We start from the raw sequence: 72,089 nt of genomic DNA on the forward strand, positions 1-72,089 counted from the left end.
TGTATTCCTAAGAACTCGACATACGTTTTGTGGATTTGCTCACCTTAGGTCGTCCTCGAACGTGAATTTTGACATCGGGTTCGGTGTACTGAGCTTGATCAGGGTGTAGTTGATCATGGATAAGCATTGAAATATTACGCATTATGGCTGGGTCTCCTTTAGAGACCTGGTCCACTAAGGACTGAAAATATCGCTGATCCTCGTTCAGATCATTACACCCTGCATTTTCATCAGTGTGACCATAATTGATTAAAAGTGTTCTCCAGAACACATGAACACTCTCAATACTGATCATTTGGTTCAGATCACAAGCTCGTTTCAGCTCGCATGCATATGGTATCTGATGCGAGGTTCTCAATACACAACCGCAATGCACGTCCACTTCATGGCTCAACCCTCTAATGCGCTCTAACTCTTCATTCAGCAACACCAGACAGTAGTGAGAGACATTGAATACCAGGTGGTTTAATGGGAATCCGACGAAAGTGACTGCTTCATGAAGCCGGGACTGCTCAAGCATGTACCTGAGATGAAGACAAAATTACTATTAGTTAGTGAAATGATACAACCATAAATGCAAATTCCTAAATTACAGTAGAACAAATTGCAAATACCTTATATTAGTTGCTTGTGATTCAATCTGCTTGTGAACCTTCTACCATACCGTGTCGAGGGAGCCAGTTGCCGTATTGAGCCATTGCTTTAGACTAGCATGTTCGCTCTCCACTCGACAATAAGTTGTGTTGCCAAAATGTAGGAACTCCTTTGTCTAAGAAACAACAAACTTCTCCTTATGCACCAGCCATGTCTCCTCAACATACGAGATAAGATTTTTGTACCTACTCATCCCATCCTTCATCGTGCTAAGATTGGTCTTGTACTCCTCAATGGTTAATGATTGTAATATTGTTCTCCATTTGCCATTCTTGAATTTAGAGGCATGTCCTTTATCTCCCAAAATTCTATACACCCGATCTTCCACATCCTTATTTATATGCCAAGTGCATAGCAAGTGCGCTGGTTGTGGAAAAACTTCTTTGATCGGCTTTAATAACCCAAGCTCCCTGTCACTAACAATAACGGTCGGGTTAAGATCAAACCCAATTAATATCGCTGATCCTCGTTCAGATCATTACACCCTTCATTTTCATCAGTGTGACCATAATTGATTAAAAGTGTTCTCCAGAACACATGAACACTCTCAATACTGATCATTTGGTTCAGGTCACAAGCTCATTTCAGCTCGCATGCACATGGTATCTGATGCGAGGTTCTCAATACACAACCGCAACGCACGTCCACTTCATGGCTCAACCCTCTAATGCGCTCTAACTCTTCATTCAGCAACACCAGACAGTAGTGAGAGACATTAAATACCAGGCGGTTTAATGGGAATCCGACAAAAGTGACTGCTTCACGAAGCCGGGACTGCTCAAGTATGTACCTGAGATGAAGACAAAATTACTACTAGTTAGTGAAATGATACAGCCATAAATGCAAATTCCTAAATTGCAGTAGAACAAATTGCAAATACCTTATATTAGTTGCTTGTGATTCAATCTGCTTGTGAACCTTCTGCCATACCGTGTCGAGGGAGCCAGTTGCCGTATTGAGCCATTGCTTTAGACTAGCATGTTCGCTCTCCACTCAATAAGTTGTGTTGCCAAAATGTAGGAACTCCTTTGTCCAAGCAACAACAAACTTCTCCTTATGCACCAACCACGTCTCCTCAACATACGAGATAAGATTTTTGTACCTACTCATCCCATCCTTCATCATGCTAAGATTGGTCTCGTACTCCTCAATGGTTAATGATTGTAATATTGTTCTCCATTTGCCATTCTTGAATTTAGAGGCATGTCCTTTATCTCCCAAAATTCTATACACCCGATCTTCCACATCCTTATTTATATGCCAAGTGCATAGTAAGTGCGCTGCTTGTGGGAAAACTTATTTGATCGGCTTTAATAACCCAAGCTCCCTGTAACTAACAATAACGGTCGGGTTAAGATCAAACCCAATCAAAATCCTCAGCCTTTGCAAAATCCAACGATAGCTCCCTTCAGTCTCATCTTTAACTATAGCATACGCTATCTTGAAGTTGTTATTGCATGGCGTCATCCCCACAATCTCAACAAACGGCATTTTGTACTTATTTGTTTTGTACGTTGAATCAATGCCGATGTACCAGTGGTAAGTCCTGAACATATCAACTGAATCTGGATGTTCCATAAACACATGCGTTATCACACCGGAATCAGCCTGTGTGTAATTGACATATTTGTTCTCCACAGCAATATGGTAGAATTGACTAGCCAAGTCTCTACCTTCAAACTCGTCCTTCCTCATTTTGTCCCTGTAATTATATATGTGTTTAATTATTGAGTTGCCTTCTGGGTGTTTTTCTTTAACTGCTGCTAAAATAGCACAAGGCTTTGCTTGAGTTGAAGTCATATCATGCACAATTTGTTTAGATGCGATACTGAGTCCGCTCATCTGCAGACTTCCCTCTGGATACACACGCATTGTATGGTTATGCATTCCAGTTAACCCAGCCTTAGCCTGTATCCTATATCCAGAAAGGTCTGCATGTTGATAGGCTTTAATCTGAAATTTACAGCGGCACGCTTTAGTTTTACTTTTTCTTATTGCAGGATCTTCATCAATTCTCACAACACCTCTATAGCGTTCACCCCGTGAACATCGCAACAGCCTCTGTTTCCCCCCATGTTTGTGCGAAGATATTACAATCTCAAACCCATTCTGAATAGCTATCTTTTTTGCCCAATCAATAGCATCCTGACACGAAGGGAAAACGGTATCCGTTATGAAACGCGAACTATAATCAATGTTATCGGGTTTCCAATCTTCTAACGGTACCTGAATATACAAAAAATGCATAATAGGTTATCATAATTTACATTAAAAATAATACACAAAATAGTTCGGGGCAATTTCTACCCTTTTTTGCCTGAACGGGTAGCTTGCCCATTTCACCATTGGTGAGAACGGGCAAAGCGTACTGCCGTTCCATCGGTGGAACGGGCGGCGCGTACCACCCATTCCATCGGTGGAACGAGTGGCGCATGCTTTCCGTCCCTAGGCCGAACGGGTAGTTCATCCGTTCGACTGATGGAACGGGAGTACGTGCTACCCGTTCAGGCAAAAATCGACGAAAAAAATTAAAAATTAAACAGACACGTATTTAAGAATTGTAATATTACCTCGTGTTCGAAATCATTATCTTCGGGAATGCTTGGCTCCATTTTTGTAAAATCCGGGATTTGTGCTCGGGAGAGAAAGGGAGAGAGAGCTTTTAAGGTTTTGGAAGAAATAAAATGAGAAAGGCAATATGGTCAAGAGGATGCGGTGGACCGGAATTTGGGTGCGGTATATTACCCTGGTGTATGCTGACCCTATTTTGGCCAATTGGAAACGGCTTTGGGAGGTTCTTCACTCTATGAGTGTCAGCATATCTGAGCCCTGGTTTGTGGCTGGTGACTTTAACGATATTGCTTTTATGAGTGACCAGAAAGGGGGTTCGCATCATTATGTTAATCGGTGCCTTCACCACAAGAGTAGTATGGATTTATGTGGGCTCTCTGATCTTGGGGCCTCTGGTCATAAGTTCACTTGGAAGCGCAACAGTACCTTTGTTCGTTTGGATAAGGTTTATGCTAATGTTTTAGCTCAGACTACTTTCCCTGAGGTTTCTGTTTTAAATCTCCCGTTTCGTCATTCGGATCACTGTCCGATATTGTTTAGGCTGATGAGAGGCAATCATCCTAGGGGTGAGAGACCGTTCCGTTATCAGTTGGCTTGGGAATCTCATCCTAAGTTTAAGGAATTCATTTATGATAATTGGAAACCTCACTCGAATGTCCTTCAAGCTGCTGAAGGATTCAGGAATAATGTGCTGGGGTGGAATAAAAATGTCTTTGGGCATATTATTAGGAGGAAGAATAAATTATTGAATAGAATGGAGGGCATTCAGCGTAGGTTGGAGGTTAGGTTTGATCACGGTTTGAATGGCCTTCTCAGAACCCTTCAAAAGGAGCTGGAAGCTGTGCTCAGGCAGGAGGAGCTTCTTTGGTTTCAAAAATCTAGGAAGTCCTGGATCAGAGATGGGGATTGGAATACCAGGTATTTTCATCTCTCTACCATTATTAGAAGGCAGAGGAATAGAATTGATGCTATTAAGAACTCTAATGGTGTTTGGGTGTATGATGACGAGGATATTCGAAGATTGGCCCTGGAGTTCTATAAGGATCTGTTTAAAGAGGAGCCTGTTCATCTGGAGATGGCTCACTCTGTTGCTTCCTTTCCTATGGTTGGAGAGGATAACATTCTGGATGCCTTCCACCCTATTTCCCTGAAGGAAATTGACCAAGCCATTTTTAGTATTGGGGCTTCTAAAGCTCCTGGGATTGATGGTCTGCCTGTTGGTTTTTACCATAAGCACTGGGAGGTTGTGAAGGAAGGTATCTATAACTTTATCTTAGGTGTCTTTAATGGTTCTCAGGATATAGAGCTGGTGAATAGAACCCTTCTGGTTCTGATTTCTAAAATTGAGAAGCCTTCTTCCTTTTTGCATATGAGGCCTATCAGTCTTTGTAATGTTCTTTATAAGACTGTTACAAAGATTGTGGCTAATAGAATCCGCTGCATTCTTCCTAAGATCATCTGTCAGAATCAGGGTAGTTTTGTGCCTGGTAGACAAATGATGGATAATGTGGTGATTGCCCAAGAGATGGTCCACACTATGAAGATCAGGAAGGGGAAGAAAGGCATTGTGGCTCTTAAGTTGGACTTGGAGGAAAGCCTATGATTGCATCAACTAGAGTTTCCTGATGGAGAGTCTAGAGAGAGCGAGAATCCCTGACAGTTGGAGAAGGTTAATTAAGGTTTGTATCTCTTCTCCTGTTTTTCAAGTTATGATTAATGGGGATATGTCGGAGGAATTCTCTCCAGGCCGGGGTATCCGTCAAGGGGACCCAATGAGCCCCTTCCTTTTCGTTATTGCAATGGAGAGGTTGTCTCATCTGATCCAAGATGCTGTTGATAATGGGAGTTTCCACCCAGTGGCTATCAATAGCTTCTGTCCCCAGGTTACTCACTTATTCTTTGCAGTTGAGTATTATTATGGATATCCTGGATTGTTTCTGTTCGGCCTCTGGTCAGAAGCTTAATGTCCATAAATCTAGGATGATGTGTTCTAAAAATATGAACCAGAGAGTCTGTAAAAGGTTAAGTGATCTGTCGGGTATTCCTCTGACTAGCTCTTTCGGGAAGTATCTGGGTATTCCCCTCCACAGTGAGAGAGTGTCTAAGGTGTCTTTTAAAGATACTTTGGATAAAGCAAATATGAAGTGTGCCACATGGAAAGCTAAGACTCTCTCTCTCGCTGGCCGTCTTACGTTAATTCAATCTGTTAATTGTGCGACTCCCAATCACATTATGCAGGCTTGTCATCTTCCTGAACCTGTGCTTAAAGATCTTGATAAAATTAACCGTAGGTTCCTGCGGGGGGAAGCTGAGGAGGGGAGGAAGATCCATCTTGTTCCTTGGAGTGAGGTTTGTCAATCTAAAGATATAGGAGGTCTGGGCATTAGGAAAGCCAAAGATAATAATAAAGTCTTATTAATGAAACTCCTGTGGCGGATGTGGCAGTCTCCTTCAGCTCTGTGGGTCCAGCTCTTATGCGGGAAATACCGGAAGGATAAGGTGTTTGGGGGGCCTAAGGGTAGAGTGATTAATTGTTCCTTTCTTTGGAAAGGCATTAGTGCAGTTTTTGCTGAATTTTGTTCTGGGATTGGGTGGAATGTGGGTAATGGTAGGTCCATCAGATTTTGGAAGGATATTTGGATAGGTAAGAAGCCTTTATTGGAGGTTTATACTTCCTTGCCTCCTTTGGACGTTCAGGACTGGAGGATTGCTGATGTAGTGGATTCTGAGGGTGAGTGGATTTGGGATAAATTTAATTCCTACCTCAGTCTGGAATCGCTCCTTACTATTAAGGGTGTTCACATTAGTAATCAAATTGAGGACAAAGATAGTTACTGTTGGGCGCTGACTAACAATAGGGCCTATTCGTGTAAATCTGCTTTTCAGGCGTTCTATCAGGGTTTGGATTCTCCTTCCCCTGGGGTGTGGAAGACGATTTGGGCCTTAAAAGTGCCGTACCGTATTAGGAGTTTCCTGTGGCTTGGGGCTAGGAATAGGTTGCTTACTAATTCGGATAGAAAAAGGAGGCACCTGGTGGATTCTAGAGCCTATGGCAGATGCAGAGGGTTTGAGGAAACTTTGTGTCATGCTCTCAGGGATTGTGAGAAAAGTAAGGAGGTTTGGAGGAGAATTCTCCCTAGGGATGTGCTACCTTCCTTTCTAGCCCATTCTGAAAATGATTGGTTTGTAGATGGAATTAAAAGGGATTCTTCTGCCTGGGAATCAAGGTGTTATTCTTTTTGTGGTGGTTTGCCATCAGATTTGGAAATGGCGAAACGAGGAGATCTTTGGAGGAGGAGTAGTTTCTCAGCCTAATGTCCTTGATTTCTTTTCTAAGAAGATTAGTACCTTGGTTGGGAGTTTTGTTGAAGACCCCTTAGCTAGGGATGTTCAGAGGAAGGAGGCCAATCTTTTAGGCTGGTGTAGGCCGAGTGAAGATGTGGTTAAGCTCAACACTGATGGTTCTTGTCTAAAAGATGGGAGAATTGCCGCAGGAGGGGTCCTTAGAGATGATGGTGGCAGGTGGGTTTCTGGCTTCTCTCAGAATTTGGGTATTGGTTCTTCCTTTTCTGCAGAGCTTTGGGGGATTTTCTCTGGCCTGAAACTTGCTAAGGATCTTGGGGTGAAGAAGCTTCTTGTTGAATCAGATAACCAAGAAGCGGTTAAAATGATTTCTGAGGGCAATGTTATTTGCCGGAATAACCTGAACATTATTAAAGGCGTTAAAAGGATTGACTCCTCTTTTGAGTCTATTAGGTTTGCTCATATTTATAGAGAGCAGAACCGTGTTACGGACCGTCTTGCGATGGAAGGGTATTCTAGTGTGTTGGGTCTTTCTACCTTTTCTTCTTCGCCGGTCTTCATCTCTTCTTTGATATTGGAGGATGTGGTGGGGTCAGTTTTCCTAAGCTGATCCCGGATTGAGCGGTTTTTGTTTTGTTTGTTTTTTCTTTTCCTTTCCTACCAAAAACAAAAATTGACATACCACATCACAAATACTAACACCATAAATTAAATTTTTTTTTTATTTGCTACACTGTTTTTGCAAGAAAATATAAATACATCAGATTGCCCGATAAAACCACATTTTTTGTTAAGTACTTTTTGTCTTAAAATTATTGCGCGGTGGCAGGTGATACGTGGAGGGGTTATTGATTAAAGTGAATAAATCCAAAATAACGCGGGGATTTAATGAGCGGACCAGAAAGTTACACCTTGACTACTGGCCATATGGACAGAAGGAGGAGTAAATTGTCAATGTCAACTGTGGTGTGGTACCCGTGTCATTGAATGCAATTACATACTCTATAATCTGTAATTAAGAATAAATCATCATTAATCTCATTCTTTCTTCATATCATGTACAACCAAAACACCAACACCGTGGAGAAAAGAAAACCTCTGTTTTGATCTGCTTTCTTTTCTAAAATCAGAACAATCAATAACACTATGGAAACCACGGTGACGGAGGTGACTGTCAGGAAGGCTGGAGGTGAGGGATCGGGATCCCACAACAGGTCTCGTAGTGCAAATGGCGGATTCGAGGGTGTTTTTGCTGAAGAAAAAGAGAATGACAAAGAGAGTGAGGCGGAGACTGAGACTGAGAACGAGAATGATAAGCACAAAGAGAAAGAGAAGAACAAGGCGATGTCGGATTATTTTGGTTGGGTATATCATTTGGGAACCAATTCCATTGGCCACGAGTATTGTCATCTTAGATTTCTTTTTATAAGAGGCAAGTACGTTGAGATGTACAAACGTGATCCTCACGAGAATCCTGGCATTGTAAGCACTTCCTTCTTTGTTTCTTATTGCTATTATAACTTGTACACAAGATTTTGCCTGGAATTTGTTTATATGTGTATCCGTTATAGTAATTGATGATTTCCTTCCAAGTAATTTTTCATTATTTAAATGTGGCATAATTCATCACTCGCATGGAGCTGTAATTCAAACTTCAACTGTCTTACTGAGGTAGCCTTCAACTGGCTTCGTATTTTGATCACACCTTCTAACAGCTTTCACGAGAAGGATAAGAGAGAAAATGATAAATTTGTTTTTGGAATGTGATTATGGATGTATTGTATTTGCTGAGAAGTTCCCATCTTTCTTCTATGCACATAGGGATTAATATCTTCTGGAGCTTGACTCAAACCATAGATGACATATGACAGTATGCTCCTAATCTTCGGTCTTTCTGCCCTGCTGCTTAATGTCTGAGAGAACTGGTGGTGCTGATTGCTTAATCTTTTTAAGAATAGAGGGATAGAGAGGATGCATAATAGTATTAAACAGAAGAAAAGAACTTAGATGAGAATGTAAAATGAGGTGGTAATCAGAATAATTGGAGGATTGCAAGTGTTCATTTTCCTATGGGCAAGTTTAACAGTTTTAGTAAAATGAATCCTTTGATTGTCAACATGAGTAACACTGTCAAACTTTGTTTCTTTACCTGTTAGTTGGAATGTTCCTTGAATACCCAACTCAAATTTTTACAAGACATTATAGACTAATGGGAGCCAATTTATGTTGCTTATTTGCTGATTATTCTTTAAATCTTGCATCTTATTTAATTTAAAATGATGAAGGATCATATATTATTGTTCATCATTTGATGTTATCTTTTATTTGGTATTACAACATTGAATTCTAAGATGATTGAATAATTAATTACTTATGTTTATTAGGTGTTTTTCTTTTGTGCAATCTGGAGTTTGATGATTTGATATATTATCATATGAAAAACTGGGCTTTTGAAGGACTGATATAATTTTCCCTAGAGATTATGGCTTGTTTCCAAATTGTATAGCTTTTGGGACAGAAGGTTGAAGAGGTGCTTTTGTGCAATTTACTGTGTGCATTATATTTTTCCCTATCTCAATCCCACGCTAATAGTTCAAAGAAACATGGATTTTTATTCGGTAATGCGTTTTATAAGGTTTAAATCTTGGTTGTGTGCAAAGTGAATATGTTCTCAATGTCTAATTTCCTTGAGTTCTGACTCAAATTCTAAACATGGATCTTCCATTAATGACGTGCGTGCCACTAGAATTTATTTATAATTTTGAACTGTAAACATTTGATACTTAACTTGTTCTTGTCTAGAGACCTATTAGGAGGGGTGTGGCAGTGCCTACAATGGCTGTGGAGGATCTAGGTCGTCGAAAAGTCAATCATGGGGTGAGGCCCTTCATTTGTTTTATTTTGGATTTTACCATTAAATTTTTATTTTCTTTCTGTTTTCTGGTTATTTTACTGTCAGGTGTTCGATTTGATCAATTGATATTTTCTTCTATTTAATAACAAGTATTTTTCTACCTAAAGTGACTGACTATTAGTTGCTTCTTATCTATTCTTTTGTATTATTCTTAGTTGTGTTTCTTTGAATCTCTGTAGGAAGTTTATGTTGTTCGGTTTTGCAATCGATTGGATGAGACTAAAAAGGGAGAGGTCAGTTGCAGTTTATCACAATTTATCTCTTGTTTTAGGTTATGAAGTTGTAATATAATGGATATCAAGATGGAAATGAATTAATACTTATTATCAATGTCTTTTCATCATGCTTCAAGTCATCCTTGCTTCTTTGTGTTGCAGTTTGCTAGTGTGATTCATATTTCTTTTTATTCCGATAAGTGTCTGTTCAATTCATCAAACTGTTTGTAGCTGTTACAGTAATAATTAGATGTAGTTAGTAGTTAGCATTTAAGGAAGTAGTTGGGAATTAATTGCTTGGTTTGTATATAAATACTTGTAATACCTTTGAGTTAAGATAACAAAAACATTCTTTCAAATAACCCTTGTGTGGTTACATGGTATCAGAGCATTTTTGGCTTTAGTAAATCAGGTCTCTGAGTTTGAACTGGTTAACGGTGGTCCGGGTTGGAAGTCGAGTTTTCCAACATCTCCGTTTATCTCACCGCCCCCTCCATCGGATTCCCCTGCCGCCGATCTGCCGAGTCGCAACTTTCTGGCAGCCAGAAGAGTCGCGCGTAGGGCTCACGCGCCGCCTCGTCTTCCGACGCGCCGCCCACTCGCCGGCGCGTGAGGGCGCGTGGCTGCTCCGTTCGCCGCCGTTCTTCCTCTCCCAGCCCCGCCTCTGAAATTCCGGTCAGTCTGTGTGGTCAGTTTCTGGTTGTGGTAATTCCGGTCAGTCTCCTTCCTTGTGGTAACTCCGGCTTGTGTTCGGTTAGACCCATATTTCTGATCTGATATCTTTTCTTTTCAATTAAGGTTGACAATATTTGCTCTACTTTATCTTTATCTTGGTTAACAGTAGTGCATTTACTGTTAATTGAATTTTTGTGGTAATTGTCATTTGCTTGGATTGACAATGACTGAGGAAAATAATAAGAAAGTCATGACTGAAATTACTGTTGGTACCACTCGAATTACGGATAGAAAATTGACTGGAGTTAAGGATTACACTCAGTGGAAACGTACTATTACTCGGTACATTAATAGTGTCGATTTGGGGGATCATTTGAGTAATAATCCTCCACCTAGAGATGAGCAGGGAAGTAGGAAGAAATGGATGATGGTAGACTATAAACTTTTTAATCTGATTCAGAATACTTTGGACTCTACTATTGATGACATTGTGACTCATTGTGATACTGTCAAAGAAATGTGGGAATACTTAGAGTCTATGTATGCTAGTAAACAAGACTTGACTCATATTCATAACTTGTTGTCTTCATATTATCGTCCTCAGAGAAAGGGTCGCACCTTCTTTCAGTATTATAATGAATGTAAGCAGATTTGTGAGGAGAAGCGAACTCGTTTTCCTATGACAGCCGATGTTAAGCAGATGCAAGAGGATGATGATCGTATATTTGTTCTTGGATTTCTGGAGGGTCTTGGTCCTGAATTTGAGATAGCACGCAGCCAGATATTGACCAGTGAGACACTTCCCTCCTTTGCTGACCAGTGGGACACTTCCCTCCTTTGCCTACCTCCAAAATCTCTTTATCCTCTGTTTTATGTCTTTCTCAATTCCCTTTTAATCTGTTATCTGTTAGTCAACTCACCAAAGCCCTTAATTGTTGTGTTGTTTTCTTTCCAAATTATTGCCTTTTCCAGGATCTTGGGACGAAACAGAATATTGGTAGAGGGAAACTGGTGAATGGGTTGTATGTTCTTGACTCCACTGAAGCGGTGCCAAGACCAATTGCCTGTACAAGCTCCTCTTTGTTGCAGCTTCATTGTCAGTTTGGTCATCCATCTCTTCCTGTCTTGCAGAAAATGTGTCCGAGTCTTCCAAGGAACTCTATTTTGGAGTGTGAAGCATGTCAGTTTGCTAAACACCATCGAGTCCAATATTCTCCTCGAATAAATAAACGTGTTGAGTCTGTCTTTGATTTAGTTCACACTGATGTGTGGGGTCCTTGCCCTATTGTTTCTAAACTTGGTTATCGTTATTTTGTGACTTTTGTGGATGATTTTTCTCGAGTTACATGGCTTTATCATTTGAAGCACCGTTCAGATTTATTTACTGTTTTTTGTGCTTTTCATGCTGAGATTAAAACTCAATTTAATAAAAATATCTGTATTTTGCGAAGTGACAATGCCAAAGAATACTTATCCAGTACTTTTCAGTCGTACCTTTCACAACATGGTATTATTCATCAAACGTCATGTGTTGTTACCCCACAACAGAATGGTGTAGCTGAAAGGAAGAATCGTCATTTACTTGAAGTCACTCGGGCTATCATGTTCCAAATGCAAGTCCCGAAAGTTTTTTGGACAGATGCTGTTTCCACTGCCTATTACCTCATCAATCGTATGCCTTCCGCTGTTCTGCAGGGTCAGATTCCATACTCTATCCTGTTTCCTTCTCAATCTTTATTTTCTCTTGCCCCTCGTATTTTTGGGTGTACTTGTTTTGTACACGATATTCGTCCTCAAGTCTCCAAACTTGACCCCAAATCTCTCAAGTGTGTCTTTTTGGGATATTCTCGAAGTCAGAAAGGGTACCGTTGTTACTCTCCATCCTTGGGGCGCTATCTTGTGTCAGCCGATGTCACGTTCTTTGAGAATACGCCTTTCTTCCGTCCATCTTCCCCTTCATCCTCTTTTCCTGCTGATACATATGATGATGATTTTTTGATCTATACTGTAAGTGAACAGGTTGTCTCTCGTCCTCCTATTCGTCATGTTTATTCTAGACGTGTACAGCCTGCGGTTATGGCACCTGCTCCAGGACCAGTCACCAATGATACCTCATCTGTTTCGGCTCCAGATCCTCCACCTTCATCTGAACCTAGTCTTGATCTCCCTATTGCCCTTCGGAAAGGTACAAGGTCTTGCACTTACCCTATCTCCTCCTTTGTTTCTTATAATGCCTTATCACCCCGTTCCAAGTGTTTTGTAGCTACCTTAGATTCCATTGCGGTTCCAAAATCCGTTTCAGAGGCTATGGCTCATCCTGATTGGCTAAAGGCAATGAAAGAAGAACTGAAAGCACTCGAACAAAATCACACTTGGGACCTTGTGGACTTACCAACAGATAGGAAGAAGATTGGTGCTCGGTGGATCTGGACTGTTAAAATGGATCCTGATGGTACTGTTGCTCGGGTGAAGGCTCGCTTGGTTGCGAAAGGCTATGCTCAGACTTATGGTATTGATTACTTCGATACTTTCTCTCCTGTTGCCAAACTCACTTCTGTCCGTCTGTTCATTTCTTTAGCTGCCACTTACAATTGGGAGCTTCATCAACTAGACGTTAAAAATGCTTTCTTGCATGGTGACCTGAATGAAGAGGTTTATATGGAGCAACCTCCTGGATTTGTTGCTCAGGGGGAGTCTGGAAAGGTGTGCAGATTAAGAAAGTCTTTGTATGGTTTGAAGCAATCTCCCCGTGCATGGTTTGATAAATTCAGTGCCGCTGTAATGGAATTCGGCTTACATAGAAGTGCTTATGATCCCTCTGTTTTCTACTTCAGTTCTAGCTCTGGATGCATTCTACTGGTTGTGTATGTTGATGATATCATAATTACAGGAAGTGCTATTGCTCGGATTAAGGAGTTGAAGGAGTTCCTTGGTACTCGCTTCCAGACAAAGGATCTTGGTCCTTTGAAATACTTCTTGGGAATAGAGGTATCTCGCCATAGGAAAGGGATTTGTTTAAATCAGAGAAAATATTGTTTAGATATGTTGAAAGATGCAGGTCTAATTGAGGGAAAGACTTGTGATGCTCCAATGGTGCCCAATGTGAAGTTGAAGTCTGATGATGGTGATCTACTCAAAGAACCTGAGAAATACAGGAGAATTGTTGGCAAACTGAATTATCTCACAATTACTCGTCCTGACATTTCATTTCCTGTGAGTGTGGTAAGTCAATTCATGTCCTCACCTAGGACAACGCATTGGGATGCAGTTACTCACATCCTGAGGTATCTAAAGGGAGCTCCTGGACGAGGCTTGTTATATCAAAATCATGGACATCACATCGCAGAAGGCTTCACCGATGCAGACTATGCTGGAGATCTGTCAGACAGACGCTCTACTACTGGGTACTGTGTATTTGTTGGGGGAAATCTTGTTTCATGGAAGAGTAAGAAGCAAAGTGTAGTTTCTAGATCCAGTGCAGAATCTGAATACCGAGCTATGGCACAGGCTACATGTGAACTTGTGTGGTTACGTTGTCTACTTGGCGAAATTGGGTTTGACCAGATAAAACCAATGAAGTTATATTGTGATAATAAAGCAGCTATCTATATTGCAAATAACTATGTGTTTAATGAAAGAACAAAGCATATAGAAGTTGACTGTCATTTTACTCGAGAGAAGTTGGAGGATGGTACAATCACAACTCCACATGTCAGAACCGGAAGTCAATTAGCAGATGTATTCACCAAGGCTTTACCAGGAACTCGAGTCAATTATATTTGTAACAAGCTGGGCATGATAAATATCTATGCTCCAGCTTGAGGGGGAGTGTTACAGTAATAATTAGATGTAGTTAGTAGTTAGCATTTAAGGAAGTAGTTGGGAATAAAGTAGTTGGGAATAAAGTAGTTGGGAATTAATTGCTTGGTTTGTATATAAATACTTGTAATACCTTTGAGTTAAGATAACAAAAACATTCTTTCAAATAACCCTTGTGTGGTTACAGTAGCATTATGCCGGCAATTAGAATGCTGAAGGCCTAATAATATGCATATCAAAGCTAGTATAAAAATAATTTTACAAAAGCCATTCAAAACCTAAGAGGCCCTTCATGGAGACTAGCAAACGTTAAAAGGGATCAACAGATGCATGAAACAATGCCTTGAACTGAAAAAAAGCTGGATTACCTTGGTTCAATATGGTTATGCTCTATAGTCTAGGCTTGCTATTCCTTTTCAAGCTAAACAGATCTGGTTATAAAGTCCTATCCTATTATATCTTCTTACAACTTGATAATAAAAAATTCTTTGATTCCTGGGGTTCAAGTCTTTCAATCTGGAGTCATACTATCTATGAGCCTGTGATATGCAATTGTTGGTTTGAAATTCTCACCTTGCCATCAACTTGGGGATTTATTTGGAAATATGCTGGTGATTCTTCCAATAGGTTATTTAACATGGTTCCTCCACATGAAATTGATCTGCATATACACTTTAAAGACAATGAAGGAAGAATATCCATGGTAGGGCATTCCCTGGGCTGGACCTGCAAGTGGTACTAAATTTAAGACATTGTTTTACATTGAAACCACTGCTATTGAATCCATAATGATCAATAGATGAGGTTTTGGAATCATATGGTAGACAAGTAGGTTCAGTAAGATTGGATTTACAAAGGTGATATACTAAGATGGTTCAAGATTACTGATTTTGAGTTTTGAACATCCTCTCATGATCATATTTCAATTTTTTTATTTGGATTATATGTGCAATTAATTTAAGTTATATTGAAGGTTTTCTTGCATGCATATCAATTTCATTGTTATATAATATTTGCAGGTTTCTATAGTTTGTATTTTGTTCTTTTGTTTCTATCACCATTTCATCAGGAGTATAGCTTATCATACCTCTTCTAATATTTTACATTCTTCTATTTCTGGAGAGAAGATTCTTCTTTCATTTGAAAAGTACTACAATTCTCGTATACCTAAACAACTTATAATTAGTTCCTTGTTCTGCTTCAAGATTGCGTGTGCTACAGCAGGAGAAGCTCGAAAGTGGATCGAGGCCTTTGATCATGCAAAGCAACAGGTTTGAGAAATCTGCTTGAGCATTGTGAATAATATGTTCTTGCGTTGAGCTTTTGTAATACAATTTGTTGATAAGATCATCTTGCTGGAACCAGTTACCCCTGCATCACCCAGTGAATTGTATTTTAAGAGTTTATTTTATTTTGTTTTTAAATATTTAATCTGCAAAACCTATGCATATTAATTAATTTAATTTTACTGCTCATTTATTTTGGCATCTTTGTGTTGAAAGTGGAACTTCTTGCTTATAACTGAAAAAATTGTTGTGAATGTAAATTAAATTAACTTAGGATTCAACCTCATGTCATTAACAATTTTTTTTTAAACAGGCAGAGCGTGAGCTCTCAAGGGGAGGTAGTTCTAGAAGGAAGCTGAGTATGGACATGGAGTATGTGCAATATGTATATTATCTTGTATACTGTTGAGCCTTTCCGCTCATAAGCTGCTTGGAAAAGCTTATATCGTCATATAATCACTGTTTTTTCTTGAGATTCTTGGCCTAGCTAAAAGGCATATAAGTAGTTGCTTCTATTTAATTTATTTGCAATTACTGGAACATTAAAATGTGACATTCTGATTCAGTTCTTTCCTTTTTTTCCTCATTAAATCATGGAAGGATCAATCTAGAAGGGCATCGTCCCAGAGTGAGGCGGTATGCACATGAATTGAAAAAGCTTATAAGAATAGGGCAAGGTGAGTTTTTTTCTTTAAAAAAATGTTTTCCTTGTATGCTTATCATAGTAGTAAATAGTAGTTGCCTAATTTCCCAAAATTCCAATTAACATATTCTGACATTGTTCCTGAACATTAAAAAATTTCAAATGTGCTATACATCAACGTTGCGTCTTATTTTGTTCTTTAGATGTATATATATATATGTACACTTTAATCTGTACAATTAAAAAATTTCAAATGTGCTATTTAAAATGAAGATAGATACAAAATATAAATCTTTATATTAGTACTTCAGTAACTTGATCTAGAGCAATAGAGAAGCCGAAGCTGCAGATTTTGATCTTTATAGAATCATAGAAACAATTACAGCTCCCAGAGCACAAAAATGATGTTCGAAACACATGCCATCTGGAGGGCTTGTATCTTTATCATGGTATGATCATTATTTTATTATCGTAGACTAGTAGTAGGAATGTAATTTCTGTATGATTGATAATGATGAAAAAAGGGCTTCAGTATATATACAGGTATAGAATTTCTAAACTAGGAAAGATTACACAAATTATTCCTAAGATTAAGCCCTAAGAGCATCTCCAAGAGACTCTTAGTGAACTCTCTAAAAATAATATAAATAATTGACTCTTAGTGATTTAAGAGTGGCTAAGATATATCATCTCCAGCAATGCTCCTTATATTCACTCCTTATTTATTATTTTATTATTAAAATTATTATTTATTATTACATTACCAATAGTGTGAGGAGAGTGACTCATCAATAATAAATTATTAATAAAAAATGAAGTTAGGAGACACTAAGAGGTGGAGAGAGGCTCTTTATTAATAGAGAGGATGGAGAGGCTCTTAGTGATTTGAGGAGCCACTAAGAGGCTGTTGGAGCTGATTTTTTATTCTCTCTCCTCAAATTTTAACTTAAGAGCCAATTTAAGAGGCTGTTGGAGATGCTCTAAGATTAGGCTACAGATCTCATAACATTCCCCCTCAAATCTGGATCATAAATATTTATCATACTCAGCTTGTTATAAATGTAGTTTACCTGAACCCAATTTAAAGCTTTAGTGAAAATATTGCCAAGCTGCTCATCGGTCTGGACATGCTGTAGAGATTAGATTTTGTTCTAACTTCTCACGAACAAAATGAGAGTCAGCTTCAATGTGCATGTTTCATTCATGAAACACATGATTATATGCAATATGAATTATTGCTTGATTCTCGCACCATAACTTTACTGGATTAGTGATTTTGAACCCAAGAGATGACAAGAGATGACAAATCCACATAAAACTGATTGAGGCATAGCTTAATACTCAGATTCCGCATTACAACTAGATACAACACGTTGTTTCTTACTATTATTGGAGACTAGATTCCCTCCAATGAGAACACAATAACCATTAGTAGATCTCCTATCATCTTTGGATCTTGCCAATCTACATCTCAGCAACATTTTGATTTGAGTGAATGAATCAGAAAATCACTCAATTTGAGTATAACCATGATTTTTATACACTAATCATTACCCATGCGTTCCGTTTAAGTAAAATAAGATTTGTTTAAGCGCGGTTCAATGATCAATGGTGGGAGAAGACATAAATTGAATGATCAATGGTGGGAGAAGACATAAATTGACTAACACTGACAGAATAAACTATATGTGGTCTAGTTACTATGAGGCAGTTCAGTTTTCCTACCATTTATCTGTATCTTCCAGGATCTGAAACCTCCATCTGATGTGAGATGCAAACTCGGTGTCTTTTGCGCACTGCATGGCTTAGCACCCAACTTTCCTGTTCTGACAACAAATCAAGCATGTTCAGAGACATGGAAATTCCTTGTTTCTTGTTACCTTAACTCCCAAGAAAGTACCTTGCACAGAAACGGAAAGGGACACTGGAAACTTAATTTCTACAATAACATAGGAAATGGAAACGTGGGGGAACATGTAAATATTAAAAAAGTAGGGGTATATTTATAAATATTATAATTAAACATATAATAATTTCTTTAAATAACTTCAAGAATTTCAAATTACATGTACAGTGCTTTACTGACTCACCCACCCACCCATTATTTATAAATTATAATATATTCCACCCACCAATTATTTGTGATATGTGTCATCATGCATGTCTTACGAATTAACTAAAATCCAATAGTTGATGCAATAGAACTGAGAAGTTCGAGTTTAAAGTAAATAAGATTAATATACTGTTCTGATTTAATAACATTAACTAGAAGATGAAAATCATAAAAGAACCAAGAACAAGAGCGAAGAACAAGAAAAGAACGAAGCTCTTCGATTAGAGATGGGAATTCAATTGGATGATAAAAAAAGAAAACAAAGATGAGCATTGATTGATAAGTGTACCTGCCTTTGCAATGTCGAAAAGAGATGGAGGATCAAACCATTTGGAAGAAAGTCCAATTTTAACTTCAAATTTGTTCAATCTCGCTTAAGATTCAAAAATTGTAGGAGAAAATCAGTAGGTAAATAGTTTAAATAGAAGAAAGTTTGAGTCAAATAGGAAGTTTCAATTTTTCTAATCCTAGAACAGATAGGAATCACATAATACTAGAGTAGGAATTTTCAAATTTCAGAAATCTTGTCGAAATTGGCATTGGAAACCGTTTCGAAACTCGGAGACGCCGTTCATACTTTGGCTAATAATAGAGACGTGCCTGAAAACTTTTCATATGAGTTTCCGGGCATTTTCGTTTCCCACATTTGCAAGAAACGGAGAAACGTCGACAATAATGTGCTTCCATGTGCATCATAGCCAAGTAGTACTTTGGAGCCCTTAGATCTTTAGTATGAAACTAACTATGAAGAAAGGATTTTAGAGATGAGATTCCTGGAATGTCGCTTCTGGTTTTGACAATATCATCCACGTAGACTACAAGAATAATGATGTTAGATGTAGCGTTTGTAGAAAACTGTATGATCATACTTACACTTCATCATCTTTAACTTCTTAACTGCTCGACTAAATTTTCCAAATCATGCTCGAGGACTATGTTTCAAGCCATATGGAGATTTTCAGAGATGACAGACATTTCCATACCCCCTTGAGCAACAACCCTTGGTGGCTACTTCATGTAGACTTCTTCCTGAAGATCCCCATGTAAAAAGGTATTTTTGATAGTTGATGCAATGACCAATTAGAAAATATTGCCATGGAAATAAATAGGCGAATAGAAATCATCTTAGCTAGAGGAGAAAAATGTGTTAGAATAATTGACACAAGTCTGAGATGAACCCTTTGCTACAAGACGGGCTTATAATCGAGCCACTTAACCATTTGAATTGAGGTTAACAATAAAGACCCATTTACATCCAACAACTTCCTTTCCATCTGGCAAAGTTACCAAATCTTAAGTTCCATTAGCATCTAAAGCATTCATCTCTTCTATCATTGCATTGTGTCAACCAAGTTAAGATAAGGTCTCCAACATAGATTTAGAAACAGTTGTAGAATCAAGATGCAATGAAAGAACATGAAGTGGAGGACAAACGATCATAAGAAATAAATAAAAGCATAGATATGATATGCACAAGCTCGTTGACTTTGTGAAGTGCAATATGGAGATCAAAAGTATCTGGAGCTGTATTAGAGTGGGATCCGATGCCGAAACAAAGATCGGTACTGAACTAGAATCAGGAGGCCTGGCCGTCTTTAACACACTTGACCGATTGGAGGTTTTTTAACGATTGTGTTGGTGTGGTTTGGTGGATATGGTATACTAACACACTATCAACATCGTCCCCCAGTGTTATGATGTTTGATTGTGTGGAAAAGAAAGAAATATGTTCCATAAAAGTAACATAAGAAGACACAAGGTTCTTATTATGAGAAGGATAAAAAACATCTAACCCTTTCTAAAGATGTGAATAACTGAGAAAGACACATTTCAAAGCTTTATGATTAAGTTTAGTTACTTGTGGTCGAACGTCCTGAACAAAACAAGTACTCCCAAAAATGCATAGAGAAACAAGAAACACCGGTTTTTTGGTCAAAAGGATACTATAAGGATGGGATGACATTCGGCAAGCTGTTGAAAAGCCGCACCATTTTGAGAGGGTGTATCAACACATGAGAATTGGTGAATACCATTCTTGAGCATGAAAGTTTGAAATGGTTCACAAAATACTCTTTGGCATTGTCACTTACTGGAGAATGAACCGAAACATCAGATTGAGCTTTAATTTCAGCACAAAAAGCAGTAAAGTGATAAAACAATTCAGAACGAGTTTTCATTAAGTAAAGCCAAGTTGTTCAAAAATAATCATTCGCAAAAGCAACAAAATACTTAAAACCAAGTCTGGACACACTACACCGTAGGACGTGGACCACAAACATCCAAATGTACTAATTCAAAAGGATTTGTAGCTCTCTAATTGACTCATGGAGCAGAAGATATGGATGGTATTTAACTGACAAGACTAACAATATAAAGTAGATAAACTTTGAACTAAGGATGCAATTGCTTCAATTACTGAAGAATTCGTTCCGTCTGCTAGGGTGACATGTGCAGGAAAGTCTTAGAGTGATCACAACAATTCTGAAGCCACAAACTCCAGCAAAAAGCAAAAGCACAATAACAAATGGCCAAATCAAGTACACAATATGTTTGTCCTATCTATCACAGAACAAAAAGAATGCACAAGAAAATTTCCGACACCACACCTGAGCTGACCACCAGATAAACACGCCAGAAATGAGGAGACGATTCCGGAAAAATTGACTGGAAACAGAATGGCAGCGGCATGCGCCCTACACGTGCTGGTGCATGGGAGAGGTTGCGGACGCATGACAGCTACTCACTGCTCTGTTGGTGGATGGATTTGAGGGACAGGCTGCTTGAGACAATGGCTTTCACCTAGGGACAGCGGTAAGATGAGGGCTGGAATTCTAGGCCCCCAAATGTCTGCTCTTTAGGGCAGACTAGAAATGAATGGAGAAATTTGAATAGGAAAGAAACTGCTCACTAGGGAAGTTCTGATACCGTATAAGAAGAGAGGACTTAATTTCTTCATATTATTCATGAAAAATGCTTGAGTATTTATATTGGTAGAGAGGTTCTAAACTAGGAAAGATAACACAAATTATTTCTAAGATTAAGTCTGAAATTAGGCTATTTACAGAGTGAATTACACGATGGTACCTGAATTACACTTTGTTACAAAAATATACGTCAATTAAGGGTGATTGGACAATTTAATACATTTAACCGGTGTTGACATTTTTATTAAAAATTCTACCGCACGACAATTAGACCTGCATTGTTATATGGTACGGAGTGTTGGGCAGTGAAACAATGTCACATTCATAAGATGTCGGTGGCGGAGATGCGTATGTTGAGATGGATGTGTGGTCATACGAGAAAGGATCGGGAGAGTAATGAAATAATTAGGACAAAAGTAGGGGTTACATCTATTGAGAATAATAAAATGAGGGAAAACCGACTAAGGTGGTTTGGCCATGTAAGACGAAGAGTGCTTGATGCGCCGGTTAGGAGGACTGAAGAGTGGCAAAGTGACGTAATAGTGAGGGGTAGGGGAAGACCTAAGCAAACTTGGAAGAGGGTGATCGAGAGTGATATGAGTTTATTGGGGATTGAGAAAAATATGGTAATGGATAGGACGGAGTGGAGAGAGAATTTATGTCGCTGACACGACTTGATTTCACGGTTTTATATGATGGTTCATGTTAGCCGACCCCAAATCGTTTCGGGACTAAGGCTTTGTTGTTGTTGTTGTTTCCATTCTCTCTCTTCAATTTCGTTTTCTCTCTCTTAGCCATCGTATATGTACTACTAGTATTACCACTCCCTGCAAATGAATTGTCTTCTCCAACTGTTCGTTTTTGAGATGGCAGGCGTTCTACAATTTGCACAATGAATCGTCTTCTCAAACATTTCTCTGCTGTTTCGCCAAACTTCCTCATTTCTTCTCTTCGGCTGGAGTTTATAATTGCTGGTCTTAAAATAAATTGGTATTTATGCAGCTCGTAACATTCTTGGATGTCCAGCCGCTTTCTCTGCTAATCAGTGCAATCCGGTGAAGGAAAGCAGTCCTCCTTGACTGCTCATAAGGATGGTACTAGGAAATATGGTCCAAAGAATGTCGATAGTAGAGTTCACAGATGACCGATCGATACAGTACGAAAGATTCCCCCGGATCGAAAGCTTTCTTTGGGCATCTCTATTTGACTTATTGTTGGCAGGCGGAAAGTGCTGTTCTAGGTTCTCCCTTACATGCTGCTGAGCATATGGATTCTCCAATACCGCTATGAAAGATGGAACCTTATTATTTCGTAACTCTTGCTTTATTGCTTAGAGAACCTTTAATCAAGATCTGTAAATAAATTGGTATTCCCACTGTCAATCCCTAGAATTGCTCCAATAAAATCAACCTCTTCGACTTCTTCTCCTTCTATTCCACTGAAATCCAAACTAGAAAGCTTAGCTTCATGAGAGAGAGATAGGCAATGAGAGAGGGGGCAAGGAGAGAGACCAGCAAGGAGAGAGAGATAGGCACAGATAGAGAAACCAGCAAGGAGAGGGAGGGGGTAGTATTGTATATCTAATTAAAGTGTCTTATTGTAATTATATGTTAGTTTGAGTGTATTTTGGGTCCCAATTTTTAATTTAAATTGGCCAATTTCATGTTGACCGGTAAAATCTATTAAATTGTCCGGTCATCGTTAGTTCAGGTATATTTTTGTAACAAAGTGTAATTTAGGTACCAAAGTGTGAATTAGGGTATAGTTCAGATACATTGGTGTAATTTACTACTCCTATTTACAGCTATTTACATCTGTAACAAAATGATTAATAGTCTCTATCCTATGTAGTATAAAATCTGTATATAAGTTATTCTTTGTAGATTATCTTCAGCATGCACTAAATACGAGTTAAAACATTAAACTTCTATTTTGAGATGCTTTATTTATTTATTTGTTGATAGGTCCGGAGATGCTTTTACACCAAGCATCAGATTTGGATAATGATGTTAGATCAAACAGGTTTTATGAGGAGGAGACTGGAGATGCCATTGAAGCCCATAAATGGAGATGTGTTAGCACAATAAATGGTACTTGTTTGTTAGCTTAATTTTATCAGATTGTTGTCAACTAATTAGCTTGCACTTTATCATTCATATCATGGCATCAATCAAACAATAGTCACTGTTTCCTGTATCATGGCATCAATCAAACAATAGTCACCGTTTCCTGTAAGAAAGTAGCCATCAAGCACCTTGTGCAGGAAATTTGGGTTGTTTATTTGGAATGGAATTAGGAGTGTCGGTTCTATAACATCTTATTGGCTGATAGCCTTATACACTGATTTTCTATGCGAACGGAAATGTGTTTACACAATAAATGATACTTCTCTAATAGCCATTATTTACCAAAATTTTGACCAGTAGTCTAAGTTTTTCTATGAGCCTCTATTTGAATGGTCATATGTTCCATATTGCAAAATAATTGAGATAGTATGCATCAAATTGGGGTATTAATTTTGGGATCTAGTGAATATTATGCTACAATCGTGCTGTTTTTAATCTGTCATGATTGGCATTGTTTTTCTAAGAGACCTTGTGTGCATAGCTTGGATTGTGAAAAATAATTTGTTTGGAGCTGACGGTCTCTATGTAGTCTATTGTCATTTCTCTACTTGAACATGCTATACTATTTGCAATATTAGCACATGATTAGTGAATTCTTTTTCTCATATTCATGATAGAGCAAAATAATAAAATGCTTTCAGTATATGTACCAACAATAGATCTTAACACATGAAAAAAAAACCCTACTTCTGTATAATTTCAAATCCTCTTGGTTTCAGGTGTTCGTGTGCTTGAGGATGTGTCTGATTCCAAGGTATTAGTCATTATAATGTACCAAGTGTTGATTTATATATTCAAGATTCCTTTTCCTGATCAAGCAGCTGTGTTTTTAACTGTTGTGTCATTAAGAAATTGAAGGAAATCATTTGGTGCATTGATACTCTATTCTATTTTGCTTAATCCATTGGGTTATGGTATTATATATTACTCCCTCCATTCCCTTATATAGGTCATTCTAGAAAATTAGTTTTTTTTTTCCCAAATATAAGTCATTCGAGGATTCTAAGAACTTTTAATTTAGTTTTTTGGTCCAAATATTATTTTTTTTGTATTGGTACATGTGTTTTTTAATATTCCAATGGTTATTCCCCAATAGTGACATGAGAGAGAATTTTTTTTTTAGTTAGCCAATATATTTCTTAGTTTGTGTGAAATACCGTAGAATGACTTATGTAAGGGAATGGAGGGAGTATAATAATAAAGACCTATGAGATGTAGACATACATAAATGAAGAGAAAATAAAAGAAAAGGATGCTTTTGAAAGGAATTCCTTTTATCATATTTAAAGTATGCAAAAATATTAGGTAGAGCAACAGGCTTGGGGTAGAGAAAGGGGCAATCCTTCCCTTTCTTCTGAACTACCCTAAAATGGAGAAAATCCATCGTTGTTTGTGAGGGGGATCCTGTTAAGGACCTGCAAATAGGATATTCTCAGGTTAGTTAATGGGAATATCATCTTAACTACCTCTGTACTTTTTCTTGACTGAATAATTCATGTTTTTTTATTGAATATGATCCTTCTTATAAGAGACAAGGATCAACATAGAAAAGGGAAGAGTCCTTATTTAGGAAAACCACCTTGCATGCGATTATCTAAAAATTGAAAGGGCTACTGCCTAAATAAATAGAAAAAATTACCGCAAAAATAATTGGACAATAACTAAATCCTATTGCCTTGCCTCAATAATGACAAAAATATCTTTCCTGTAAGCTATTTCTGACAGTTGTATTTCCTTGCGATGAAGGTCCACAACAGATCCCATTTTCCTCATTTATTTTTCACCTTTCTTTTGTGATTCTCTCTCAATTTTATTTAAACTTTTTTCTGACAAGAATTGATAGTATATTAATAAATATATAAAAGTAAGTTACACATTTATATTGTAAAATAATTGATCATTATAGTTGTATATTTTTGTATTCAATTTGAAGTTTCTTGTAGCACATCCACACAATTGGGTCCTTATGGTGCCAATAAAATGAGGGTATACTCCTTATCTTCACACCTCAGGGAAGAAAAGCTAGAATTTTCTTTGTAGGAGAAGGAATGAGAAACTGACACCCATATGGGACAAGGAACCAAAATATCACTACCACATTTTGACATGTCTTTTGGATATTTAATTTAACTGCACTTAAAAGGGACTTTTATGAACTGAATGTAGTATTGATTTTGTATTCTTTTTAGAATGGTAAAGGCGTCCTGGTAAAGGCTGTTGGCGTTATTGATACAAGTGCTGATGCTGTTTTTGAAGTTATTTTAAATGTTGATCGACACCAAAGATATGAGTAAGCTGTCTTACTATTAGTTTGCTACAGTTCTTCTACATGATTATTACTATTTGAAACCTATAATAATATTACCACCTGACATGTTGAAAGGAAAATTATCCTTACAGGTGGGACACTTTGACAGGTGACTTGGAGCTTTTAGATTCTTATGATGGACACTTCGACATCGTTTATGGGACATTTGATCCAAAATGTCTTACTAGGTAATGTTGGTAGGCAGAGTCACTAACTTAATTTGAAAATGTGCACAGAGATATCTTGTATTTTAGGGTGTAACACTTGGGGATTATGGTTCAATATGTCGTACAAATACCTTTTCTTTTTTCTTGTGATGAAGGCTCCATTTTTGCTAATGAATCTTAACCTTTTGCATTCCTAGGCATAAGTTATGTTATAGACCATGGAAATAGAGAGAAATCTATGGGATACCATGTAGATTAAGAGCCTACATGAATATATTAAACTTAAGATGAATACACATTTATACAAGGTTCTCCCTAAGTTACTCCTACAATTAAACAAACATAGCAGCCCACTAGATCCTACTAGCAGCCATCTAGTTGTCATAGCAGCCTTAGGCATGCTTACATTTATTACATTGACTTATTCTATAACACTCCCCCTCAAGCTGAAGCATGGAGCTTGCTAAAGATAGAGATAGCATAGTCTTAAAACAATACCACTTAAAAGAAAATAAAACATAAGAAACTCAAGATAATTCAGGATATAAAACATAATCCGGGAGACGCAACCCAGAAGAACAAATGGGACAGGAAGAAGGTAGATGACAAGATGACAGCAGAACAACAATCCTCGTCGGAAACGGAGAAGCAGATGCCAATATAAACATCACGCAAGAGGCTGCCAACAATGTCAACAAAAAGGAGATTCATTGGAGAACTGACCAAACAGACAGGTTAGAAACAGAGAGGTGACGATGGTGGAAGAAGAACTGAGACTTGGAACCCTAGGTCCAAACAGTCTGACAACAATGCTGAAAGAAATAGCCCAGAAAACAACCGAGAAATTCTGCTCACAAAGCAGAAAACAAATTCTGGAAAACCTGAAACAACAGCCAAAACAAGTCTGTGATACCTTGTTATAGACCATGGAAACGAAATAGAGAGAAATCCATGGGATACCATGTAGATGAAGAGCCTACATGAATATATTAAACTTAATACACATATTTATACAAGGTTCTCCCTAAGTTGCTCCTGCAATTAAGCAAATATAGCAGCCCACTAGACCCTACTAGCAGCCATCTAGTTGTCATAGCAGCCTTATACATGCTTACATTTATTAGATTGACTTATTATATAACAAGTTACAAAAGAGATATATTTCTTTCGTGAAGAGGATTTTTGTAACAAAATGAAATTATAGATATTGAATTGATACAAACTAAATCATAATCCTCAAAATGTGAGCCCTAAACCATACTATAGCTAAGTATACTTCTCCCTTTTTTATTTTCTGGTTTGTGCTTTAGATGGGTGTTCTTTTGTGCACTTTAGTTTCTTGCATGAGTTTCACTTGTTTTCTGTTCATAGGAAAAACTAGAATTTTTGTTCATCTTAATTACATAACTAGCTTTTCAGATTACTTTCCTGTCCCTGCCTTCTATATTTGTTTGTAAACTTGTAGTTCCTTGGGACCACTTTCAATGTCCAAAACCTGCCTTCTATACTTCTTTTGTTTGTAAACTTGTAGTTCCTTAGGACCACTTTCAATGTCCAAAACCTGTTCACTATTAGCCCATTCTCTATCAAAGTGTTGCTTGATTGTCACACCATAACTTTGTTGGAGTATTGATCTTAGATCTATGTTCAGACAAGAGATGACGAATCCACATAATCTATCTCAGAAACCGATTGAGACACTGCCCGGTACTCAGATTATGCACTAGAGCAAGATACATGTTGCTTCTTGTTCTTCCAATATATATTATGTCATGTAGAAAAAGAAAGTAAATATGATGGGGTTGTTCTAATAATATTCCGTTATGAACGTACATTAGTATACTTTCTTCCCAGACAATATTTTGTAACTTTACTTTATATTACATTACCTTCCTCCCAAAAATGATAGGACATAAAACCTATAATTATCTCATGTTATCATACTTCTTAAACTCCTCCATGCACTCCATCCAAGAAGAGTGTTAATTCCACAATAGAATGTAAATCATAATAAATCTATATATACATATAGTAGGTATTAATCAATGAATGAGTATGTATAAAAGGGATAAAAGGATAATTTAAGCACGTGAGAGAGTAGAGGGTACAAGGGAAGAAGCTTGATATAAGTTTTCTCCATTAAAGTGGCGAGCACGCACCAACTTTTTGGTGAAAATATTAAAGCGATAAGGTTATAACAAAAATATATCGGAAATATTTACACATTACATCTTAACATTAATGAATCTCTTAATATATATATATATATATATACATCAAGCGGTTGACTATCTGAAGGAGACAAATCCTTGTCAAACTCTTGCAACCCAATCTTAGTTTAACTAGGAAACCAAGGTCCAAACAGACTGCTAGTCCAAGACTCAGTTCTAGTCTAATACGTACGGACTGCTGAGTCCAAACCGATCTGATCATAATTCCTAGTCCAATACAGATTGTATTCTCCATTACTCCCCTCAAGTTGAACATGGAGTAGACGAACTGTCTTCTTGTACCGAAGAAACAGAAAACGCCCATTGGCCTCAAGAAGAGAAAAACAGCCCCCGGCCACTAGGAGTCATTAGACTATCCTCACAATTTATGACGAGCTTCCAAAACTCGAACAAGAAGACGGAAGGTCCCCATACCAATGGTGATGCAATCAAGCAAATCTTCCTCTGCAAGGCAGCTAGCTGGTCAAATAAACCTTTTGACTTTCTTGATCATCACTATGATCATTAGATTGAGATGCAGACGTTTCTTGATCTTCTTGAACATCTTTTATGCGCACAAACTTGCTTTCGGTTTCATCTATCAAAACATCAAACCACACAATAATATAATCTAGAAAATCAGACGGAAGGAAGAGAGCCGAAATTGGAAATTCCAGTTGGGTTTTGAATTGGGAAGAGGATGGAAAACATTAATTTCCTTTAGAGAAGAGATGAGAAGAGAAGAAAAGACCCAAAATAGAGAAAAAAAAGAAGTGAATTAAAAAATAAACAACTTAGAAACCGGAGGATAGAAAAAGACCTGATGTTAACTAAGATTACCACGCCGATCACTTGATGAGAGCACAATCCACCGTGATAGAGGGTCAACCGAGGAACTATAGAAAGCAAAAGGACTTGTATGAGCATCAAAGGAATTTCAGCTCTTTTAAATAAGACTCATTATGCATGACATCTAATGCGTTAAAACATTGAAATCCTCCTGCTTCACAACTATAAGTGCATCATTCATCAATTGAATCAATGGATAAGCAACTTTCAAAGTTGTGTAATTCGGGTTGCCAATAATAGATGAATTGAGACAAGAGACGGTTTTAGATGAGACAGACATCGCGAAAAGATGAATACGTCGTCGAAAGCCATAGATTAGGATGTTTGCTTTTCAAATCTTTGTGGCTCATACCATATAACAATAATATATTGGAAATATTCACACATTACATCTTAACATTAATAAATCTTTTATATATAAAGCGGTTGACTATCTCAAGGACAAATCCTTGTCTAACTCTTGCTACCGAGTCTTAGATTAACTAGGAAACTAAGGTTCAAATGGGTTGGTAGTCCAAGACTCAGTCCTAGTCTAATACGTACGTACTGCTGAATCCAAACCGATTTGATCACAATTCCTAGTCCAATAAGGACCGTATTCTCCATTAAAGGTATCAAAATAGCCTCAAGGTTCTTGGGACGTGCCAATTTAGCCCCAACATAAAAAAATAGCACAATTTTAACCTAAATGTTTGTGAAATGGTGCATTTATAGCCCTTTGGTAACGAAACTTTGAGGCTAATTGGTACTATTTTGTACGTTGGGGTTAAAATTAGCACTTCCCAAAAACGTTTAGGCTATTTTGGTACCTTATCCCACTATTAAAGATGCAAATTTCTATATGTTGGCAATGGGCCTTTGACATAAGTTTGGCCAAATATGTGACCTATGACATACCAACACCATAAGAGGATCAAGGTGGCATGAATGTGGAAGTTGATCTGAAACATTGAGTAAAGAAGGCATGCATAGAAGTGACAACAGGGAGGTGAGGAGGAGAGGAGGGATGTAGATAGGCAAGGAGAGTACATGTGGAAGTTATCGGGTTCGTGTCGTGTTAGCTTCGAGTTAGTGTCAAAATGAGTCAACCCTAACCCAAACCAAAAACTTACGTGTCATAATCGTGTTAACCTAATCGGGTTAGTGTCGATTTCGCATCGTGTTTTTAGGTCATTTTACTATGTATGTATATTAATTGTGACTTTTAAAAAATATAGGATGATATGGTACTATTTTTAAATATTTATGTCATTTTTAGATTAATATGTTAATACTAACCATCCAAAAGTCCGCTAATATCATGTTGAGGGGGGCTCATGTAATGTGTTTATAAGAATATAAGAGGTTCGAGTCGTGTTTGCAAGTAATAATTGTAATTGTTGCAAGTAATAATTGTAACTTTATTACATTTATTAATAAAGGCGACATCTAAAAAAACATGAGAGAATATAACAATAATTTTAAATATTTGTGTCGTTTTCGCGTTAGAAGGTCAACCCTAACTCTACCCAAAAATTTGCATGTTGATTTGGTGTCAACCCAAAAATGACACATTACCAACTAAGTTAAACCCAAACACTAAAATTGCGTGTCGTGTAATCCGGTCCTGTGTCCTTTTGCCACCTCTAAATGAGAGTGGTAGAAGAGGAAGATACATGCCAGCTCATGCTGGAGGAGGGTGGGTTTGAAGAAAGAAGGAAAGGAAAGGAGTGTGTGTGAGTGGGCCTATTTTAGGCCAAAATAGTCATGTCAGTATTCCAATATAGTTCTACTGGTAACTGACAAAAGAAACTTTTTGTGTTACATTTCTGTAAAAGTTGAGGGGTGTTTCACCAAAAATTGGAGTCCAAAGGTCAAAGTGTACATTTGTGATAGTCTAGGAGCCATACAAAAATTTACCTCGTAAAGATGTGAATTTTCCTTTTCATTGTCTTAAATCCAGATTTCAGTTCTCACATGACTGTTGGCAGTATGAATATTTTTCAACTGAAAGAAAATGTGTACTTTTGGTTTCTTCTTTATCTTCTTTGAATCTTCATGTTTCACCAATAGTTTTTGTTAAGTATCAAATGTTGGCTAGCTATAAAGGTAATGTGCTATTCATAAGTGTGAAGCAATCCTCCCCTTTAAGGTGCCTTTTGGGTGTGAGTTAGGTCCAAGTTTAAGATGGTATCAGAGCGTCCTAGTCCAATGTTGGAACACCCATTATTGTGCTACCCGCAGATGTCCAGTCCTGCAAACTTCACGCTGATGTCCAACACTTGGCGCAAGGGGTGTGTGTGTTAAGTATCCCACCTTGGCTATCTGTAAAGGTAACAAGTCATTTATAAGTGCGAGGCAATCCTCTCCCTTTAAGGTGCCTTTTGGGGTGAGTTAGGTCCAAGTTTAAGAGTTTTACATAAATTCTGCTCTTTTTTTTTTTTTTTTTCTTTTTTTTTCTGTAAGTTATTTTTTTTTAATTGTGTTATACCATTAACTTATAATTTCTAGTCTGCTTCTCAGTCTCGACATAGCTTCTAGCTTGTCATGAAGTGTGCACATTGTTAAGAAAAACTACTGAATGTACCTAAATTTTTTGTCAAAAATAGTTTGTCCAATAAAAAGCTATTATATCTGTTTACTTATCCTTCAGTGGCTTGTGCCATTACTATCATTTGCATATGATAGCTTTCTCTTAACTTTGTTGTTGATTACAGCATCGAAGTTCACACTTCTGTAATTTTTATATTGCTTCCACACGATTGGAGATCTAAAGGCATCATATATCTTTCTCAGGTGGAAATCCAAAAGGGATTTTGTCTTCTCGAGGCAATGGTTTAGCGACCAAGATGGAACATACAGTAAGAAAATACGAATTTATGCTTAATTGATGGTCTTTTCATGCATCAAGTTACATTCATCGCTATATGCTATGGAGCTATTTAGATGGCATGAAGTAGCCTCTCTCCTTATCCTTGTTTTTGACAAAAGCATGGACCTTCCTCTTACTTACACATCAGAAATGTCTCATGGTTGTCAGCACTGCCTTTGCTCTTTGTGCCAATAGCTGCAGTATCTTTAGTACTCCTGATCTTACCAAGGCAATGGGATGAAAATCTTGGAGCAGAAATAAAGCTGCATGGTTGAAATTAGTTTTGTAATTTTGAATGATATATGGGATATAACCATGGCACTAGTGGCGCCACTGGTGCATGCCATAGATCAAAGCTTTATTTGATTGTATGTGTAGTTACATGTCTGTAGAGGAGAACCTGTGATGCAAGTATGCTTCAATCAGCTAAATGTGACGTCCCTTGCTTGTTTTGCTGGAAAATGATGTGTAGGAGAATAGATGAAAATTGTATTAAACACATGATTCTGTATATGCTATTCATTATTTAGGCTTTGTGTTGCTAAGGTTCTTGAATTATTATACAAATCATCAGAAGAATTAAATCTTCCACCTAGCTGATGCAAGTTTTCGTTTGACTGTGCAGCAATCTTGCAGTTTCCTGCTGTTCACAAGAAGCGACCTCCTAGATCTGGATACAAACGAACAAAAATGAACCGTAAGAGGATTCATGTGCTAAATTTGAGTGAATGAATTTGTCATGTTCTGCTACTTAATTAGCATAACTTTGATCAAGGAATCAAATGCTTACCGAGTTCATTAGTTTCAATGATATTTCTATTAAAAATATGAAAGAAAAATTTTCATTTTTCTTCATACAAACTTTAACCTTTAAATTCAGTGATTCATTGAATCGACTTGGCTTCTCTTATTAATTAAGGTTTCAGCATTATATGATTTACCCTTGCATTTGTTATATTTGGAGCTTAGTGTGCTTTTGCATCTCGCTGTATATTAGGGTTATGAACCATTTTTTGGGCTCCCACCTACAAGCTTGTTACTTTTTGGCCGAGCACTGTATTTTTTGGTTGAGCGCTGCAAATAGGATCTGAATGTTTAAACCTACACATGCGGTGATAATCAATACTTGAAGAGATTTCATTTGTAAACATCTATAATTTTGTACATCACTAACTGCTTGTCAAGACTTTTGCACATTGTATCACTTATTCTGTTAGATTTCATCTGATTATCAAATTGTTGTGGCGAAATTTAAGTTCCTATTTGTAATATTTGCTACAAATTATATATTGGTTTGTTTCTTCCATCCATATTATGTTCTCTTGATGAATGCTTATGTGCATATAAGGTTCTTTTGACCAGTCAACTTTGCTCATAATTATTTGCTTTTCATTTTGCTTCTTATTTGCCTAGGAAAATTAAAGTAAGCAATTGATATTTGATATTGAAAGCTTCTTAAAATTCAAGAGCGTTTATTAACTTGGTATGTTTTATTTTGACTTTTCCTTTTTGTTTCTTTGTATTCCACAATTGTGACCTTTAGCTTCTACTTGGGAGATTAGAAATTTGAACACACCCATGGGTTCAAATTCCATGAAATGCATTCTGACACAAACGTTAGAGATACATGATAAAGGATGGTTTGGATGGAAGACAAATCATAGCTCAAAGTTTGAAAAGACTATTCCTTATGCACTATTGTCACAAGTAGCAGGTTTGTTCAAATTTTTATTCTTCCTGATTAAGCTTTTATATTATTAGAATCTAATGTTTGAAAGGTTAAGCATTGGTTGCATTTGGGACCAAACTGGTTATACAAAATTCTGTAAAAATAGTAAGGGCATGATCAACCAAGTTATGATTTTGGTCTTGAGAGTTACAAAAACTAGTATGTCTTTGTATCATAATTTTTCATTTATGCAAAATAAATTGGTTAAGTTAAACAAATTACATTTTTGTTTGCAACTTATAGTTTCATGAAGGGAGCTTTATGTGTTTGTCATCCTTAATTTTGTGCAGTAACATAGGTCTCTGTTTTGTTGCCTAGCTAGGAAGTATTCAGTGCCAGAACGTGAGGCTATTTCCACTACAATTCGCTTGATTTTCCTTTGTATTGAGAAAAATTTATTTTGGCCAAGTTTTCTGAGCTTTCCAAACACACACACACACACACAAGTCATAGCAAATATTATGCTCAAAATATTTTTCTGCCAAACAAGAAAGGGATGATCTACTTAAAATCCGTCAGAAATTATTTTGTTGCAAGTAGAATACATCTAGAATTTCTTTTACTTATTCTATCCAAATGGCCAATAAGAACTTTGAAAAAAGGAACCTAATATTTTTTGCTGTCACTTTGCAAGATAACTACATGAAACAGGATATATAATGGCGGTTCTCTTTGAGTGCAAAGGCTAGCGCTGATAGTTAATGGAAGTTTGGGTTATCTATTTGATTCACTTATAGTTTCCTTTTGCCTCTTTTAGTTTAATTATGAGTAAGAACAATTCTCTTGGACAAGCAGCAGAAATTTTTTCTCCTTGAAAATGAATACTTTTCTTTTGGTAAAAAATTTCTTTATGTACCATAATTCTGGAATTTTTTTTGCCTTTCTAAAAGAACAGGTCTAGTTGGTTCAATTCAATTATATCAATATGTGGTTTTGTCTGGCCTTGTGAGTTGTAGGGCAGATTGTTTTGCTGAATAAATTCCAATCAACTGCCAAAATTTTCAATCGCAAAACATTTTCTTTTGGGGCTTGTTTTCTCATCTTACTGATTAATTATTAAATCGGCCAATGAAGTGGAAGCACGGGCCAAATCAGTCCATAAAATAAAAAAGGACCAACTCGGCTTATCACTTGGCTATTTATTGACCACATTGATTCATGCGCGTGTCTCACAAGGAAAAAAAAGAGGATGTTTGACTTGCCCGAGTTTTAGAAAGTATAGATGGATTGAGTTGAGTGTTTTTCGACTTTATGGATTTGATCCTGTGCTCTATTGCATGGCACAGTTTTGGTATTTAATCATCTTAACGGTTGCTGCTTTGAGAATTCAGACTGGAATGTAAAACCTTCCTGTTAAATTGTATGTTTAGCTAGCTGAACCAGTTTATTTTATTTTGTCTTGTCAAAGGAAATATAATTAAGAATTTTAATTATGAATCAATATATTAGAAATTTTTTGGGGACATATTCAATAGTTATTTCTTCGGGTGATATTCAAAGAAAATATGACCTGTATATAAAATCTTTCCATGAATGGAAGAGACAATCATTGTGACTTATTGCTTATTGTTATTCAGCTCTGAAGGAATATATTGAAGCAAACCCTGCATTGAAATCTAAATATGCCACAACAGTTTTGCAATCGAGAAATTCTGATGATTCATCGTCTAGTGTATATGAGGATTCAGACGTGAATGATGAGTTCTACGATGCGATTTCTGCTGATTCATCATCAGAAGAAGAGAGCGATGATGAAGACCAATCACCCAATCAGGTTGTTCTTTAATATATATTTAGTTCTTATCTATCAGGGAGACTTTTACTACTTTGATGAGCTATAGTTCCTTGTTTGACCTGCTGCGGAGTAGCATCTACAAAATGTGGAGCACTGGATCGTTGGTTAACTAACATGTCATAATAACATTGAACACATCTCATTTGTATATATATGGTAATCAAAATTTGATTGATCTCTCAAATAAAAGCTGCTTTGTGGAGCAGGAGAAGAAAGTGAAATTGAAGAATGTTTCATGGGCCATTGCAAGCTTAAATGTGAAGCGAACTTCAGGTCATTTTGTGCTTGATTCATTTAATACTTATTGTTTATGCAATGGGATATAACATCTGTAAAGGTCTAACGTTACTGTTTCTTTTGCATTGTCTGTATTCTGGGTTTGAACGTCATAAACTCCTAAAACTGTAAGGGGGAAAGGCTTGGACACTGGACCCCATTCAAATATGGATTTTTTTTTTCTCTTTGACTTGCTTTTTTAGGAAAACTATATCCTAATAGAATGCAAAAAGAGCACCTTTTTATGAAAATGGAATTGTACATAAGGATTTCGGTAATGTGTTTTGCTTGTTTTGGTCTTGCTTTATTAGGAAAATTATATCCTAATAGAATGCAAAGAGAGCACCATTTTATGAAAATGTAATTGTAGGTAAGCATTTCGGTAATGTGTTTGCTTGTTTGAAGAATCTTGATTGTTTAGAAGAGGAGTTGAGTTATCTGCTGTAACCAAATCTTTAAAAAAAAAAAAATTAGAAATATTGGTTGTTGAACTTCAATAATTGAGTTGAGACAGTAACAGTGGGTAGTTCCTCCTATAAGAAATATGATATATATATATATAATCAGTAAAGGAGTTATATGGTTTGAAGAGAGAAAACCATTAACATATTTTTGGACTAACAGATCAAAGCTATGACTAACTTATTTTTGGATGGTTTTTAACGGGAGAGACTAAACTGTTGACTGGAACATAACTTGGGAATCTTGTAATGTATCCTAATTGAGTACTGACTAGTGTAATAGGTAAAAAATCAGGAACTAATAAATTATTTACCCGTACTTTTATTCCTTTTCTATGTTCCATTTTTGTACTAAACTATTGTTGATGCAGTTGATGCAAACAAGGTGTTGGATCCCAATGTTCCTCCAATAAATGTTGATCTAAGTCATTTCCAAGGTTCCTTGCGCAAAGGAACGGATGAGATAGACTCAGATTGTTGGACTTCTCCCAGTGGCACAGGATTTATGATAAGAGGGAAGACTTACCTAAAGGATAATTCTAAGGTTTATTTTTCTTTCTGAAATATTTCTTTGTGGCAACTATTTTATTACGAAAATCAAATGGTTGTTTTTCTCTTAAACATTAGTTTATGGTATGTTCTGCATCCAATCTATGTTTTCTTTTCTCTTACATATTTGTGCTTCTGAGTTTTCTTCGTTTCCTCAATGAGATCTGTATTTTTGAGGAACCTAAAATTATTGATGTGTTATATTGTATTCTAGAAACTTCCCATTTTTGTATTTCATCTAACGAACTTTTTTTTTTTTGCTTTCTTTTTTCTTTTAGTACTGCTGTACTTGTTAGAAACTCCATATTTCTTTGTAAATTGCATATTGCACCTATTTGTTATTTGTGCTGCATCTCTTAGGCCTCTTATAACTCTCATATATTTGCAATAATGTTTGTTTACTTATTGAATTAACATGATTATCAGGAATAATTTTGTCTGTTAATTATCTCGTATTCTTCATGCTATAATGTTAATCATGTGTAGTTTCTATCATGACATGTGGTTGAGCAGAATATGACACTTTGTAATTCAGTTCATATGCTTTAAATACAATTGAGATTCATTCTTTTATTGTTAACAAAAATATTTTAGAGGATTTTGTTCTCGAATGCAACAAATTTGTAACATGCTCGGTTTGAGTTTTTTCTTAGTTTTGACATGGCACTGGCTTTCTTTCACGCTACTTAATTATGTGTAGTTTTCCATTCTGACATGTAGTTGAGCAAAAAATGCCACTTTGCTAATTAAGTTCATATGCTTTAAATACAATCAAGATGCATCCTTTTAGTGTTAACAAAAACATTTTAGAGGATTTGTAACAAAAACATTTTAGAGGATTTGTTCTTGAATGCAACAATTTTACAACATGCTTTGTTTGAGTTTTTTTCTTAATTTTTGACATGGCATTGGCTTTGTCTTATTTTCACAGTCAATCTTTTACTGGTTTTAGGTAATGGGGGGGGATCCTCTTCTCAAGCTTGTAGCTGTTGATTGGTTAAAAGTTGATAGTCCTGTGGGTAAAATAGCATTACATCCTAAGTGTCTAGTACAGGTAATATGACATTTATTTTCTTAGGCTATTGCTTGTAATTTGTTACATCTTGTACCATCTTAAAATCACCATAAGAATGATATCTAGTAGAATAACTTGCTTGATGATATTGCTTTTGGGAACTGAAAAATACTTCTTCTTAAATGCGGTTTGCTGCCAAATGTCATATAGCGGAAACTTCAAAAGTACTTTTCCTTTGGTGCTTTGACACTTAATGGATATAGTTTTTTCTTTGGCTTCAAAAAGGGTACCTTATAAAATGGATAAAAAGTTTTTTTTTTTTTTTTTTTTTTCAATAGCATTCAATGTGCATATATATGCACAAGTGTAATTGGTCTAAACTAGGAAAGAGAATCAATCAATCCCTACAATTAAACCTCTAACCAGTAATAGCCACCATTCAGGTTGGAGCATAAGTATTAATCATGTTTAAATTGTGTTGTATTGTATATTTTGGCAAGTTCCTAATAAATTAACTGTGCCTTAATTTCAGACAGAGGCTGGAAAAAATCTCCCATTTATCCTTGTCATCAATCTCCAGGTACATAGATGAATTCCTTTCATATCCTTCAATTTGATATTTTTTTGTATAACGCGAATGAAAATAGAAAATGTGAATAAGGTCCTTGTAGAAATTTAGCTAGACTCTAAGTTTTTCTTTATAATATATGAGGTCTTTAGTGTTTACTTGATATTGTAAATGTTGCCCTATTTTCATAATTCATAAAGCTTTTAGAATGAAGACTTGTTCTGGAAGTGAACATAAAGTATTATCATCTTCTCTAGTTTTTTTTTTTTTTTTTTTTTTTTTGTGGTCTTAATTTTCCTTGCCCATAATGCTAAAACTGCTAAAAAAATTAAGAGCTAAATTTACTTTTTAACTATTAAATTGTAAAATTATGGCTTTTGTTTTAATGAATTTATTTATTTGGATAATTTGTATTTTGTTAATCGCATTCAAACATTATAAAGGCATAAAGTTAAATTTTGATGACGCATAAAGTTAAATTTTGATGACAAAATTTAATATCCTGTAACTAAATACATGTTCAGTTTAAAAGCCAAGCTTTGAACTTATCCAATTAAGATGATTTTAGTTTAGTTGAAAATTTCAAGTGATACCATATCTTTGTTAATCATTATCAATCTTAAAATTATAAAGAAGTTTTTAACTATAAGTACCAAAACAGATTATCAAACACTCCTTTAGTTAGCATAAAAATTAGGTATATAATATATACCTCTCTAAGGTCAAGGCATATTACACTAGTAACTCGTGTTTTTCCAACTCTAATTCACACCTTCCTACATTTTGATTCCACACACTAAAACCTCCTTCAGTCCTTTTGAGTGATATGAGTTTACTGGGAATTGAGGAAAATCTGGTAGTGGATAGGACGGAGTGGAGGGAGCGAATTTGTGTCGCTGACACGACTTGATTTCACGGTTTTATATGATGGTTCATGTTAGCCGACCCCGAATCATTTCGGGACTAAGGCTTTGTTGTTGTTGTTGTATGTTCAACTTGATGCCATGAGCAACAATGTAAAGCTATTTTAAGACAAAATTGCCTTCTTTTTTCACTTTACCTTTTTTTCTCCATTTACTGTTTCTCCATGATGGGAACCCATTAAGTGTGAGGGGTTGTACAATAAATTCTATCGCAGTTGTTCAAATATCTTCCCTCGCATATCTGTTGAAAAATAAGCCTTCTTCTATTTGGACAAATGCCCAATTGAAATATATATATATATGTGAGTGTATGTGTAGGAAGTATGAGATAAAAGGCTAAAAGATATTGACCGTTGACCACTAAAAAGCTTTTAAACTTTCCTTGTAATATTATGATGCTAGATTTCTGCTTTAGTTTATCCAATCATGTCTGCTATTATTTTCTCCCTTTTGTAGAATTTGGATTTTGTGCAATGGATATTTTCCATTTACTTATGTACTTTCTTGTTTTTCTGTATCATTTTCAAGTATCCAACTGCCAACCTCTCCACTTCATGAAAAAATAGTCTGTCTCTTAACCATTATGTAGATTTCATAGATGGATCGAGGGTCAGACCTAACCTTCTTGGGGGAAGCTTTGGTCCTAAATTTGCATGCAATTTTCTTTTGCAATGGAACTTGCAGTTTGTCAAGGAACCAATTGAACCAAAAGTTTAAGCTGATAGTTAAGGCCCACGATTAGTTTTTTTTATTATTATTTCTGAAACTACCCCCTCACACGAATGTCCCATGGACTTGAAGTGTATACAACAAAAACTCATCTTTCTGTGTTGAAAATCCATCAATAAATGGGGTTGTCACTATTCGAACTCTCGACCACTTGGTCTAAGAGACTCTGATTCCGTGTAAACATAGAAAAAGGGAGAAATATGTTTTATGTTCCCTTTCTGACACAGTTCTTATCTCTTTGTCATTTTTATCGTTCAAACAGTAGTGCTTCATTAATAACATCACCTGCTATTTGTTTTCCTCAAGTAGTTTGGTCTGCCAACAGAAACAATCCTATTTGAATCAATTGTACCTTGCAAGTCACTTTAAATGGAAATTTTTTCCTGAAAGATGTGGATGGAACTTGGTCCACAAATACTACCTGCAAGTTGCACTTCCTGCAAATTTGTTGCAGGCTTAAATTTTACTGAAATGGGAAACCTTGTGGCTTGTGCTTTAAATGAAAGAGCAAAGTGAAATTTCAGAAGATATATTTGACGACTTGTAACTTTCTTACATGTTGGTTCAAGTATTTAATAGAAATTTCAGAATTGTGTGAAAATTATTTTATTAATTTGTTTATATGTATGATATCTTGTGATTGCAATTTTTTTTTTCTGAAATAATGATTGAATTGTTTTAGGACCTAATACACTATTTTGTAAGATTTGACAAAAGATTATAGACATTATGCATGCCTTGTACAGAAACTGGCTTCAATGTTTCAAATAATTTGTGTTATTGGGTAAAAGGCAATTTATGTGTGCAGTAGTTGCACCAATATTGGTGACTAAGTGACCTTTAGTGATTGGGTGTGTCAAGGAAAAATTGCAATTCAATCTTCTATTAAAGCCTAAAAGTTTTTTGAGGAAGGGAAAGAAAGGATTGGGTAACAGTTTTTGAATGTCAAATTTGCATTGCTGACTGATTCCCCATATATAACCTCTATTTACAATCAGCTGAGCTTTAGTCCTAAACTAGCTGTTCCAGTTACATGAGTCCTTGTTCATTTAGTCCCTGTGGCTTATGCTAAAGTATATCTACATTTCTAGGATGATTTTTAGGAATAACATTGTATTTACTCTATTCGAAGCCGTACGACATTCCTGTATGTAACAATAATCTTCAAGGTTAATTTATTCACATAAAGATATATGAAGGTAACTTGGAAAATATAAATTAGCAGTTGAGTAGCCTAAACAAAGTAGCTTTTTTATCTTACATTGCTATGCTAATTGAAGCGAAGAAGACATTTTTATTCTAATACTGTTGATAAATTAAACAAACTAATATTGTTAACTGTATATTCTTAGATAATTCTTTGGTGGAAGAAGTTTCATCTACTTTGTAAGGAACAATATTATATGTCATGTTTCTTTTTCCCCTTCAGATTCCAGCAAAACCAAACTACAGTTTGGTACTCTATTATGCTGCGGAAAGGCCAGTAAATAACAGTTCTTTGTTGGGTAAATTTATTGATGGGTCAGACATGTTTAGAGATTCGAGATTTAAACTTATTCCGAGTATAATCGAGGTATCGAATATATTTCAATATGATAATTGTAAAATATGTCAATGGTTTTTCCTCATTTTCCTTTTGATGGTGTACTAGCTCATTTTATCTTCTAAATTGCCAGGGATATTGGATGGTCAAGCGTGCAGTTGGGACCAAAGCTTGCCTTCTGGGGAAAGCTGTAACCTGCAACTACCTCAGACAAGACAACTTTCTGGAGGTAATATATATTATTCCGTTATTCTCATAAAATGCTTGCTAGTTGTCTCTTTTAGCATTTTTATATTCGTACTATGATTATTTATTGGCATCATTATTTTGGGAATTAAGATAATGGATTGGATTTTACTTTATTTTCCAAATGATTTCTAGGATTTGAGTGGAAGGACTGCTTGGATAAGAAGAAAATTGTTTCTCTCCTTCCTATGCTTCCTAGGATATGGCCCTTTCATCATTTTGCCCCCTCTAATCATAACATTAAACTGCATATTACAAGTTTGTCTTGCATAGTATTCAAGAGTGAACTTATTGGAAATTGTTTCTATTTTGTGTAAGCAATGGTTTTGAGGAGAATTTCATATATTATCATTGAAGAAAGTCTAGAGACAACTATATACAACCCTAATCCACCTGCATACATCGATACATGGAAATAATTCTATTATATAAGGAAATGTATATTATAATTATAGCTCATGACAAGTTACGCTCCCCTCTACTTGGAGCACAAATATTGATCATGCCAACTTGCTATAAAGATATACCGACCTATTTCCTACACAACTACGGAAAGGCCTTAGTAAACAGTAAAGACATCAGCTAACTCATCTTATCTTCGCACATGTTTTGGTATTAACTTTTCTCGAACAAAATGGTAATCTATTTCTATATGCTAAGTTCTTTCTTGAATACATGATTGTTATAAATAATCAATATGAATAATTGCTTCAGTGTCCACACCGCAAGTTCATTTGTTGAGATTGAACAATCCAATTTCTTTAAGTAAATGATGTTGCAACATAGGTTCAAAATAATATGGGCCATAAATAAAAATAATATGGTATCCTTAGCACCTGCCTTTAGTATATATGAAGCCTTCAGTTTTGCAGAGACCGTATTATTGATATAAGATACCATGCCATGGTGCACCTTTAGATATTATAGTATGTGAGTCAGCATTCCGATGAAGTTCTAAGAGATGATATGATATCCCCAACACTCATTGGAAAAGCAATATTGGGACGAGTTATTATGAGGTAGTTCAATTTCTTAACAATTCTCCTATATTATTTTGGATCATCAAGTAGGACTGCTATTGAGCTTTTATATTCAATTCGGCATCATAGTCTTGCTTTAATCAGAATAGCTTGAATCCGGAAGATGTTTTCTTTGAGATAGACGAATTCCCTGTGCTGCTGCTTTGAGATACCTCAATTCCTAAGAAGTATTTCATAGAACTCTTTTATTTAAAACCTGATGCCAAGAAAACTTTCCAGTCTTCTATCTCACCTCACATCTACTAGTTGTTACTATATCATCTGTATTATTGACAGCTAGCAAAACGCACCTAGAGCCAGATGATTTAAAGAAAGAAATAGCATAAGCACATATATGTTTACCTTTGCAAAGAGCAAGAGAAAAGTCAAGGATATGATTAGGTGGTGGTGTAGAATCTAGAGACGAAGCAACAATTGAAGGGGGTCATGTCGAGCTGGAGGTGCTTTTGTAGAGGGCTGAAAATGACAATAATGAACCTATCTAACAACACAATGAGGTGATGGGAAGGTCTCATACCTAATTAAAAGAAACCAAAATCATCACAAGATTCACTAATAGGAGGAGGTTGAAAGGAGCCAAAAGAGATTGGGGTCTCAAAGAAAGTAATAAGTCGACATTAGATACTATCCTAAGAAATCAGAGTAGCTTCAACAAGTTTTTTGTTGGTGCGAGCATAGTTCTGAAAGGCGCAAGGCTCAGACGCAATCGACACAAGGCGCACCAAAACAAAATAACATATAAAATTATAAATAACAACACTTAACATTTATAAAATGACACAAATAGTCAAATAACAACAATCTTAATCATAAAATGCATGAGATAAATTCTAATTAACTACTAAAACATAAATTCATAATAAAATTTAAAGGGTAAAGTTCAAATAAAACCCCCGTGGTTTCACTAATTTTCAGATAAAGGACTGTGGTTTACTTTTTGTCAAAACGAGGATTGAGGTTTTTAACTTTAACAAAATAAAGACTTTTTCGATTGATACTATTAAAATCACCTTTGACGACTTCAAAAATGACATATTTTAAGAACTACTAATATTCTAAGCAACTTTAATTCTTCAACTTTTTTTATTTTGAGATTGTTTAGATGATGTTTGGTAAAGAGAGAGAAAGTTAATGTTTAGAGAGAGAAAGTTCCAAAAAAGATGATTTTCGAAAATCGAAAATGTAGTTCCATAGAAAATATGACATTGAACAACTTTAATTCTTGAAAATTTTCATTTTTAGGTCGTTAAAGATGGTTTTAATAGCATTAATCCAAGTTTGAAACCTCAATCATTGTTTTGACAAAAAGTAAACCACAGTCTTTTATCTGAAAATTAGTGAAACCACATGGGTTTTATTTGAACTTTACCCAAATTTAAATCTAAAGAACAAAATTCAGTTTCAACTAAACACTAAATAACTACTTTTCCTCAAAGGAAGACTGAACTCTTTAGTCTTTATAGTCCCGATTCATCATCAATGGAGGAGAAGCTGCTAATTTTTTTTTTTTTGTGTTTTCTGTCCTTTAGAATCGCAGCTCTTTTTTTTCTTTTTCCAACTTACTCTGAGCACTTCATCATAAAGACTTTCTACGGCTGTGATTAGAAGCTTAAAAAACACTACAATTGCATCTAGGCGTACCTCACTCAAGGCGCGTGCCTGGCTGATATCACCCGCCTCACATACAGAGAGACGCTGACTCCTGAGCCTTGCCCGAGGCATGCCTTTAACAACTATGGGTGCGAGTAACCATAAAGACACTTAAGTGATTTAAGTTCAAGTTTACAAACCTGAGACCTCATGTCCTGAACAAATCAAGTACACCCAAGCATTCCAAGAGCAAGGGAAAATGATTGAGAAGGAAAAAGAAAAGTTATCTGACCATTAAGAAGGGAGAGCCATATGATCAATAAAAAACAGGCATACAGAATAAGTTATCCCAAAATTCTTTAGACCTACATATGCAACATATATGCTCTGACAACTTGTAGTAAATGACGGATTCTTTCTCTAGGTCACTGTCACTCTACTTTGTTGTGTGGGGGTAACAATACAAGAGGACTAATGAAAAATTCCATGTAAGACATAGGCAGTAAAATATGATGAAAAATATTTTATAACATTATTGCTTCTTAACTCACTGATTTGTTAAATTGCGTTTGGATAAACATGAAAAGAACACAGGTTTATAGGGTAACACCAGGTCGAGAAAAATGAAAACTTGACATCAATTAAATAGGACAAGGACCCCCATACATCATATTGTATGGAATTAAAAGCAGGCTTAACCCGTTTATTCACTTGGTGGACAAGATATCTGGTGATGTTTTGTTAATTGATAGGATTCAAACTCTAATTTAGAATGCTGCTTGAGAGCAGGCGAAGCTTCTATATTATGGGACAGATGGCCAAAGCGAAAATGAGTTGAAGAATGGAGGAACAGGCACTAGTACGTGCCCTTCAGGTTGAAATTGACACAAGACTTGAATTAAGAACATAAAATCCATTGGACACTGTCCGCTTACCAAGAATCTGCTTTGACTCATGATCGTGAAAACTACGATGATATGGGGGGAAGGGGAATTGAGACAAGCATAAACTAGAGGATAAACTTAATAGAATGTGTTTTTGGGTGTGTTTGAAAATCAAGTACAGAAATAGTTGACTTATCAGTGGTTTGAGACTGCTGAATGATGGGAGGGAAATGCAAAAAGTTCCAAACACAGTAAACGAGATCACCAGGTATAGGGCCAGTTGAGCTTGGCATTACAAGTTTGACGTTTCTCTATGTGAAACCAGCACTTGAAGGACAACAGTTCTCCAACGGATTGAACACGGACAGGAGAGAGCTGCTCGTTTATTTAGAACCGAGGCAAGGACTGCCTCCGGTTTGTCCTGGGAGACTGCTGGTTGGGATGAAATTGCCACATGTCCACCGTATAGGCCTTCTCAATTCCCATGCTTGGAGCAGAATAATTGTGGCTGGTTCTTCCTTCCATAGGACCAGGCATGGACAAACTTCTTCCTACTTGGCGGTTTTCTCCAATGACGCTTGCAAATTTATAGGAATGTCCAGCGATTTTAATCTTTATTCTTTCTGCTGTGCTGATAAAAAAAAATTAATACGTATGGTGGAAAGATATTTTGTTTCAGTTTCACGACTCCACTGTTCACATGTAGAGCAGAATGCACTGATTTTTAGGTGACATTCCAGTCATTCAGATTGTATTATTTGTTTTTGCTGAGAGACAAGTTTTCAGTGCATAATTCATTGTTATCCTGAAGCTTGCTAATTGTTAAATTTAATTTATTAAACTGCTAAACTCTATCATGCAGATTGATGTAGATATTGGATCATCTTCTGTAGCAAGGGGTGTCATTGGCCTTGTACTTGGATATGTCACAAGCTTAGTTGTTGATCTTGCAATTTTGGTAGAGGTCTGTTATTATTATCATTATTAATGTTCAGACATGTTTTCTTCTGGTCCCAAAATGCATGCACTAAATTTCATATCCATGTTTTCTTGTATTTGGATCATGTCACACCTGAAGAAATAATTTATGTAAACATCTTATGTGAGGAAAGGCCCCCTTAAAGCAAGACTGCGCCAAATTACTATATTATTTGCACTATACACTGAAATAAAAAGACAAGTGAGATTCTCATTAGTAGCTGCTACATGTGCAGGCAACAGAAGAGGAAGAGTTGCCCGAGTTTATTCTCGGCACTGTCCGGCTCAGTCGACTAAAGCCTGAGTCTGCTATGTCGTTGGAGGTTTAGTTGTTTTCATTCATCATAATTGTTTAATCATCGTGGAATCATCTATATATGATCAATACAATACTATTGCTTAGTCAGGCTGAGGCATCATAGCTCCAGATTTTGCTATACATTTGGAATATTAGATCATATGGGTCATTTGACTGAGATGTGCAAAACAATTATCTAGAGAAAGAAGATATATGTAAAACTTGTTAAAATGCTCTTATTAATGAATGATTTAGTTACAATATGTATTTATTCGAGCCTTGTAATCTACTAGAAGCAAAATACAATTTGACTACTTCCTACAATCTGTGGGCAGCACTTGCCACATCAGATTCTGTTACAAATAGAATTTCTTCAACTAAATCTTCTTGCTTTTGTCCTCTACATCTGCAACTAGGATAGTAAACCTTTTGCATAGCAGGAAGACAAACTGCTTTCCTTCAAGCTGAAGATTGCAGATTTAGAAATCCTAGCTTTAATATCATTGATTGCAAGCGAGGACCAGACAATGCTTTACTTAGAAAATCTGCTAGTTGTTCATTAGTATTAACGGTCAAAAGTTAGATGTTCAACCGGGATTTATCTAGGATTCAAAAAATGATGTGAAAGATTATATTTTTATTTACATTTAACCTTATAATATATTATTAATAAGATTGTTTCCTTAATACCAATTCATGATGGTATATTTTAAAGTATCAAATTAACAAAATTATATATATATATGTATATATATATATAAAAATATATACTTTTTAAATAGTTATTGATAACAAGCGGATAATCGATTTTTTAGAGGAAGGAAACTCTAGCCGAACATCTTGAGGAGACTCAGTGAAAGACCTAGAAAAGGGCAATCGCACAACGGTCGAAGGTCCTAGGCCTGTATATCATAGGCCTGTGATCTATACATGCAGTTATAGGCAAAGTGGGGTCACATAGTCTCACCAAGCGTTCAGAGTTTGAGATTGAGATGCGGATACAAATCATGTTTTTATCGGATATACATCTTGAATGCTGGCCCCAAGTAAGAGTCTTATTTTACAGATTCTATTATCTGGATCCAAAATTTCTCCATTTATCTAAGTAAAAAAAACGTTTTATGCTGGAAACATTAAGGATAAAATTTTACAATTTCTTACGGTAGGGATATATTTATACTTTTCAAAAAGATGTTAAGAGATAAATTTAGATCTTACTCCTAAAATTTATTAAGAAATAATTTGGCAAAGGAAAAGGAAATGTTATTGATGTGTGATAATCGGAGATGAGTTTTTTTGGGTCCTTTCGATGCTTGAGAGATAAGATGGAAAAATGACCAAGGAAGGGTCGGGGATCGACGACCTAACTTAGGTACGTATGTCTGCAAAGCTAAAGGAGAATGGTACTGAAAAGTATGTAGTTGAAATGAGTAAGAAGATTGTTCCCGTTTAATGTACTGTTACCTTTTCATTATAGGAGGATTGAATTACGTGACCTAAATGAGCTGGAGCCCACGTGGTACTTGCTCAATGATGAAGGTCAACTGTCAACTTGAAACAGTTGTACCGGTCGTAACTGTGGTTCCTTAAATCAACATGTAAGACTCTAGGTAGAATGTGCATGACCTTGAGGTCTTTCTTAACTGGTCAACGTGGCGCTGGTGGTTACCGTTCAGGGGAGAAACTTCTCATTGGAACACGTGTGATACGATTAGTTGTGTATGATGTAAGTTATGCAAACAAGAGTGCAATTGACAACTTCGGTAACATGTTATCATCTTATCCATTTGAGTTACTTCACAATAGTATCTACAGTAAAACCTCCATATAAGAATACCATATATATCTCTAATTTATTATAAAAAAAATTGGTTTCAATTTGGACCGATTATAAATAAGAATAACCTCAAAAATGTTATTTGTTATGCATTTTTAAAGTCCCACATTAAAAATTATATCTCTATATAGTAATAATTATATTTAAAGGTTCAAATTAAATTTATAGGATTACATTTAGCCATAAAAATTATTGCAATTATCTATGAGTTGGAAATAAAATTCTAACTTGAAAGTCTAAGGGGGTGTTTGGGTGCTCCTTTTCGTGTTCTTGTTTGCCTTTTCAGTTCGAAATGGAGAGTTTTAGTTGTTTGGTTAGTGACATTCCTGTTTGCATTTTAGACTTGAAAAGCAATATTATGTGTTTGGTTAGTGACTTTCTGTTTGCTTTTTACACCTGAAAATCAGCTTTTTACAAAAGCAGAGAATCTCTGCTTTTTGGAAAAGCAGTTTTTTCCAACAGCAAACAGCAAACCGTAACAGCAAACAACAACTAGCAACAGCAAACAACAAACAGTATGTAAAACCAACGGGCCCTAAATAGTCTAAATATTTAATATTTTTCATCTATGTTTATATTTACCCATGAAACTCTTACAATCATCTATATGTTGGAAACACAAACTCTAACTTGAAAGTTTAAATATTTAATTTGTTTCATTAATGTTTATTGTTTTATCTTATTATATGTAAACTATGGTTTTAAAAATCGGACCAAACTGGTCAATCGGACCAGTTTAACCACAAACTGACCAGACATCCAATCTGGTTATACTACTTTGGGGTCAATATTAATGATTTCATTTGAACCGAAGAAAACCGACAAACCAAAATCAACTCAATGAACTGGTTTCACTCCAGATTTTACTAAACAAAAAAAATATTTTAGTACTAAAAGTATTATGGTAAAGGCTAATTTTTTTTTTTAATGAAAGATTGGGACGCGATTAAGAGGTTAGACATCCCAACTAGGTTGGTACCCCTAACGCACTTAACCAACCCTGAATATTATTAATAAAAAAAGAAAATTACAAAAGGGGGAGAAAATTAAAGGAAACGAATATGAGCAACATTATAAAGGTCATCGAAAACATGAAATTGGCAAAAATAAGGCGCAGAGTGCCACCAGTGGAGCGCTGACGCAGATTTGCCAAAACAGGCAAGACGATCCGCAGCTTGATTACCTTCCCTGAAGATATGAGTGATTTTGCAGTTCATAGACGAACAACGTGATAAACAGCTTAACCATTCTTGCTTAATCCTCCATGGAACCGCAGTAGATTTTTCACTTAGCAACTTAACCGCATATGCCGAGTCAGATTCAATCCACAAATTGTGCCAGCCTCTTTCCCAGGCAGCTTCAATAGCAAAGACGATCGCCATCACTTCAGCCGTATGAGCATAAGAATCGGCAATGGGAAAGGCGAAACAGCCCATTACAAAACCTCTTCCGTTTCTGAAAATCCCCCCAGCGCCAGCGATGCTAGGAGCACCCTCAGCAGCCCCGTCGGTGTTAACCTTAATCCAGCCTGTCGGGGGCAGACACCAGCGCACCGTAATGAAGTCCGGTTCCAGAGGTGGCCTGACCCGAGACGTTGAAGAGGAGGTCCATTTAGGCTCATGAAAGAGGAAGAAGAGACGGTTCAGAAGAACTTGGATTGAAGGGAGTTCATTTTCAAACACAGCCAGGTTCCTGATATGCCAAATATACCAAACCGTAGTAACCTTCGCCAAGTTCCACAAGCTGCGTTTCTTCGATTGGAAGCCAACCGCTCTAATAACACTAAATAAAGCCTCAAAAGTAGTCACAAAGCAGAGAGTAACTGCAAAGTTATTAAAGACCATCGCCCAAAGATGTCTCGCAATCCAACACGTAACAAAAAGATAATCCAAAGTCTCGATATTGAAATTACACAAGGCACATCTCGAAGCAAGAGAGAAGCCGCGTACCTAAAGATTAACCTGAACCGAAATTTTCCCATGAATTACCAGCCAACAGGCAAACGAATGTCGAGGAGGGACAAATGCATTCCAGATAAAGCGATTACAGGGAACCGCTGGCGAAACAGAGCGGAGTGAGCTGTACAGGGATTTTGTCGTAAGTTCTCCCGACATGGAATGTTTCCAAATGCAGGTGTCGGTTCCATCCCGATTACCTTGAACTCGAAGAATACGAGTCTGGACTTGTTCGGGAAGTCGATCCAAGTTATTCCACGAGTTATCCAACCTGTAATTTCGCACCGGCTCAAGAAGTGTGCGCTGATTTTTAGGCGGAATGCCGAGCTGATCAGCGACAGACGGGGATATCCACGAATCGGTCCAGAAATTTAGCCGGAAATTATCTCCGAACCACCACACAATGTCCTCTCTAACTTGTTCATATACCCTCCTCATGGAAGACCAGACCGACGAGTTTGAGATGTATGGATTTGGTAAGCCCGAATGCGTGTGAAAGCGAGTAATCAGAAGCTTAGGGATGAAGCCGTCGCCCTTTAAAAGTTCCCAACTGAACTTCCCAAGAAGTGCTGAATTAAACATACCCATGTTTTTAATTCCCAGTCCTCCACACTCTAAAGGTTGACAACAGATACGCCAGGCAAGAGTGCAAAGTTTTCGTTGATCCCTATTTCCCGTCCAAAGAAAATTCCGGAGGGCTTTATCAATTTTTTTTATAAGCGAGGCAGGCCATCTGTAAACCATGAATGAGTGAATCAAAGCTCCCATTAAAGCAGATTTAATTAGAGTGAGTCTGCCCGCCAGAGAAAGCGTTTGCCCTTTCCAGAGATTGAATTTAGCAATAAAGCGATCCATTAAAGGTTGCAAAAACCTTGCCTTCGGGCCCCCTTGAAAAAGCGGAACACCAAGGTAATTGAAAGGTAAGCTCGCACGCCGAATTCCCAATATGCCGACAAGTCTGTTTTGGCGCTGAATGTTGATCCGATTCCCAAAAAACACCTCAGATTTTTCCCAATTAACCGTTTGACCCGAAATTGCTGCATAGAAATAAAAAAGATCCTTGATGCACTTCATGTTCTTTAGGGTAGCCCTGGCAAACAACAACATATCATCTGCATAGAGGAGGTGCGAAGGAAAAGAAGCTTGCCTGTTATATGTCATAGTCTGAAACTGATTGTTTCTGACCAGCTTAGCCAGCCACCGGCTAAAAAAGTCTTCAGCAATGCCAAAAAGAATCGGGGAAAGAGGATCGTCCTGTCGCACACCACAAGAACAGCCAAAAAACCCCTTAATTTCGCCTCCTAGAGCAATAGAGATTCTAGCTGATCGAAGAACTTCCAAAATCCAGTCTCTAAATTGCAATGAGAAACCAAATGCTTCCAGAACAGCCAAGAGGAAGTTCCAATCAAGTGTATCAAAAGCCTTTCTAATATCAATCTTCAAGGCCATGTTACCACCATAACAGTTTTTATTCAACATGTTAATACCTTCAGAAGCCGCAGCAATACAATGATAAATACTTCGACCAGAAATGAATCTGAATTGATTGTCAGACACAATACGAGAAGCAATAGGGGGCCAGCCTGTCTGCGAGAATTTTCGAGATAATTTTATAATTGAAATTACCCATAGCAATTGGCCTAAACTGTTGAATTTCTATAGCATCAGCAGATTTGGGAAGCAGAGTCATAATACTGGAATTCATCCCCGGCAACATGTAGCCCAAAGTAAAAAAAACTCTGAACCATCTTACAAAGATCTGTGCTAATTATGTCCCAATACTGTTGATAGAATACTCCCCCGAAGCCGTCAGGTCCCGGAGAGCTATCTCGGTTCAGATTAAAGACCGCAGACCTAATCTCATCAATCGAAGGCTTCCAAGTTAAAAGCTCATTATCCATCGATGTGACACAAACCGCAATTACCTCAGTGATTGGGGCATGGTCGACTAGAGGCATGCTGCTTGTGAACAGACTTGAATAATAATCCACGACATGTTGTGCGATCACATTCTCATCATTGACCAGGACACCATCAATAAGAAGGGTATCAAGAGAGGAATGAGTTTTCCTACCCTTAGCTGCGCGATGGAAATAGCTCGAGTTTTGATCCCCCGCTTCAAGCCATTTTTCTCTACTTTTATCCCGAAGGAGAAGCTCCTGTCTAAATAACTGAAGATCTAAATCTTGTTTTGCTTCCACTTCATGCACACGGTTTACCTCATTCAGACCCTGAGAAGAAATAACTTGCTGTATACTCGAGAGGCGCGAATTTGCAGCTGCTATATTATTCTCAACTCTGCCAAAGATCTCTCTGTTCCAGACCCGGAGCTTAGCCCTTAAAGATTTCAGTTTGTAGCAGAAAAGTTGTGCTGGTGGTAAAGAGACATGAGTACCTTGCCAGTGCGCAAAAACCAAATCCCACAGCGAGATATGGGTAGTCCATATGGAAAAGAACCGAAACTGGGAATGCCTTACTATACCATTTTTGCAAACTAATAACAAAGTACTATGATCTGATTGGTAGCGGGAGAGAGCCGTACAACTGATAGTACTCCAGGAATCAACAAAATCCTCAGACACAAGAGCCCTATCAAGTCTACTTTCAACATGTTCAGTGCCAAACCGACCGTTTGACCAAGTGTACTGCAAGCCTGCATTAGCCACTTCGATAAGCTCATTGTTGTTAATAAAATCACGGAACTCCATGCAGCTAATATCAGATGGAATCCGTCCAGTTTTTTCGTGAGCTCCTGTAATCGCATTGAAATCTCCAATAACCATTTTTTTCTGCTATCATCAATAGCACTGACAGAATCACAAAGCAGACACCGTCGACCAAAATAATTGCTTCCATATACAAAAGTAAATTGGGAAAAACTCACTGCAGTACCATATCTTATCGTAATGTGCTGATCATGATTCAAAATGATGTTGCAAAGATTGATATTACCGATTTTGCAGAAAAGCCAAATAGGATTGCTTTCAACAAACTGTAAGGCAATCAAATTCCAGAAAAATGTAGGAATTTTATCCAAAGTAACCATGGGTTCAGAAATACATACCAAATCCGGATGATTTACTTGACAAATGAGCTTCAATGCCTGTTGAGTCCCAGGGTTATTAATTCCCCTGCAATTCCAATAAAACACAATCATGTGTAATTGATAATCGGCCTGTTCCGCCCCTTAGAGCGAGAATATGTATTAGTACCCGACATCTTGGCCTTATCCTTCTTTCTAGTTGTTATCCAGTCAGTACCCACATCTGGAATGTAAATATCATTATTCTGAGGTCGTTCTGAAGAACCCGTCAAGTTACCTTCAGCAACTCGCTCAGCTGTACGAGGGGTATCGGTCTCTGCTGCTGGGAGGTCTTTCTCATCACTACAGTCTCCCCAGCGTTTGGAACCCTCCTCACTTCCCTGAATTTCCAGATTGGTGGCGGGATGAAGAATTATTTGTAAAGTGTCTTCTGCTACTTTGTTTTTTTCCGCATCATCCGCGGCAGAAGAAGCGTGAGCTTCATTTGGTTCCGAATGAACATCCAGATTTTCATGTGTAGTAGGTGCCGCTCCACTCTTACTTGACTTCATATGCCTCTGCATTTGAGGTTTTACTTCTCTGTTGTTGCGCCTACACTGAGCCGTGGTATGCCCAATGGACGAACAAGTGCCACAAAGAGCCGGGAGCTTTTCATACTCTAAATAAACCCACAACTTCTGATTATCCGTATCCACTCTAAGCTTCGACTGAATATCCCTTGACAAATCAACATCTATCAACGCCCTGGCGTAATGGCCAAACTCTCTATTAACAGTATTATGATCGAAACAAATAGGCACCCCTACCACACGTGCAATACTCGCAATGATCCGAGTGTCCCAAAATTCCCAAGGCAAGTTATAGAAACGTACCCAAACTTGCGCAGAGGTGGACTTGTGTGAGTCCGGATTGAATCCCGGTGTCCAAGGTGAAAATCGAATGATTCCAGGCTTGAGTGAAATGGGACCGAGCCCCCAAATAGTCTGTAGGGCATCCCTATCTGGCATAATAATCTAGTAGAAACCCTTACCCAACGATATAAGCTTCCAATCCATATTTCTCGTCCATAGTTGATTCAGATGTTGCTTCAATTCGACATGTTTCTAGGGGCGATCTCCCTTATTCAGAGATATCCTCCCAATGACTGAGTGCTGAAACGCTTTAACTTGTTCTTCATAAATGGCTTGTGGGACTTTAATGGCCTTGAAACCCCCCTCCTCTGAAATTAAAGGCTGCGACGGCACTGGAATCACCGTTGTGGTGACTGATTTCTTTACAATTGACGCAAAGGAAGGTGCGGGAGTTGAGGGATCCTTACTGATTGTAGTTTTTAGTTTGCTGTAAGACCTACGATCAAATAAATGGGCAATTGCGAAGGCATCTGATTCGGTTGCAGCGGTGGAAGCAGAAGCCATGGTGAATCTGAAGAGATCGGCGACACAAGAACGGCAGTGCTAGGTCGCCGGCGGTCGCCGGCGCGCGGTCGGCGGTCGGCGCAGGGCCGGCGGCGCAGGTACCTGGTGCTGGCGGTGGAGATTAGGTCATCGCCCCTCTTTACTGAACTTGAGAGAGAAACCCTAATTTTCTCTGTTTGTCTTTTTCATGGACAAGTTTAAGATTTTCTTATGGTAAAGGCTATTAAGTACTAAGGTTTTAACCTTTTAATGATATCAAAGTGCATATGCTACTCTTTTCAACATGTCACTAGCATATTTACACCCACCAATTCACCTCCTTGCCTTTTACACCTCGGATGTTAAATATCCCACAACCTTTTTTTTAGTGATTTGCTTCACGACGCCCCTTAATTCCCACATACCGCCTCCAAATTACAATTTTGCCCCTTCCCTTATATTTGCAATATTAAGTTCAAATTCAATTTCTAACTTCCAAACACTTTAGTTCAAACCAAAAGAAAACCCGGACTAATTATGGCTGGACGTGGAGGTAAAGGAAAGTCAATCGGGCTCATTTCGGTACGTGTTTCTAATTTTTTTCAAATTTTTTTTTTTTAAGTTTTCTGTCCCGAAATTCGGGACAGAAAAGTTTATTTTGACGACCATGGCGGGTCCAGGACCCGCCATGGTCATATGCGTGGCGGGTCCAGGACCCGCCATGCTCAAAACCGTGGCGGGTGCTGGACCTGCCTTGGTTTTGAGCATGGCGGGTCCTGGACCCGCCACGCATATGACTATGGCGGGTCCTAGACCCGCCATGGTCTTAATACTGGCGGGTCCTGGACCCGCCCGTCAAGAGATAGCGGCGGGTCCTGAACCCGCCGATGTAATTTCGAAGTCGTTTTCTGTCCCGATTTTCGGGACAGAAAACTAACAACTAAAAAAAAATTAGAAATATTTAGCGCATTTATTTTAGAAATATTAACGTGTTTTTTTAGAACATATTTAGCGTATCTTTTTTAGAACATATTTAGTGTATTTTTTTAGAACATATTTAGTGTATTTTTTTGTAGAACTTTAACCTGTAGTTTTTGTAAATATTTAGGGATTGTATTTAGCGTATTGCTTTTAGTAACTGTTGAATGTTTATTTTCCAGCGTGACATTGAAGAGGGTTCCGGACCTCCCATCCTGCTAGACGTGGTGTTACAGCATCTGTTCGGAGGGACCGAGAAGCCGAGAAGCTCATGGCGGATGCTCAAAGGGCGCACGTGACAGTACATCGACCCATGAGTGACGATGAGGATTATGCTACCATGGATGATGGTGAGGACCTTCCCGAGAGCGACCCTAGCCCAATTCGTCGGGCGTCGAAGGGGAAGGGTGCTCGTGCCGAGTCATCTGGTAAATAATTTACATTTTTATCATAATTTTTATTTATTAATTTACTTTACTATAGAAAAATGGTATAAATGTTATATGTTTAATACTATATTGTAGGAAGTAGTAAGCGCTCGAGGAATGTTGTAGAGGATGACTGGATTGTCACGGATCCGGTCCCCGGTGGTCCAATTGATGGTACTGTGATTCCCAGCTTCTTGGGACATGTCGCTTCTACCATATGGACCGGACAGCTGAGGTCGGAGCTCAGGGGCCACCCTCAAACCCATCCTTCCTCAACCGGTCTCTATAATTGTATACATGCTTTATTGTTGGGTTATCTTCTGGATGTTTCGTACGAAGTGCCGTCATAATAGCACACGGCTTTGCTTGATACTAACTCATGTCACGCACAATTAGCTTCGCTGCTGGACTAAGACCGCTAATCTGTCGGTGTCCCTCCGCATAAACTATCATTTCATGATTATGCGTACTCTGCTCCCCAGCATTAGCAACGATCTGCCAACCCGAAAAATCTTGCAACTGCCTGACTTTTAACCGAAATGGACAGCCACACGCTTTAGTTTTTGTTTTCCTACTTAAACCATCTTCTAAGGGAATAGGCAATCCTCTATACCGTTCGCCACGTGAACATCTCAGAAGAGTTTGTTTACCTCCGTGTTTATGCGAAGAAATAACGATCTCGAAACCATTTTTGATTGCAATGTTTTTCGCCCATTGAATTGCTTCCACATTTGTTTGAAATACCGTGCTCGTTATGAAATAAGGACTATAATCGATTCCGTCGCCAACCCAAACTCTAGCTGCCTCCTGAAAATACATGCAACACGGACTAATGTTAGATTAGTCGCAAAATGGGTCCTTGGACCTCCTGCACATAGGCAGGCGGGTCCAGGACCCGCCAACATTTAAAGGGAGGCGGGTCCAGAACCCGCCTCCATTCAGACGCGGGCGGGTCACGGACCCGCCCCCTTAAGACGAGGGCGGGTCCAGGACCCGCCCCCCTTCAGACGAGGGCGGGTCATGGACCCGCCTACGTCTGAACAGGGGCGGGTCCTGGACCCGCCCAAGTCTTAAGGGGGGCGGGTCCGTGACCCGCCCCTCACAAAATTAAAAAAAAATAAATCAATTTATAACTTAAATTTAAAAAATTTAAAAAAATATTAAATCATTACCTCATCTTCGGAGTTTTCGTATTCCGACGTTCTCGGATCCATAATTTTTTGTTACGTGCTTTGTTCGGGTGTGGGAGAGAGAGAGAAGGGTGATTTCAAATTTTTTAAAAAAATAATGGAAGGGGCATAATGGGTATGTAAGGGGCGGGGGCTGTAAAAAAGGGGCGGTGTACGGTAACGCCCTTTTTTAACCAATTTAACTTGATTATTTTTATATTACATCCCATAAGCTGGTTTCTTGTCCCACATTGAAATAATGAATTATATGAAATCTGAAATAATAAATTATATGAAATGAGGATATAAATAAGCCCTACCAAAAAAAAAAAAAAACTCATATTCCACATTCATTTACTTTAATTTTTAACTTACGATTTCTCATGGAATTTGTAATCATTTTTATTTTAATGATTTGATTGCAAAATTTCACTATAATTTTTTTTTGGCAGATTATTCAATTTTTGAATGTATGATTTTTTTAATTGAAGATTTTTTTATTATATATATTTATTATATGTATTAGTGTATATATTTTATTTATGATATCCGGTTCAATCACTTCAGATTAATGAGTCGAATCTATTAATCTCTAACCAGTTATTTATCCGGTTCAATTTTAGATCCTGTTCTTAAAACATTGATATAAACTATGCATGCTGATACAAGGAGAGTTTTTATTATGGTTAAAGTTTAAACTTTTTAAGTCTTAGAGAATTATTTTTTTACCAACCTCTATTTACTAATCTAATTACCATACAAATAATTAGGTCCAAGTGTATTCTTGATGTTTTACTATATCATGATAATTAGCTAGAAATTATTTATTTATTAAATTCTCTAAACTAATAACTCACTTTATTCATAATCAGTAGTTTGCTGAAAATCATCTAAGCAGAATCAGATATCCATTGGACACTTTATCTTGCTAAAATAAAATAATATGGATATGGATGATTAGGTTCATGTTCCATATTCTAATAAATTAATAATGTTTTTCCAAGCCCCAGTTACTTTTTTATATATAATCATACTAATTCACTTTTATAAAATTGATATGCCTGAAAAAGGCTATGGAATTGATTCTAAAATTTGCATGAAATATTTAATTTAATTCAAAATAATTTGAACAAAATTCAAAATTAAATTGTGATAATTTATTTTTTCAATTAATTTTATTATGTCATGTTTGAAAGTTAATAGTTTGAATTTATAGTATAATTTGACCATTTGATTAGGTTTATTTTTTGTAAGGTGTGTCATACAAGTTGATATGTGAAGAGATTAATGAATAACAAATAATACTGATAGTACAAATAAATAAATTTTGTTTATTTATTTAAATAAAAACATGTAGTTAATTTTAGAATAAAGTTATAAATAATAAAAGTGATAAATACAAATAAAAATTATATAAAAAATAAATAAAAAAGAAAAAATATATATATATATATTTCGTGTAGGTCTCGGCGAGATCTACCAGTGGAATTTAGTTTCGGAAGTTCGTTTCGGTCCACCCGGCTTCTCCAAGCACGCACCGAATGACACCAAAAGCTAACCCACGAAACCTAACTCCCTTCTCACACTTATGCATAGTCTTAAAACTTCTCTAACCACAAATTAGTTGGATGAGGTGGCATGAAAGTTGAAGGAAGTCAGGAAGAGGTTAGTGGTGGTTAGTGAAAGTTAGGGAGGTTATACACTTGTCAATTGGTGGTTAGTGAAAGTTAGGGAGGTTATACACTTATGCATAGTCTTAAAACTTCTCTAACCACAAATTAGTTGGATGAGGTGGCATGAAAGTTGAAGGAATTCAGGAAGAGGTTAGTGGTGGTTAGTGAAAGTTAGGGAGGTTATACACTTGTCAATTTGTGGTGAAAATATGAGATAAAATTAAGGAAATTGGATTGATTAATTACCTCAAATGTCATCACAAAATGCTATAAATAGAGCTCTAATCTTTCATTAAAACTCATTTCTTTAACACATCAAACCCCATTTCTAAAGGTCTCTTCCAATGTTCTCTCCTTGAGTTCTTAGTTCCTAAGTTCTTAGTTTTGTTCTTTCAAGTTCTTAGTTCTAATTTCTTTTCTAGCTTGTTTTAGCTTCAATTCAAATTTTTAATAGCTCATTTTCAAGTTCTTTCCACTTAATTTAGCATTCCTAAGTCTAAAGTTCTTAATTCCTTAGCTAGAATCACTTTTCAAATTAAATTTTCCAGCTCTTGTTATAATTCGTCCAGTTATTTTTTTACTTTGAATACATGTATTCAAACCTACATTTATATCAATAAATACATATTTTCCCTAAATCTTGTGTCAATTTCGCACTTTTAATTTCCTTTATTTTTCCTACCTTCATTTATTCGCACTAGCTTAAAGATTATTTATCAAAGTTTTTATAACGGCGCTAGAGTCCCAAGAGGGACTTTTTCAATCCTTACGTCCCTCGCCAATCGCTTCGTTAGATTCAAGCTTTAGCATGTAATTCTATAAACTTAACCGTCCATTTTAATTGAGAAATAATTTCTCTGGCACGCCCGCACCCTAACCACACGTGACAAGGCTGAAAATTAGCATATTCGTGAAATATCTCTAACAATTTTTGGCACGTCCATTGGGACATTTTATTTTTTTTAGCTACCAAAATTTGTGTCTATACTCATTTTTTACGTCCTTAATTTTTTCCATACTCATTATTTCACTTCCACTTTACCAAAATTTGCTAGTCTAACACTAACAATTTTTGGCACGTTCAGTGGGACAAATTTTTAGGCTTAGCGAAAAAAATTAAGACATTTTAAATTTAGCTTGTTATTCATGCTTTACTTTATTATTTCATTAATAAGTATTTATTTATTTACTTTCTTGTTTAATTCCAATTACTAATTTAATTTCATCATTTTTACCTATTAATACTCACGGAGGATGCCTCCTAAGAAGAACACCGGGAAAGATCCAATTCCATCAGATTATGAAGAGAGTCAAAATCAGAACCGAGATCATAATAATGAATTTGGAGTACCTGAAGGCTTCGTAGCTGATAATGTGAGCAATATCGAATGTGTGAACCAACAACCACCTCAAGGATCGCCCCTACCCAACATGACAGAGGCTTTTGCAAGAATCGAAAGTCATATGAGCCAATTCCTAAATGCGTTTCTACAAACCATGAAGGACAATCGTGAGGCTATATGTAATTCGCTTAAAGCTAGCAACGAGGCTGTGCTCAAAGCTCACAATGAGGTTGTGGCGAATTCCAAAAAAGTTCCAGCCCTCGAGGAGAGAATTGTCGACTTAACCGGAGAGATCGACAAAATCCCTGAAAAATGTGTTGAGCTCTTCTCACAGAAGTCAACATCCAAAAGACAAGCAGACAATGGAAAAGCAACACCAGTCTCAGGTACCAATGAGAGATACATCCCTCCACAAGCTCGAGAGGAGAATCTCAAGTTCAATGAGCACGACGATAGGATCAGCTCAGAACCCGTTTCAGTTCCAACACCTCAACAACATTTTAGGTCTCATATCGGACCTAGTAATCATGTTGAATATTACGAGAAGAGCTACTCTCATAATATAGGGGAAATGGGAAAGGAAGCAGATTTCATCCACAACGGACGATGCACACACGTATGGAGCTAACTAACAACTTAGGAGAGGCCCAAGGAATAAAAAACATCTTATAAGAGATTTATGGTCCAGTCGTGGGGGAGGTGTACCATCCCGAATTCCAAAAACCATATCCACGGCAATATGATCAATTATATCCTTTACCTTATAATTTTAGTCCTTAATTTCCTTTTGTTTTCAGGAGAAGAAGGGCAATCCACTGTAGAGCATGTGGCATGCTTCACCTTTTAGTGTAGCGAGTTGATCATGGACATTAACTTCGACATATTGCACCTACGCTTATTTCCAGGATCATTAATGTTGAAACACCTTTCCACATGATTTTGATTTGACAAAAAATTATTTAAGTAATGTTAAAAATATTCTAACATATTAAATTTATAATGCTTTGATTTATTTACACTAATGTGTTTGTTCAATGTTGAGTTTAATTGTGTATAAGACATTGAGATTAAAAAGCCCAAAGGCCCATAAAGTGGAAGTTAAGCCCAAGTCAACACATCAACACCATTCGGCTTAAAAGTTCAAAATGAAGCCGTATTAACTAAAACGACGACTCAGCAAGAGAAGGATCGAGAAGCCTTCATGGCAAAAGCTTCAAGGAGAAGCTGCTGAGTTGGACGACAAAGCAGTCTGGACAGCGGCAGGCAATGTTCAACTTCTAGACAAAGTATTTCTACTTTGGGAAAAGTTCAGAAGGTGCAGAAAGCTGTCTCGTGGACTTTTCCTTAAATGGCGAAACATTCTGCCGAAGACTGATGAAGATAGAAGATGCAAGATTTCTATTGGCCAACGACACTGAGCACGCTCAGAGTGACAACGACAGGAAGTCGTTTCCCTCAAACGGTTATTTCGAAATTCGAAATGACCAGGTGCCTCAAGTGTCACTATATAAAGGCCATCCATTTGCTTCAATCGATGCAGAACTTCAAGTAGTCGAAACGCTGACCAAATCCATACTCGAAGATTCTGTGAGAAAAGCAAAGCAAATACCTTACACCAATTTCCATATTATTGTGTAAAAGTCTAGAGTGATTTCCAATCATCTAAAGTGTCTTAGCAATCGTTGTTTAGGACAAACACTTTATCATTTCTAGAAGAATAGAAAGGAGAGGCTGAGTACTCGGTTATAGTACTCAGCATAGATATAGGAGTGAGTAAAGGTATAGAGGAAGGTACTCTTGTTATACTCAGCTTCTATTTATAAAAGGTTTCGTGCTCTACTTTTAAAGAGCTCAGTAGAGAATTCAAAAAGCTCGGAATGAGTTCCGGGGACCAGACGCAGGCGGAGAGGCCGAACCAGGATAAGTCTGCTAAGTAATATCTTTCTAACCCTTAAACTCCTTTAATATATATTGCTTGCTATGAAAAACTGACTAAGTAAAGAGCTCACGCTGAGTTAAGTTTACTAAGAAGTTGAGTTCAGGAATAGACTCCAAGTGCTATTTCCTGACTCAAGTAAAGAAGCAGACTTAGTCACAAGTTGACTAAGCTTGTGTCTTGAATCTACTTAGTAAAAGCTGTGTAATCCTTTTCATACGAAAAGAAGTCAGCCTCAACGGACTAAAATTTTAAATAGTTCCTATCCCCCCCTTGGAACTAACTTGTCACGTTATAAGGGACCAACAATTAACAGGACCGACATTCTCTTGGTACACCACTTTGCCATCAGGGTCCATTCATAAATGGGAATAAAGGCTTTTTCATTACCAATTCTATCGGACGGAGCACGAGGTTTGTGTTGCGGAATTGTCCTGAATGGTGCAGCGATATAATATTAACATAACAACTTTATTTTAACTTAATATTTCGACAGATTATTTAAACGTGATGTCATAAGAACATAAATATGGTGATAATTATTATTAGATAATCTGTCATATAATTCGTGGTTAGATGGCATGTAGCAATTTGGTCGTTGTTTTATGATGTTATTTCAGATGACAGATTTGAATCGGCATCTGAAGCATCAATAGACGACAACAAGCCTCGTGACAGTTTTATTTTCATCGGGATGACGATTTTTAACCATCATCTGAAGGGGTTATCAGTGTAGTGACCCTGCCCAATGAGAGTCACTAAAATCTCTTATTGTATCTTGGAAGATGAAGGATAAAACAAAACTTGTGCATGTTTACTTTTGATGTACATAAGTACCTTCAATGCTTCTTGTAAATGTGTTTCTATATGTGATTGAAGAAATTGACTAAGCTGATTGACAACAAAAGTGATATCAAGTCTAGTAGATATTAAATAAATAACTTTACCAATAACCCTTATGTATATTGTTAGATCATTAAAAATGACCTATATTGATTTAGACAACTTAACTAAAGAGTTTATTGGAACATTTGCTAGTTTAAAAGCGAGCAATCCTACATCAGACAATAGTTCTAAAGCATATTTTCTTTAGTGAAGAAAAAAACATTTAACACTTCTTGATACTTCTATTCCTAGAAAGAATTTGAATTCCGAGGTCATTGATCTTGAACTTATTATCTAAAAACATTTGACACCTTTAATTTCTGCCAAATCATTAGCTATGAGTATGATGTCATCTACATCCACCAATAAACAAGTTATTTTGGTGTTAACCTTCTTTATGAACAAGGAATAATCAAATGGTGACAATTAAACATAACAAGGAAGAAGTTAAATTGGCATTCCATTGCCTATTAGCATGTTTCAACCCATATAAAGACTTTACTGGCTTGTAAAATTTTGTTTTATCTTGAACCTAAAAACCTTATGCAAGCTCCATATAAACCTCTTCATCAAGGTCACCATGCAGGAAGGCACTATTTACATCTAATTGAAACAATTCCCAATTTTGACTTGCTACAACAACTAATAATACCTTTAACAGTAGTCAATTTTTTTTTACGGATGGAAGGTATCTCTATAATCAATTCCTTCAGTTTAAGTGTAGCCTTTAGTTGCAAACATTGCATTGTACCTTTCCAAGATACCATTTGATTTGAGCTTCACCTTAAAAATCCACTTACAACCAATTATAACTTTCTCTGGTGGAAGATCAATGACTACTCAGGTTCTTTCCTAATGCTTGAATTTCACCTTCCATTGATGTCCTCAAGCATTCTTCTCCAACTGCTTCTTTGTAAGACTGACTTAGGAAAAATATCCATATTGAATGTGCATGCGTTTTGCTTTGTCGAAAACCTATCATAACATAAACTTGAAGATAGAGGATACTTTATAGATTATGCTGAAAGTGTACTTTGGTTAGGTTGTAATAAATTGCAATGAAAGTCTTTGAGATAGTCATGAGGTGTTTTAAGTCTACTAGATTTTCTAAGTGGTACAACAGAATCGTTTTGTGAAGATTCTGTGTGCATTTTCTATATTGTCATAAGGAACATTGACTTGGACAGATTTGACTTTGTGATATATATGATTGTTTTGTCTAGTGGTAATAAAAGAAGAATCTATAAGTACACTATCATTCCTATGATTATTAAATAAGACTGGAACCAGAATATAAACTATCAAAGACACTACCCTTATCAAAGACAAAATGATCAATATCTAACAAAGGAAAACTGACATTATCATATAAAGACTGTTGATATTGAGAATAAGGAAATAAATGTTCATGAAAAACAACATTACGAGAGATTATTTATTTCCTATGTTCCAAGTTAAACAATTTATAGCCTTTAACATTAGCCTGGAATCCTACAAAAATACAGGGAATAGCTCGAACATCAAGCTTTTTCTTATGATTTCCTAAAGTAGTAGCATAAGCCAAAGATCCAAAAACTCTTAAAACGCAATAATTAGGATCCCTGTTATAAAATAGATTGTATGGATTTTTATTATCAATCACAGGGAAAGGCACAATATTCATTAAATGTAATGCATGTAAAACACAATCTGACCAGAAATTTAATATCAACCCTGATTGAAAAAGCAAAGCCTTTTCTATATTGAGCAGGTGTAGGTGCTTTCTTTCAACAACATTATTCTGCTAATGAGTGTAAGGGAATGATGTTTGATGTAAAACACCTATAGAATCATAATATTTATCTAAATGCAACTTATGTGCATTGTCAGATCTAATTGTTTGAATTTCTGCACCAAGCCGATTAAAAACATAACTGTAAAACCTTCCAATTCAAGTAGGAGCCTTATATTTGGAAGGCATGAAGAATATCCAACAAAACCTATTGTAATCATCTATAATAGTTAAAAAAGTATCTATAACCAAGCAATGATGAAACATCTATAGGCCCTCAAGTATCAATATGAAATAACTCAAAGCATTTTGTAGTGTTAGACTGACTAATAGGGAAAGATAATTTTCCGTGTTTGGCTATGGGGCACACATAACACACAAAATCTGAACAAGTTTTATTTATAATTCAAAAGTTCTTGTACATTGTATGAAATCTACCATCAGATAAATGCCCTAACCTATAATGCCAAATAGGAAATGCATTCTTCTTATAAGGTTGTGAAACATTAGAAGATTGAGATAAACAATGTACAATACTAGGCTTGATAACAACAAAATGATATAGACCTCCTTGCATTTGAAATGTACCAATCATCTTCTTGTTGAAATTGTCCTGAAATAAACTCATACATGCCTAAAAAATTACGAAACAATCATTATCCTTTAATTTCTTACTGATAGAAACTAAGTTAAAAGAGAAATTAGGTACGTATAACACATCTTTTAAAATCAAATCACTTGTAAGCCTAATAACTCCTTTGAAACCAATAGAAACAGTTGTTTTATTAGGTAAGTGAACTGTCTTATAGAAGGAATAACAACTAAAGAAAAAAAATGATGTAGAATTAACTACATGATCAATATCTCCAGAATCAATTATGCATAGCAAGGAACCATGATTTATAAAGGCAATATACCTGATTGTTCTCTAGTGAAATTGCTCTTTAATGAAGTAACGTTGTGAACGACAGCTTGTGTTGAAATTGAATTCAAAGATGATTCAATAGATGTCTTATCCAGTTGATGAACAAGACTAAGGAGCTTGGCATATTGATCCGGAGTAATATATGTTGTTCCTTGTGTTATACAGATTCTTCATCAACAACAAGATTAGCAGCAAATCTCGTTATGTACTTAAAATTTGGTGGATAATCATATTTCTTGAAACATTGATCCACAGTATAACATTCCTTGTCATAGAAAGAACACACTGCTCCTTTCTTTCCATAAGGCTTCTTAATATAATTATGAGTATTATCAATATGATTTTCCCTTGTAAAATTGATATTAGACTCTGGTGGTATATATTTTACTTATGTTATCTCTAATTGATGCTTATGTTGAATTACAAGATTAAAAATACGATTCCAAAATTAGCATCAATCCTCTCAAGATTTTGATAATGAAATCTTTTTCTTGAAAGGATCTTACAATATTTATTTCTTGACAATTCTCTACACTCTCAACAGTACAAGTACAAGAATGTATACCATGAAATTGACAAACTCTTCCCAAATGATTTGCAACTTTGTGTAGTAATCAGTGACAGGCAGATCTCCTTACGAAGTAGCTTGTACTTCATCTTGTAACTTTACAATATGAAAAGCACCGCATTGAGAGAATATATTATTCAGATTCTTCCAAACTTGTGCTGATGTTTCAAAACAGATTGTGCAATTGACGGTGAGAGAGCATGCCTTAACCAGGATAGAACCATCTGATTACATCGATGCCACACTGGCTGATTAAGAACAAGAATGATAGAAAGAGGCAAAGAACCATCCATGAAGCAGTATTTGTTCTTAGTAAAAAGTGTTCATAAATCGACTCCAGGAGAAATAATTTCGGCTATTAAACGGTTGAGTAACCAAGAGTAGGCTAGGATTTTCTCCTAGATGTATAAAGAATGGACTCGAAGGATTTTGTGTAATATCTATGAAATTGCGATTCTCATTACCTCTTTGCTTTTGTTTTCCTTCGTGATTAAGCTTGTTACCGTTATTTCCATTGTCGTCATTACATACGATGACTGCTGCAATATAAGACATTTTCCGAAGAGAAAGATCACATACAACAAACAGGAATGAACACTAATGAATGCAAAAAAAAAAAAAAAAACGAAAGAGAAATACTAAAATTTATATGTGAAATGTAGTTGCTACGATATCATATCAAGATCTTAACAAAATAGAGAAAGAAGAAGAAGGGGGCTTAAATTCATGATTAAAGAAAATAGCGTACAATATACCGGATACCTCTAGTAACCGAAACATAAATCCTAACTAATTAGGACAGGAAACTAACTCAATAAACACTTATATATATATTGTTAGTCGGTTGGAAAATTTATAGTATAATGTTGTGTTTACATTGACTAATTAAGAACAAATTATTGAAAATGAATTTACACTAGTATATATTTAAAAACAAAGTAGGTATTTAGTAAAAAGCAACATTTGTGTAGTGGCAAACACACCATCCAAATAAACAATGACCCAAAGGCCCCATGCTTGCCAATAACATCAACTAATCCCAATGCCTAATTTCTAATTTATGCTCTTTCTCTATTCCCCATGCACATCTCTTCAACACTCTCACTCACTCTATTTTCTATTTTCTAATTTCTGACACTTTCTTTTTCCTTTTGCTTCCTTCTCTTCTCTTCTCTTCTCTATGGAGATCTTCCATTTCTTCTACTTGAAGGTTTTCCTGTCCTTCCTTTTCTCTTCTCTTGTTCTAGCTACTGATCCATACTCAGAGGCCCTTTTCAGCTTCAAATCTGACCTTATTGATCATCATAACTCTTTATCTGACTGGTTACTGCCTCCTGCTCAAAACCCATCAATCAAAATCCATGCTTGTTCATGGTCTGGTGTTAAATGCAACAGAAATTTCACGGCGGTCATTTCTCTTCACCTTTCTGAGAAGAATCTTGCCGGTGCATTCCCAGGTAAACATATCGGAGTCTTCACTGACCTTGTTGATCTCAATCTCAGTCACAACTCCTTCTCTGGCAAACTTCCTTTTCAAATTTTTAACCTAACTAATTTAAGAAGCTTAGATATCAGCAGAAACAATTTTTCTGGGGAATTTCCGCCTGGGATTTCCAGTCTCGCAGACCTTGTTGTTCTTGATGCTTTTAGCAACAGCTTTTCAGGGACGTTGCCAGTTGAAATTTCCCAACTTGAATACCTCAAGATTCTCAATCTTGCTGGTAGTTATTTTAAGGGACCAATCCCACCTGAATATGGTTCCTTCAAGAGATTAGAGTTCATTCACCTGGCCGGAAATCTCCTCGAAGGTCATATACCTCCGGAATTAGGGAGATTAAAGACAGTTACCCATATGGAAATTGGGTACAATTCATATGATGGAAGTATCCCATGGCAATTGGGTAATATGAGTGAGCTTCAATATCTTGATATAGCTGGAGCAACTCTGTCTGGATCAATTCCGAAGCAACTTTCCAATCTCACCAAGCTTCATTCGCTATTCCTCTTCAGAAACCAGCTCTCTGGGTTGCTTCCGTGGGAATTGGGGAAAATCTTGCCTCTTTCAAGCTTGGATCTTTCTGATAATCTACTTTCTGGGCCAATACCAGAGAGTTTTGCAGAGTTGAAAAATCTTAGGCTGCTAAGTCTTATGTACAATGAAATGAATGGCTCTGTTCCACAAGGCATTGCAGAGCTTCCATCTCTTGATACTCTGTTGATATGGGATAATTACTTTTCTGGATCACTTCCTGAGGGTTTAGGCAGGAATTCTAAGCTCAAATGGGTAGATGTTTCAACCAACAATTTTGTAGGCAGCATTCCACCTGATATTTGTGCAGGAGGTGTCTTGTTCAAGTTGATCCTCTTTTCCAACAATTTTAGTGGTACCCTCTCTCCTTCAATTTCCAATTGTTCTTCCCTTGTTCGTCTTCGAATTGAAGACAATTCCTTCTCTGGTCAAATCCCTTTGAAATTCAGCCATTTACCTGATATCACATACATGGACCTGTCTAGGAACAACTTCACTGGTGGAATTCCTGCAGATATCTCCCTAGCTTCCAGGCTTGAATATTTCAATATCTCCCAAAATCGAGAGCTTGGAGGTACTATCCCAGCACGGACATGGTCTTGGCCGCGTCTCCAAAATTTCTCAGCATCTGAATGTAACATTTCAGGCCATCTTCCTTCTTTCAACTCTTGCAAATCTATTTCTGTCATAGAATTAGACAGGAACAGTCTAGCAGGCAGCTTGCCAGCAAGTATATCTGATTGCAAGGCTCTTGCAAATTTAGATATGGCTAATAATAAGTTTACTGGTGTTATACCTCAGGAGCTTGCTAGTCTTCAAGCTCTAGGTTTCATAGATTTGTCACATAATAACTTCAGTGGTTCATTTCCAGTGAAGTTTGCTGAATCTTCAAGCTTAGTACTTCTCAATGTGTCCTTTAACGATATCTCTGGATCCATTCCCTCCAATAAGGTGTTTGAATCTATGGGCAGCAGTGCATTTGCTGGAAATGAGAAGCTGTGTGGAAGACCCTTGCAACGCTGTCATGCTTCGATGGCGATATTTGGCAGCAAAGGCACGAGAAAGCTCACATGGGTTCTGCTGTTGTGTGCAGGGGTAGTTATGTTCATTGTGGCATCGGCTTGGGGGATAGTTTATATCCGTAAAGGCAGTAAAGGCCAATGGAAAATGGTCTCCTTCAGCGGACTCCCTCGATTCACTGCCAATGATGTTTTGAGAAGCTTTAGCTCAACAGAAGCAGTTCCACACCTATCATCTTCAGTTTGCAAAGCAGTTCTCCCTACAGGAATAACAGTTTCTGTGAAAACGATTGAGTTTGAAGCGAAGAGAACGAAGATTGTGACAGAATTCGTTACGCAAATGGGGAACAGAAGGCACAAGAACTTGATCAGATTGCTGGGATTTTGCTACAACAAGCAACTAGCTTACCTCTTATATGACTACTTGCCCAATGGGAATTTGGCAGAGAAAATCAATGTGAAAAGAGATTGGGAAGCCAAATACAAACTTGTAATTTCCATAGCAAGGGGACTCTGCTTCCTTCATCATGAATGCTATCCAGCAATTTTCCATGGTGATTTGAAGTCCGGAAACGTAGTGTTTGATGAGAATATGGAACCTCATTTGGCTGAATTCGGGATTAAGTACCTTGCAGAAATGTCTAAATCTTCATCTCCAGCAACACTTTCCATGAAAAATACAGGTATTCTTCTTAATTCACACAGTACCATGGCACATCTATGTATAAATGCTTAGGTTTTTCTTTAAAATACTGGTCTAGAAAGTCCCAAATAAAGTATTGCAGTGTCTATTCCTCTGTGATTAAGATTGTCAAACATGTTTTGCTCTTTCCAAACAGAAGAAAGAGTAACTTATCTGACACCTTGTAATATAAGGTGTAATTGATTAGATTATTATTTGAACAGGTGAATCCAACCTTAACGTAAAAGAGGAGCTGGACGCGGATATATACAGGTTGGGAGAGATAATTCTGGAAATCTTGACGAACGGTAGATTTGTAAATGGCGGAGGAAGCATAGAAAGCAAGGGTAAGGAGGCATTGATAGGAGAGATTTATGATGAGAATGAAGGTGGATGTTATTCTGAATCGGTGCGAGAGGAGATCAAACTTGTAGTTGAAGTTGCTTTGCTCTGCACAACAAGTAGAGCAGCTGATAGGCCATCCATGGAAGATGTGCTCAACCTTTTATCAGGGTTTAAGTCACAGAGAAAATAACAGCCAATTCAACATCATCAGAATCAGATTACATTACATTATAGATATAACAAGTAGCTAGATAGAGCATATGAATGAATGTCTTTGTGTTTGGGTTCTTCATAGATTCAGATTGATTGTGTAGTAGAGTACCACAAAGGTTTTGCTGTAACATAGTGCCATATGAGCTTGTGTATTTTTGTTAAAGAATATATTCAATACAAAATCAATTATCTAGTCAATCGCAGGATTCCGGTCGCATTACGCGTCCCCGCTGAGCGAGGGTCCGGGGAGGGGTCCCACCACAAGGGTGTATTGGGGGCAAGCCTTCCCTTGCCAATTTAATTGGCAAGAGGCCGCTCCTAAGACTCGAACCCGTGACCTCTGGTCACACGGCAACAACGTTTTACCGTTGCGCCATTTCAAAAAATTATTAGCTTCAAAATATTATTTGACCCTCCCTCCGCCTATCAAAAAAATGTTAGTGTTCGCACCTTGACCTATGAATCAATTTCGATGGTTTTGATTGTATACGGTGGATCATGAGGTAAATTTTACAAATTATAGATCATGATGTTAACACCGGATAAATTTAAGTCCCGCCGAAAACATTAAGAAATAACAACAATTAATGAGAGTAAATGAAAGTAGAAATACAATTAGTTAAGTCGGTAAGAATGAGAATAGATAATTATATGAAGAGAAAATTACTGAGTTTCTTCACTGTTTAGCTATGATATTGTTTACTGCTTTGAAGACAGTAAAGTAGTGAGGTTGGAACGGTCAAAACAGCTCAGCCAATAACAGAACACCATTTTTTCTTACTTGGAACTTGCTGTCATACTGTCATCCAATCTTAAATTTGCTAGGAATAAGGAATTCAAATTAGTTTTAAAGTTTTTAAGAAAGCCTAATTAAGCTTTAATTTTTAAAATACAACGTTAGTAAAATAGTACCAATTTATTTTTGAGTAATGAAACTTGAGACTAAAAAAAAATACATTTAAGAGCGTCAAGTTCTTCTTTTATTCAAGACTAAATCAGTATTATTCTACGAACGTTAAGACTCAAAATGTTCCACAATAGATGTTTTTTTTGAAGTTAAGACACTTTTAAGAAATATAATTAGTGTCTATTGTTAAAAGATTTTAATACTCTTATATTAATTGCATCATCAAATACAGATATCTATTTGTGAGTTTTATATTTTGAAATAAAATATAATTAGAAAGGCCAAATGTGGTGTGATAATAGAAAGGGCCCATAAAAAATGTGAAAGGATGGTTGCCAACTTTAATAATTTGTGATTAAAGTAGTAATATGTTATCGTTGTTAAAAAAGATTATATGATTCTCTTAACACTGTTTCTTAACTTAAGACATCTTAATACTTTAACATAATTGTAGATAGGGATAACTTTATTATATTTTCACCAAAAAAAGCTTCTTTTAATTATTCAGCTTATGCATACCAATAAGATATGAAAGAAAGAACCACTCAACTACTTAGCTAAATAAATCATTGTTCCTTAGGCTAATGATTGATTAAGATTCCTTTTTTTTTTTCATTTAATAAGAAAATAAAATAGTAGTACTAGTTTTTAACAAATTGCCCATAACTGGCAATAGGGCTAAAATTGAAATTATAACCAAAGAATCACTTTTTCACATTTAATTATACAACTCATTT

The 72,089-nt window shown here is 36.7% G+C and overlaps 2 protein-coding genes across 2 annotated transcripts; both read left to right on the plus strand.

Moving 5' to 3' along the window:
* The first annotated feature begins 7,511 nt into the window (after window positions 1–7,511).
* On the plus strand, window positions 7,512–46,519 carry LOC136204174 (protein ENHANCED DISEASE RESISTANCE 2-like). The gene is made up of 22 exons (XM_065995372.1): window positions 7,512–8,010; window positions 9,331–9,405; window positions 9,622–9,675; window positions 15,357–15,422; window positions 15,751–15,809; window positions 16,038–16,114; window positions 23,082–23,207; window positions 23,963–23,997; window positions 25,433–25,533; window positions 25,644–25,739; window positions 31,553–31,617; window positions 32,254–32,325; window positions 33,172–33,342; window positions 34,935–35,131; window positions 35,359–35,425; window positions 36,261–36,433; window positions 37,391–37,492; window positions 37,986–38,033; window positions 41,103–41,246; window positions 41,350–41,445; window positions 45,839–45,940; window positions 46,191–46,519. Exons 1-22 carry the CDS (start codon window positions 7,675–7,677, stop codon window positions 46,281–46,283), a joined length of 2,355 nt encoding a protein of 784 aa, XP_065851444.1. The 5' UTR covers window positions 7,512–7,674; the 3' UTR covers window positions 46,284–46,519.
* A 20,690-nt stretch (window positions 46,520–67,209) lies between these two features.
* LOC136203155 (leucine-rich repeat receptor-like protein kinase TDR) lies at window positions 67,210–70,643 on the plus strand. Its single transcript, XM_065994236.1, has 2 exons — window positions 67,210–69,888; window positions 70,112–70,643. The coding sequence occupies exons 1-2, from the start codon at window positions 67,338–67,340 to the stop codon at window positions 70,420–70,422; spliced, it is 2,862 nt and encodes a 953-aa protein (XP_065850308.1). The 5' UTR covers window positions 67,210–67,337; the 3' UTR covers window positions 70,423–70,643.
* The last annotated feature ends 1,446 nt before the right edge of the window (window positions 70,644–72,089 follow it).

Source organism: Euphorbia lathyris, chromosome 8, assembly GCF_963576675.1.
Source record: "Euphorbia lathyris chromosome 8, ddEupLath1.1, whole genome shotgun sequence".
In the NCBI taxonomy this organism is placed as follows: domain Eukaryota; kingdom Viridiplantae; phylum Streptophyta; class Magnoliopsida; order Malpighiales; family Euphorbiaceae; genus Euphorbia; species Euphorbia lathyris.

What these genes read in the sequence shown, in the direction of transcription:
- LOC136204174 (XM_065995372.1), top strand. Translation starts at nt 7,675, where the DNA reads ATGGAAACCACGGTGACGGAGGTGACTGTCAGGAAGGCTGGAGGTGAG. An exon ending in ACCTAAAGGATAATTCTAAG is followed by an intron (nt 36,434 to 37,390) that starts GTTTATTTTTCT and finishes TACTGGTTTTAG; the next exon opens with GTAATGGGGGGGGATCCTCT. An exon ending in GACAAGACAACTTTCTGGAG is followed by an intron (nt 41,446 to 45,838) that starts GTAATATATATT and finishes TCTATCATGCAG; the next exon opens with ATTGATGTAGATATTGGATC.
- LOC136203155 (XM_065994236.1), top strand. Translation starts at nt 67,338, where the DNA reads ATGGAGATCTTCCATTTCTTCTACTTGAAGGTTTTCCTGTCCTTCCTT. An exon ending in ACTTTCCATGAAAAATACAG is followed by an intron (nt 69,889 to 70,111) that starts GTATTCTTCTTA and finishes TTATTTGAACAG; the next exon opens with GTGAATCCAACCTTAACGTA.